The following is a 72,089-nucleotide window of genomic DNA, read 5'->3' on the forward strand; positions in this document are numbered from 1 at the left end:
TATTGACAGGTCATAAGCCCTGTAGATGCCTAGACTTCTGTATTACCTTCTCTTAAATGTTCTTCATCTCTGTTGTAATATGTTAATAAAACTCTTTAGTCATTGATTTTAATGAAGCTATCATCAAAAACGCCTAGGTTAATACATTTTTTTTTATTTTTTATATATTAGCGGTTTTATAATGTGCCTAAATATAAAAAAAATTGGTGACCAACGAGTTGTAAATAACTCATCATTAGAAAACGGAAATCAAGTTGGGGTAGGGTGAGGTTCGAACTTCGGACCTCTGATCCGTGAGTCTGCAACACTAGCCACGGGACCACAACCCAATTCAAACAATATAGTAAAACTTAACAAAAGAGATTTTAATGACAATTTGATTAGAATCATTATTGAAATTGAGCGAGTACTTTCAGATAAGAATCCGGCAAAAGGAAATCAACTGGAGATTAGTCGGTCTCATAGTGTTCTGGTTATTGCGTTTTCCAGACATTGAATAAATACATAATTCTAAAACAATAAATATCGATCCACCGTATTGTATTTTATCATGATTTTTGCCGTTGTGTGAAACGGGCCAATCATGCGATATCACGCAGTGGGCTCGTGGTTTGCACGTGCACAGCGGTCTAGTCTCCGTGAATGTACGGTTGGTGTGATTTAGAGCAGAGCATGTTTCCTAGCATCGGAACACTTCGCAAATCCGAAATTTTAATCCGAACGCTTAGTTTATTTTTTAATTCGGGTACTCCATAATAGTATGAACAGGAAATTTATTAAGTAATTATAACAATTCACATAAACATACGAGTGATTAAAACTCTCGATGACTCAGATCATTTCAAGATCTTGAATCGCAAATCGCAAATCGTAATCGCAAAAAAAATAAAAAAATTGATAGGCACTTGGTGAATAGAATTAGAAGCAACGTATTAGAAGCAAACTTACCTGCCTAAATAGTAGCGTAATTTAAAACCGTCTGTAAATTTTGCAAGAACATATTTCAATCATAATACTTTTTTGCAATATGTTTTTCGCAAAATTACAGAACGGTTCTTCAATTAGTACTATTTAGGCAGGTAAGTTTGCTTCTAATACATATCTGTTATGGCAACGAGTCTGTTTCTGCAGTTTGACTTTGTTGTAGTAAGAAAATCCCACTTCGCATAAATAAGTTATAAAAAACAGAAGTAAACAATGATAAATGTTTTGACACATCTGTGAACTCTTTTGACAAACTCATCCTAATCATTTAATCTTTGTGTTTTTGTTTCAAATCAGAGTCACTGATTAAATCAGTTAGCTTTTCATAATCACTTGCACTTAAGCTTACTTTGTCTATCACGGAAAATGAATTCCAAACCCAGGAATCGTCCTTCCTAGTTCTGGAAAAATATCGCGGAAGAGATTTTTCGTATAGACTCACTCAACTTTTTTTTCGAAACACCTATTCAGGCTCCGTGAAACATGGGTGTTCCGCGAAACATAGATAAGGAAACTTTGATTTAGAGGATAGCTATTGATAATCAGTCACCATAGTAATTATTATTCTTCTTCTCCTTCTTAGTGTAGGACTTGTGGCATGTTTGGGATTAGCCTCTTGCGAGGTCGATTCTCAGCTGTCAATTCTTTTTTTGTGGTCTACCCGGAACTCATCCAACTTGGAGTTGACCGTGCAATACAATATGAGGGAAGTCTGGGTGGCCATTTTTCTCACACGTGCATTTATTGCCTCCCCCTAGCAATACCAATCTCACACAATTCGCTTACTTTTGAGTTCTTTACTCTGCCATGGAGGCTATTGCCAGACATACTCCCGAGAGTCTTCATTTCTGACACTCTTAGCGCGTTTTTTGTAATTGTGTTGTCTTCTCTGCATTAGATTCCATGTGTCATGATAAGTTGCACACAAGTTCTATAGATTTTTTAGTTTGCTGCTGATCTAAATGCCCGGTTTTTTTCCATATAGGAGAAATTATTACATTTAAGAATAACATTTCTAACTTGTCTCAAAGTTATAAGTTTTTCTATTCAACTTAGATTATTACAATTGAGAAAAAAAACTCTAAAATTACGTGATACGAAACCGAAAATAAATGGTAAAACTCTTGCAATTTTAAGAATGTAATTTATAATTTCACACCTTTTCACCGATCTGTTTAATAACAAAAACTTTTTTTCGTTTTTTACTGAGCCACTCTACGGTAGAGGTAGGCCAACATGTCAATTTCTTCTGCAGCCACTCTGAATAAGAATTTGGAGCTACAGTGAAACCACTCTTTGAGTTTTTAAGGCAGATGATACGTCTTCTTTTTGTATTGCGTTTTTTTCGACTTTTCCATTAAATATAATATAAAATTAACAAAAGCTTTATTTTCTTAATTTTATTTCATATTTTTCTTTTTCGAAATAACGTGAACATCTCAAAAACGTTTTGTTTGTTGTAATTTTCTATCCGTGTATCTCTTACCCCTACTATTCCTGGAGCAGCACACTGGAACCTGTCCACACACGCGCATTTGTTGGCGTTCCCTTGTCCCGGGTACCCTGGCCCACTGGGGCCCTCGTAGGAGGGGGGGTAAGGCCTGACTTGGCTCGGGTTGAACTGCTGACTTGGTCTGAAAGGCCTGGAAAAAATGATTTTATTTAGATGAAAGAAACAATACAACTTTAGTAGTAGTTGAAGTAGAGTGGGCGGAACTTTATAGAGCGTTGGAATAGGTAGATTTGCCCCACCCTTCAACAGTTATACTTTATAGTCCGTAAATAAATAAAAAATAAGTCAATAAAAAATTAAAAAATAATAATTTAACTATCTAGCGAATAATAATTCCATTCATCGATCGCTTTAGAGCAGTGTTTTAAAAATCGAGTTTTTGTTTACCGAATAATAAGATAAATGAAATGAACTTACTGTCTACCCTAAAAATATCTACTTAGACGAAAGCGCTCGTTAGTTAAAATAAAAATAAATTAAACCTTAGGAAAGGAACTTTATTATTATTTATCAAAATCCTTAACTACGGAGTATAATCAAGAACTATCTTATTACAAGTGAACATGGAATTGTATAAAGAGTGTAAATAAATAAATAAACATCGACTTTCAACATACTTCGAAAACCGGCATATGATTTGTCATAAGTGCAAAATTTACTTAAATAAATAGAAATATCACTATTTTAAAAATGTATTTCAGTATATTTAATGAACAAATATACAGATATAATAAAATGAGTATATTTTTTTGCACAGAACACACAGGCTTAAGAAAAATCAAACAATGGACATTATCACACTGTAAAGTTATATTATGGTAGATAAAGATTTTTTAAAATTATTATTTGGTCCAATATTGTGTGAAAAAGCGTTATTTTAGAACATAAATTTGAATGGAGACCCAAATTTCAAGAGAAGTTCGGGTTGGCTCTGACATGGTATTAGAGAACTTGAAATACACGGGTTAAAAGCTTTTTTTACTCCCACTTTTTGGTGTTTAGATGTCGCCATGAAGAGGTATGAAAAACAGGAAGAATGTATCTCAAGACAACTTGCATGTTTCAAAAATATATGTGATTTGGCAGCTTCTAAAAGGAAATCCAATTTTCAGCAGAAATCAATAATTGATTTTAAAAAATGTAAATAATTTTAACTAGCAGGTAACCGTTGCCTAACGCCGACTGTTACGTGCCAGAGATATCGGCCCTCCAGGACTCATGTCCATTCATAATTATAAAAAAAACGACATATGTAAAATAAGGATACAACTGAATTATTTTTGCAATGTTAATAATAATTAAATTTAAGGGAATCTATATAATTATGTACTTTAAGTCATTGCAATTTTGTCATTATACATTTAAAGTTGTCAAATAATATTTTCACGGCTTTTCAAAAAAAATAATTTAGAGGTAAATATATTGTCGTGGCTTATTTAAAAATAAATTCATTCAGAGGTAAATATTATTGTGATAAAAATAGTTAAAAAAAATATATCTTCATCATCATCATTCCTCTTTCCGCATATTATGATGCATAGGACACTGCATAGATACACCAATCGCGACGAATCTTGATATTTTTTTGTTACATGAAGGTAAGATAATCAGTCCTACGCATTAGGTGCCAGTTAAGACTCTATGAAATATTTTAGTGAAAAATAACCCTTTTAAATTAATAAAATCTTATGGTTTATTTAAAAAAAATAATCGAGGTGATTATTTAAAGAAATAAAGCCAGATAATTTTAATCCCTTTTGATTATTGTTTAAGAGAAGGTAATATAGAAGTCTAGGCATCTACAGGACTTATGACCTGTCAATGGCTGGTTTAAGTGGCCACTTTACACACTGCAACATTCACCATTCTGCCCATATTTGAACATCTATATTTCTTCAATACTTTCATCTGTGGATGTTTGTGAAGTTTAAGAGCTGAAACCTTTATTTATGCGGGTGAGATTCATTTAATTGAATTATTTCACCTACATACTAGGCAACGCCTGAAAATCTTTTTTATTCAATTTCTATACTTCTTTTTGGACCAGGTGAATTTATCAACAATATTTTGAGTTTTTTTCAATTTTTTGTAGACCAGGACTGGATTCAACTCCCTTGGGAGCTGTTTATATAAACCGTTTGATTATTATTCTTTATTTAACAGACGGAAATGACCCTGATTTAGCGTTGATACCACGATAATAAGGCTCTAATTCTCGTGCGCGATGCCAGTATAAGCGACAGACGAAATAAATCAATTCTAATGTATTCATATTATAGATTAAAGTTTTATATCTACATGTACGTTGTACGTGTACATATTTCGATAAAAACATACGCATTACTATGAGTATTTTTCTTTTTCCTTTTATTTTTTTTCGATTAGTCAGACGACCCTCCTCCGCCATTAGTCGGTCGGGGTTCTACTGTAATTTTGTACGTGTATGTGTATTTTTATAGCATCTTCTTATTATACTAAATGTTTATATGTATCATCCAAGTTATAAAATACATTTTAAACGATATGTTTTTCTGTATGTATGGGGTATTTGCTACTCAGAGTAATAATTCACTAGAGAAGCCCTTTAGATCTTTATACCTTTAGCATAGAACAAAAGCATTCCAAATTTTTTATTCAGTTTTTAGTTTAACAACAAACGCGTTTCGATTTGCGCTTACAATTCTCGACCTAAGTACCCACGGCTAGTTGTGTTGATGTAAACTATAGCTAACTTCGTGGTAAATAATCATGGAATGGTTTTTTTCCGTATTAGCAACTCTATTAGCCAATAGCGTTCTATTTAAAAAAAATAAATTATTTAACTTTTTGTGCATAATGTTCACTGTACATTGGCGGGTTTATGCCAAATGGCAATTTCTTCCAACCAACCAATAAAATAACAGTATTATATTTATTATTCAAGTTAAAACATATTCAATAGAAAATAGATATAAAAAAGCTTAAGATATTTAAAAATAGAAATAAATGTATTTGTGTATAAATTACCTTAAATCAATACCATTACTCAACGGGAAAAAGGATATTGTTATTACTCTAAGATTCGGCAGCTATATCCTTTCATAATATGTTTCGGGAGATGGTTGATGATCTATATATGTACAAATCATCATAATCATTATCTTTTCGCACCTAGTGGTGCATAGGGCACTGACTTGGTACATCAATCGCAGCGTATCTTGATATTTTTTTGTTACATAAAAGTAAGATGATCGGTCATACGATTCAGGTACTAGTCTTGGGACTATGAAACATTCTGATGAAATATTTCATATCAATAGTGTCGGGAATCGAACCCGAGACCTCTTGCATGTTAAGTAAACATGCTTACCATTACACCACGAGGTCAACATGTTCAAATACTCGTATATAATCAGTGGTTATGCATTGAAGATGTTAGGATTGGTTCTGCGTACTGCCAGGGTTTTCGAAAATACCCACATACTGAGAACTCTCTACAACTCCTTGGTGCGAAATAGATTCGAGAGTGGCTCGATGATTTGGGAGCCACATGAACTGAAGTTTTCTCTTATGATAGAGGAAATCCAAAAGAAGTTTCTGAGATATCTCTACATGAGAGAGCGTGGGTATTATCCTTGGCTCTACCCGACCGAGTTTCTCCGGGGTATGCTTAACTGCAACAGTTTAGATACTAGAAGGAATGTGTATTTGACTACACATTTTTATCGATCGTTGAGCGGTATGATCGATAATTCTGAGATTATGATGAGCATTGGTTTGTATGTTAATGATAATTACCTAAGACAGCATCAGCATAGATTGTATAATATTCATTCCTATATACGGGACCAATCTGCCGATGGTTATGGCTGTTGGAAGGGCTACCGTTATGCTAAACAACATCGCTCTGGACGTTGATCTGTTCCATGTATCCGAAGAGGTTTTCCGGAGCAGGATTCTCCTACTAGACAAGAGTCTCTTTATGTATTTTTTTGTTTTTTTAAAATATGTACGTCTTAAATTTTTAGTTTGTAATGTATGTAGTATTTCAAATAAACGAATTCAATTGAAAAATATGTATTGTATATACACCGTCATAAAATGTTCTAAATTATGATGTTAAAATTAATCTTAATGTCCCCTTTCGCGTGACAAGAAATAAGTATTTATTCCATCTGCCAGTATGTAGAACTAACAATGCACAACACTCTTTCCTCTATCGTCCTTACTCTAACAGGAATGCTTTTTTTTCATCTATTGATATATTTAACACGCCCCTTAATTTATTTAAAAATATATTAAGACTGATTCTTTCTGGCTGCGATACGATCTCACTTGATATTAAATGATGCTCACACCTGAACACTTACTCTCACATACATACAAACACATTTATACACTAACTGTTAAGTACTGATTTTACATTTTCTATACTGGCAACTCGTATAAGACTGTAAATATTCCGTTCCTTCCCAAATCCTTCCTATTTCAAAATCTCTTATTACTTCTACCCACCTGTGAGCAAGTAACACGTGAAAAGTTGTCCCTCTGATAAATCTTTATCATTTACTGCGTCAGCATATTCGTACAAATTGAAGTTTAGTGTGTTATAAATAGGCTAAATTGTAAAGTTCATCATCATCCTCAACATCTACATGATACCGGTATACGTGCTGCAGCAATAGTGAAGTGTTTCATATACGAAACAATCGGAAGAACTTTGAAAGTGAGTAACAATTCCATACAGTCCACTAAAACTCTAAATCCCGCTGTTATCTGTTACTCAATGTCTGAGAGGCATTGAACTGACCAAACACTTACTCTCATACAAATACACATAAACACACCCTTTTCGTTGTACCACAATTTAATATGTATGATTTTTATTTCGAAACTTCGCTGGTCTGTCCTTAAACCGTACGTTTTTATGCTATTATATCATTGTCGACTGTTTGTTTCTGTAAAATAAATAAATAAATATCTTTCTACCTGTTTTACGATCTGTAATCACGTAATAGAATTTCTATCTGTGAAATAATACCGACTGATTCTAATATAAATAAATGAATCCGCAAAAAACGCGCCTCTCAGGTAAAGGTCTCGATAAAAAGGATTCGATTAGATCAATCACCCCGAGCGGTTAAAACGTCCCGTAGATCATTCGAGCATTTTCGCTATACAAGTATATTGAAAACCCGTTATACGATAAGATCTAGAATCGGTTTACACTTTATCGTTTCCGGGGTCAGAGGAGAAACCACAATTTATTATATGTAGCTTTCCTTCATTCAGTTGGCGCTGTGGGGAGTTTCTCTATGGTCCTATAATACTGTGATGAAATAGATGGTCGCGACAGACATCCGTTTCCAAGGGCCCAAATAAATGGCTCATTTTATGGTTTGGAAGGTATTAAACACTGACAATTGTGGGCCCATTTTTCCTTTCGTGTTTAACATTACAAACGAGGAATTTACCCAAATCGAGAAAACGGCGTTTTTATTCTCCGCCGATTTAAAAAATGTCGATGAAATGCTTACTGGGTTTCAATACAGACCAGTAATATTTTAAACTTATTCGAAAATGAAGAAAATTATTAAAAGTCATTTTAAACATTTCAATTTCATTACTTTATCCAAATGATCACGGATTTTTATAATCTAAGTAAAAAAGTAATGCAAAATGCAATTGTTTGGTTCAATAAGACAGACCCGACAGACGTTGTTCTGCCCGAACGTTAGCTTGCCTGCTATTAGCTGGTTGAACAAACATTTTTTCGTAATTAATTACACTCGTTATTTATTTTGAACATTTTTAAGCTATTTATATATTCGTAATAAGGGTTTGTTTTTTGTTTTTAAATCTATAAAACAACTTTATGTAAAATATCTGTTACAATACGCGCGTAAACATTATTCTCTATCTTCCGTTACAAATACAACAGTTACTAAATACTCCACCCTGATGCTGCAAAAAAAATAATATAATGAATACAACCTTCGGTCAAAGAGGATTGGTCTACTACTCGGTTAAAGTGTACAATCTACTTCCATTATCCATAATGACAATTAGTTTGTTCTCACAATACAAAATTGCTATTAAGAAATGGATAGTGGAGGTGGGTTGCGCACGGATAGACGAGTGGATCAAGCCAAGTAGGTAAAATGTGTGTACTGTTTATGAAATTTATTCTACTGGTCTATATAAATTGGTTATGTTTTTTATGATTATTTTAGTTTATATTGTTTATTACGTTAATGATACTTAGGTTTATTAGATTAATTACGTTTTTTTATTATTATTATGTTAACTTTGTTCAATAACTAATTTAAGGCACGTTTCACATTTTGTAAAATGTTTCACTAGCCACGGGACACCCCAGTGAGGGAACATTATTCTGATTAAAAAAAATACAAACAATGTAAAAGTATAAATTAATGAATAATAAAATTTTCATCCAGATCCATAAAATATTTTAAATAATAAAATACACATAAGACGATGACATAACAGTACTCGAAAATGCTGATGTTTACATATATACTACCAAAAAACACAATCACATTAAAACTTAATGACGAATACAGGACAGTCGAAAATGGTATACAGAGCACTTAACCACTACAATGCCTTACCTGACGATTTAAAATTATATCTTTGTGTATAAAAGGCAATGTTTGTATGTGTGTCCTCGATAGGCTAAATCTATTGGACGGATTTACGTGCAGTTTTCAGCGAAATGTAGATCATTGCCACGAGCATATTTAGAACTTTTAAAATCATTAATAAATTGAGGAAAAAAAAAGTTTTCGAGCCCGGATACAGAATAAAGAGCAAATAGTGAATATATTCGTAATATTTATGCTATTTTTGACATCATACAAATATAATTTATCATATCCAGGAGTGAAGGAATCTTTCAATAGAGTTCTGTCACTTTGAGTGAATAAAGATTTGAATTTTTGTATATTCTATTGATATTTTCCTCTATTTCTAGGGCTGGCAAAAATTCTTGGACGGTAAAAAACCATCCTTTAGTTTTACTTTGCATTAATTATGTAGTGTATGTAAAGGTAATAGGTCCGTCACTCCTAATCCTGTTTCCAGAAAAAAATGAGGAACATTATCAAATCCAAAATTTCATAATCTAAAATTTCAATTCCAAAGTTTCATATCTAAAATAGAATCACAACCTTAAACGAATATTTTCGATTCGATGGCTACATTAGAGTAAGGATTCCGAAAAAAGAAATCGAGTAAACATAAGTTTGCTTCGTAGTCAAATGGTTAGAGCATTTGTCTTCCATTTCCGACAAGGTTGACATGAAATATGTAGGTAATTAAATTTTATATTTTTACAAAACGTAAGATTGATCATTTTGCCTATATATAAGTTACCACAAGGTGTCAATATTGAGATAATGATTTTTAATAATTTGTATTTTGTTTTTTGCATGGTTTTTTTACACCAAATCAGGGTTTTTATTCTGAATCTTCTCTTCCCTCCTTGAGATTGATAAATTTGAGGATTTTTCTTTTTTTGCATGCGTTTACAATTTGCTTAATATATGGCCACACTGATGATTAAAATTTAAACAAATACAAACACGTGAAATCGAACATGATGATTTTAATTTATAATATAATTGCCACCTTAATCATTACCCAAAATTCTTCATTAGATTAAACTGACCAAACCGTAGTAGTTTTTTCCGTTTTTTTAACTATTTTATAAATCGTTTGACGTTTAATCATCATTGTGGCCATTGTATGAAGCAAAATCAAAAAAAAAAACTTTCTAGGGAGTAAAGAAGATTCAAAATACCATCCCGGGTACTACTAGGCTTGAGGAAAATTAGCTCTATTCATTTTAGTGTTCCCACGGGTAATCGAACCCGGAGCCTTCCATGCATAATTAAAATGTCTCTTAGTCATTGCACCACGTAGACCATAAATAGTATTAAATTTATAGACAAAACTATTTATTAAAACTAATATATCACTAAATAAATTTAAAGTGAATTTCAATAAAAAAAATTAACCCGGGTAAATACAGCATTCTGTTTTCATTCGTATAATTGTATTATTATTTTCCGTTTTTATGTTTTTTACGTGTTTATTTTTTTTATTCTCATGTACGAGTATATTCGAAATTATATAACTTCAAATGACAAAAATAGTGAAAGTCGCTCTTCAAAAATAAGAGATTGTCTCTTTGATGGAAAGTTACAATTTTAATAAATTGCCTAATATACGAGAGTAAATTGTATTAGAAAAAAAACATGTATCATTAATTCATTAAAAAAAAAACAGAGGTTTACCTTTTTTAGAAGGAATTATAAAAGTTTAAATAATCAAAGGATTGACGTCCTGTCGCTATCTACTTTTTAAAATGTTTACTTTACAAGCTAATTAACATATATCATTCTGCCAATGTCACCTTACAAACTGTGTAACATAGGCAGAATGGTATGAGTTAAAGTGTCTAGATTGATTACTGATTACATAAACTAGCCAATGACACACTCCATACCTTCACAAACACAAAATACTGATTGACATTAAGACTTGGTTTATTGCATGTATATATTTGTACCGAGTTAAGACACTCAAAATTATAAAATGGGATTTATATTCGATTCTCGATTAAACATAGTTATGTAGAAAGCAGCCAGCCATAATGAAACTGAGATAATAGCACTTTTGTGAAAAGGGTGAATAATCAAATCTACACAAGAGTAGGAATGTTGTTTGCTTTGACAGATGATAAATAATGCGCACATTCGTATTTATTATAATGCAGAAATTTTATAAATTATGGATTTGACCAGATTAAATGACTTTTAAAGTCTGGCTTACCACACAACTTAAAATTTGAATACTTGAATCGGGTTTTGGCCCTGTGGCTAGTGTCTCGGACTCACAGATCAAAGGTCCGTGGTTCGAATTCCATTCTACCCAAACTTGATTCACATTTTCTTATAGCGAGTTATTTACAACTCGTTGAAAATGGCTCTCGAAATGAAATATTTGGGTAAACCATAAGAACGCAAATATTTTCTTTTTACAAAAAAAAATATTTGCAGAAAAGAGCCAGATCTAACATTGAATGATACCTTATTCAAATTTTGAATGTATGTGGTGAAATTCAGTATTAAAACATATTTTTTATAACTGGTATTTTCAAATAAATGAATTTATATAATTTCGTATTAATCTACTGTAATTTATTTAAGAAAACTAAATTTCTGGAGGCATTAATCTTCTCATCGGCATATATACCGTAAGATATTTCTAGTGCTGTGGGTGTTTTCTGCACATTGAGAAATATCGTTTTTGTGATCAACACTATTTGAAAGTGATTATAAAAGTGTTTCATATGAAAGCGGCCTGGCTGTTTTAAGCGGAACATACAATTAACCTTACTGTACCCGATCACACCAACATCTCATTTTTTCAAATTTATATTCAGTAAAATAATTAGTGTAATATGGAAGTGTAGGCATTTACAGGACTTATGATATTCCCTTCTCAAAAATGTTTTCCCTCTCTGTTGAAATAAACTTAAATATGAATAACTCCCTAGGGATGAAAGCCAGCCAGTCTGCAAGCATTTGGACAAACACAAACATTGTTGAATTAACTACCCAGTAAAAAAAAAGTATAAAAATTGGAAAATTGTTTTCAAGCGTTGCCTAGTAGGTGATTTGGTTCAGCCGGATAAATCTCACCGACATGTTAAAGGTTTCAGCTCTTTTACTTCACAAAAGTCAACAGATGGAAGAGTTGAGGAAATGTGGATGTTCAAACAGGGGCAGAATGGTGAATGTGAATGCCACTCAAACCAGCCAATGACAGGTCATAAGCCCTGTAAATGCCAAGACTTTCATATTCCCTTCTCAAAAATGTTTTCCCTCTTTGTTGAAATAAATTTAAATATGAATAACTCCCTAGGGAAATGAAATCCAGCTAGTATGCAAGCATTTGGACATACTCAAATATTGTTGAAATAATTAGTTGTTAATTTATTTATAAATATAATCATTAACCATAAAGTTTTTGCTTCAAATATAAATTTTATTTTAGACAATGCCTGTGCAAAAGCCCCGTAACGACTGACTGACACCCATTCTTCTTTTTCCAATCTCTTTGAAATATCCATCAATGAATTAAGAGCTTTTCAAAGTGAGTGTTGACACCCCTGTCCGTAATTCTAGTAAAGCTAGTCTGCATCAGAAGAGATACCAATTATTGTGGTATTGGGCGCGAGCCAGATTCCTCTCAGCGTGAATCATTACTGAAGTTATTGAACGGCGCCTTCGTATTAGCCCTATTGAAATATTCCACTTGCCGTACGAGATCAGACGTCAGACGTAAAAACTGGCATTGAGCGAATACTCTATTCACATATGTATGTATGCAGACATTAATACTAAATCTATATCTGTAGCATTCAAAGAATTGTGCAACATTGAAAAATTGTAGTTTTGTATTTCACTGGAAGACCAATAGAAAAATATTAAATTGTAACATACAATTTACGATACAAGAGTTACTAGATACTCCACCCTGATGCTGCAAAAAATAAAAAAAATAAAAACAACCTTCGGTCAAAGAGGATTGGCCTACTACTCGGTTAAAGTTTACAATCTACTTCCATTATCCATAAGATCAATTAGTAAGTTCTCACAATATAAAATTGCTATTAAGAAATGGATAGTGGAGGTGGGTTGCGCATGGATCCATGAGTGGATCAAGCCAAATAGGTAAAATGTGTGTACTGTTTATGAAATTTGTTCTATTGGTCTATATAAATTGGTGAAAGAATTGAAGGAATATAGATGTTTAAATATAGGCAGAATGGTGAATGTTACACCGTGTGAAAAGTGGCCACTTAAACCAGCCATTGACAGGTCATAAGCCCTGTAGATGCCTAGACTTCTATATTACCTTTTCTTAAATGTTCTTCATCTCTGTTGTAATATGTCAAAACTACTATTATTCAAATCATTAATTTGGTTGTTGATTGTTATTTATTTACTATCATATTATAAATATAAAGTTAAACATTTTTACAAAGTTGTTTCGACTACCTAACTAGGGTTATTTACCCCGTTCTAAGCCAGTTAAAAAATATGTATACGTAACAGTGATCAATACATAGAAAAAAAAAGTAGTGGACGAAGTGAACATATAGTGCAAAACATAGTTAAACATGTAGTTAAAAAAACAAAGTAAAAAAATCGTAAAAAATATTCTAAAAAATAAAGTATAAAACGTATTTAAAAACCGAGTAAAACACACAGTAAAAACAAAATGCATAATATAAAACATAGTAAAATATAGTAAAAAAACATATTTAAAATCCCGGCAAACAAAATACATAGTATGAAACATAGTAAAAGACAGTAAAAAAAAAATATGAAAACCCAGTAAAAAACAAAATACATAACAAGAGACATTGTAAAATACATTAAAAAAATGTGTAGCAAAAAATACATTTGTTTTTTTTTTAAAAACTGTGAAATACATAGAAAAAGAAAAAAAAACTTAGTAAAATATGTAATAAATAAAAAAAAGTGTTTATATTCATATAGTTAAAATCATAGTAAAAACAGAGTAAAATCATGAAGACCTTCAAAAATTAATTCAGTAAAAATCTAATTATATGGCGATTATTATTGACAACTTTTTGGATTTACAATTTTTCATAATTATCTAATTTAAGGCTTCTAATATAAATATGTAAGATATTTGTTTCATTATTATTATTATTATTAAAAGTATGGTTATTGTAAATAAGACGATGAGCAAATCCATAAAAGTCATTATTTCCTTATCATTTTATGTGTTCTCTCGATCTTGGAAAGTGATTTTACACAAAGTAAGTACGTAGTTATATTATTTTTAATGGAAAATCACGAAGTCAGTGTTTCAAACATAAATTTGATAATATGCAATACATTTAATTAGAATAAATTAAGGCGAATGTTTCTTCGGAGCAATTAACGGAAAGGCTGTTCAATGGAAATTTAGTAATTTGGCGCGTTCTGCATAGTTTCAATGTAATGTTAGTTGGATTTCACACCCCCGATGCATTTCAATAGACCATCTGCAAATCACCATTTAACTGCTGTGAAGCCATTTGGTCTTGGCATATATTCAATGTTTTAACATTCTAGAATTACACAGGCTAGAACATGCACCTACAATTCCGTTACACTGTAAATGGGGGTGGCTGTATTTAAAAAGAACACCAGTTTTATTAGCGCCCTGGAGCGCGATGCCTTCATTTGGCTTCGGTGTCTAATAGTTAAGAAACTTTTAAAATACTTATTCGCCAAAAATAATATTATACCTAGTCCTGCCATAAATACTGTTACACGAGTTCAAAAGTTCATAAAATGAAAACAATAGCCGGTAAAGACCCGTAACCTTTTTTCAGGTAAAGTACCAACCCTTATGCTATTGCTATAATTAGTCAGTCGTTGAACGTCAAAGAATAAACATGGAGTGGGGTGTTAAAGAAAACCGAATCGCTGAAATTGCGTTGCACAAAGTTGGGACGAAGCCGGGAGACATTTTTAACACCCTAAAACTTTTAGGTATAAGTCGCTAGTGCTGAAGGCCGGCAAAGATCTGGATGTCCTCGAACTGTGCTGACTCCAGGAGCTATTAAGGCTGTCAGAAGCAGAATTCATAGAAATCCGCTCCGTAAACAAAAATCTTGTCCAGGGAGATGAATATATCGACTCAAAGTATGTCTCGCATCATCAAATTAGACCTAAATATGGGAACTTACCGAAAAAGCACTTGTCATTTGCTTACTCCACCTTTAAGGGACACAAGGAAGACCCGAGGAAAAAAACTTATTTCACGATACGCGAATAATTTGCATCGCAAAATTCTGTTTTCTAATGAAAAAATATTTAACATCGAAGAAAACTTCAAAAAGAAAAATAATCAAGTGTATGCTCAGAGTTTTTGAGAAGCCGCTCAAGTCATTCCTAAAGTTCAAAAAGGTCATCATCCAGCAGCAGTGATGATTTGGTGAGGTGTCTCTTGCGAAGGGGTTTCTGAGTTTCATTTTGTCGTGAAGACAAGCGCGAAATCGTACCAATATGACATTCTAGAAAATATTGTTCAGCCTCTCAATGACACAATGTTCAATTCGAGACATTGGATCTTCCAGCAAGATTCTGCTCCAACTCATAAGACAAAATCTACCCAGCAATGGCTGGAAAATCACATACTGGAGATTATCAGAGCTGAAGATTGACCTTCTGGAAGCCCCGATTTAAATCCGCTGGACTACAAATTGTGGTCAGTGTTGGAGACCATGGTTAGTAGCAGACGATATCCAAATTTGGAGAGCTTGAAACGGTCTTTGAAAAAAGCAGTGGCCAATTTTCCGATGGATATCGTGCGTGCTGCCATTGACGATTGGCCGTCACGTTTAAAGGCCTGTGTAAAGGCAAAAGAAGGACAATTTGAATTTTTTTTTCTTCAATTTGTGGAATATGCATGTTGGCCTAGTAATAAAAAAAAAACTTTTGTAAAATCAATTGCTTTTTTATTTTAATAAAAACAGCTTGTAACAGTATTTATGGCAGGACTAGGTATATGTATACTAAATATTTTTCATGTGGAGATAATTATATTAAGTTAAATTTACTAGGAGTGTTGCTGTATAGGTTGCGTGTATTCGAATTAAAGATTCACATACATATTACATTGAGTTTATTATTAATTTAAGAACTTACTTAATTATAATATTTTATTTTATTTTTCTAATATAACACAAAAATATCATACCTGTCTACATATTATAGGAGCGAAAAATTCATAAACATTTCTTGTGTACCCACGAACAGGCCATGCCTTTGTGGGATTTTTTGTTTACTATTCTTACTATTAATATGTATTTCATTGCTATGTTTTAATACCCCGTTTTACCCTTTATGTATATTATCAAAAAAACTAAAAATATAATAACAAATAAATTTAAAACATAAAAACTAACATGTTCAAATATGATAGCAAAAAAAATAGACAATATTTAATGAAGGAGTATTGATTGTGACATTGCGTTTCGCATCTAGTACCAGCGCTGAATCGAGAAAGTCTGGCTTCACCGGTTTCCGTTTTCTAGCGGCTGGTAGTCATTTATTTGGAATACTTATTTTGAGAATGTTTGTACTTTTTAAATTTTTTACTAATTCAAATACGTAATTTTTTTCCGCTTTTGATATCGTACTGAGTGGAGCTAATGTTACTTTTTCGATTTCCTCCAATTCCTTCCAATTGTGATAAAAGGGTGTGTTTGCAGTTTGAAATAAAGCATCTGAAATATTTTACGGATCTGATTAGGTTAAGACCCTTTGGAATGTCATCAAATTATTTTTTTAAATACTTCAAATTATAGCGTTTACGTCTACTTGACATTCCATTTTGAAGGCTCGTAATAAAATAAATTAATATTTGCAACATAAAAAAATACAATATTTTTCGAATAAAGTATAACTTTTACCATTTTCTTTTGTTTTTGGGGCTCACTTTTAAATTGAAAAAAAAAACGGATTAATACCAAATAAATGCGCACTTGATGAAAGAATTGATTTACTACTGCATAATACGAGTAAAACATAATATATCATGTAACTATCAAGAACACATTGTGATTTTTTGTCCAAATCTTTGTTTCTGTTGTAACATATAAATAGGTATTTTACTTTAATAAAATGTTTTTAAAAAAATAATTTCTAACTATAAAAACATTCCAAATATAAAAACGTTCTAAATAACAAAGCGTGGTTTGATTCGAAGTACAGATTTACAATTTCAAGGAATTTGCTATTGATTAAACATCAGACGTAATCTTTTAACATGCGTATCAACGTAAACAAAGTACAAAAATAGATTTAGGCAAATTGAAGAAAATCAATGTTTTCGCTTATTTTACAACGAACAATCGTTTTTGGTTTTCACAAATAACTTTTAACATAGAATTAAGAATAGTCCAGAAGGTGCGTAGAATATTTAAATACATCGGACTGTGTCCAATAATTCCCCCACTATGCCTCACTTTCGCCGCGCGCTTTGCGCAAACTGCTTTTAAAAAATATTTAAATATGATTTGACTATTGTTTGAGAAATAAATATGTATGTATATGATTTGTATGTTATTTTTACTATTTTTTTGAATAATGGGCTTATTAAAACATTCCAATAAAATAAGACAACGTACAGTGCGTTCGAACGTTTAATAAGACATTGTTAATGTGTTAGTGCCTGTCAATGAACAAAGTAAACTAACAAATTTCGTTTGTGTTAGTAGAGACACTAAAATATAAATAATTTTTTGAGTATGTCCAAACTGCAAGCTGGTATGTATTCTCAGGTAAAAATCCTTCCACGGGAAATCGAGTGAAGATTAGTCAGCCACGTGGTGTACTGGTTATTGCGTTTACCCGGCATTTAAGAAAAAATATTGATTCTGATCAGTCACTAGGGTTGCATCGTCTGCTTAACATGTGATTTTAACGACTTTATCTCCCTTAGTCCTAGATTTTCCATTTCCTGCATTCTTAAAAGCACTTTCATTTGTTTGTTTATGAAACTGTTTAAGTTATTTGTTTATATTTTGCTGTGATAATATCACATTATCGTCATCACCAAAGTACTTTCGAAACGACCCAAATTTTAACCGGACACGGAGCTGTGAGAAGTAACCTATATAGGTTTAAATTAAGGAATGATGACTATTATCCATGCGATGATATTTTTTCACAGAGCATCGAACATCTGTTATTTCAGTGCCCATTTTTCAGTTTACAACACCATAATCTTGAAGCAGAATGCAGGAAAGATAAAATATCCTTAACAGATATTCACAATGTTGTCAAAAGTGGCTATCACGCGCCATTATTCTTGGACTTTGCAACGATGGTGATTGGACTCATAAAGGTAATAAACCAAAATCGGTGATCAAACATCCCATTCCCAAGATTATAACGATTTTTTTCAAGTACCTTAGCCTTGAACATGACACATAAGGCTACTAAATACAGGGATTAAAAAATATATATTTATTAAATATAATATATGTTTTGAAAATGCACTTTAAAAAAAAAATACCTCAATCTCTAATTGAGTTGAAGTAACTCCTGGGAATGTAATTCATGTGTATTATTTGATTAATAAAAAAAAAAGAATATTAAAAATATATATACATATATTACTATTGACGAAGCGTAAGCTGGTTCACGAAAGCAAGTATGTTATTTCTGTAAATATTACAGCGCAAATGGATAATAAGGAAATGGAGTGAATGGGCCGATCTTTTTTGATTTTTTTTATTGCTCTGCTTAAGCTAGGGTTTCCTAGGACAGCGGCGCCCGTATTTTAACGGCCGTAGTGAACGGTGATGCGGTGGACAGCCGTCGTAACGGTGACTAGAGAGTGGTTTCCTAGGAAAACGATGTTGATAACATCGTTAAAAAATAAAAACACTCTCTAGTCACTGTTACGACGGCTGTCCACCGTATCACCGTTCACTACGGCCGCTAAGATACGGGCACCGCTCTCCTAGGAAACCCTAGCTTTAAGCGGCAAAACTCCGCACTAATATGATCGTTTTCTTTGTCACAGTAAATTTACTTTTGTTAATTATTAATTATATTTTATATTTTGCTATGCGTTTTTGTACCAAAAATTGATTAGAAATTAAACATGTACTTGTATCAAGTTCAAACTTCAGCCCTCCAGGAAATTGGATACAAAAAAGGTTTTCTTGCGCGCGGTAAAAATAAGAGCATTAAATTGTACGTCAAAGTTTCTTGAAAACGTACGAAAAAAATTAAATATTTTAATGAAAACGCACTACTTTGAACGACGTCACTGGTTTATAAAAACTGACCAATAATATGAGAGATGTGAAGGATATCCGGTTTGTTTACCGTAAACAAACCAATCGGGAGAACTGACATAGAAGAACCTGACGTCACACACGGAGTTATTTCAGAAATACAAAACTTTTATAAATCATAGCGCTGATAATACTATATAAAAGTAAAAATAGAAAAAAGTTGGCTGAGTTTCATAGTCTATTAACAAATAAAAATAATAAAAAAACACCAAACTTCCTCATTCAGGTGACAAATAATTACTATTAGTTTGTTTTTCGAAATCTTCATATTGGTGCGAATAGAACTAGTTTGAATTTAGAGAGAGAGAAGGAGACACGTAAAGGAATTATGTGACATATTATCAAAAACAACCTAACAAACAATAAATATTATTCTGCCTTATGTTATTTTATTATGCCTTGTAAATTTTTGCCACGGTGTGAAATAAGCCATTCACGTAATATCACGCAGCAGGCTCTCGGTTCGCACGTGTACAGCGGTCTGTCTCCGTGAATATTGTTGGCTTTATTTTCTTGAATATTTTTTAAAATGGCGTCCAAGTTAATGTGGAGTTCTTCAGAGGCGTGGTGTAATAATTTCAGTCGGTTTCACTGAATAAGGGCGTCACACAAAGCGTATATTGGAAAAGTTCACACTTTAGTGCTTTTTCTTCAGTAATAGCCATGCCACAGAAACGTTGTTATCGAAATAGTTTAGACAAGTTTTTTATTCTACAACGACACGACCTCAGCTTCAGGTCTCCGCTTTACAACCCTTGTGGAAAACTGCTTGAATATTTATAGGACAGCGGTAGTCAATCGTCGCCATTAGGAATGTCAATCGTGACAAGGCCAAGAAAAAAAAGATAACAATCTAAAAAAAAAAAAAATTGAACTGGAATGTTGCGTAACTATCATAGGACGAAACAAAATAGACCAAAATGGACACCAAGTCATTGAAATAATACGCACCATCCCTCGGTTATAGCAGTTCCAAGAATAAGCGAGCAGCTTTTTGGCCACATGTCCGGATATAATACCTACAGTTTACAATAGCTACCCATTGGATATCTTTCTTTATTTCTTTAGCTATAATGTTTTAACAGTGCTTTATTTATTTACTGTTTACTTTTTTGCATGAACACTTGACAAATTATCTATCAATTAATGATAATTTAAAAAAAAATATTGATATAGATTTAAGTTGCTAAAATTCCACTCGTCAATGCGCTTTGTAGCTGCAGGACGATTGGTAATCTTGCTTTTTTATGTAAATGTAATAAACCATACATTTTGTAAATGGGGTCTAGAATTTCGAAAGTCCATACGCTCAGTAGCTGCATGACTTGTTATAATCTAACTCCTATTTTTAAAAATGAGTTTTTTTATGTTTTTATTTTAATATCATTCAAACACTTTACTTTATTGTTAATTAAAACAAAATGTAAATGGAAGCTACTTATCGTTCATGCATTTTGTAGCTTCAAGATGTGCTGTAACCTAGCTCCTAAATGTTAAAATTGAAATAAATCATAATTGGAAAGAAGGAACTAGAATCCTAATCGTCCATACGCTCTGTAGCTGCAAGACTTCGGGATACCTATTTATTGTACAGCGCCCTCGAGGTGATTTTCACAAAAATGGCGCTAGATAAATTATCTAACCATGTATTTAACAGGTTCATCATGTAATAACTAATATTTTTATTTGTATGAAAGACAGCAAAAAGCTTGATGTAATAAACCAGTAGATTAAATTATATTTATACGCTTTTAAAAAAAATAATATTTCATATTTGTAAAAAAAATATACATAACAGTAATATATATTATCGTTAAGTTCTTAAATAAACGTCACGTGTAAGTATTCAATTATTATCGTTTGTTACACATACAATATTTTTTTCAAATTAACCTCGGTGTAAAATGTTGCATGTCATTCATATTATATTTTACTTTACGTTTTTGCAAGTAAAATATCGACGTGACATTTATTCGGTTTTGCGCTTACGTATTTTCTAAAGTAAAATATCGTATGTGCATTTTTACAAAAACCACAACACATTTTGTTTTTTGTAAGCTCATGTGAAAAAATATGTGAAATGAATATGCAAACATTAAAAAAAATAAAAAATTATACAGAATTAAATTATTTTTTAATAAATCATGATATTATACGTAGTAAACGTCGATACGCTACGTTTGATGTACCAATACCCATATGTAATAATGTACCGATGCCCTATGCACCACTGGGTGCAAAAAAAGGAATGGTGACGATTACTTTTATTGCATGCGTAACTTGATTGTAATTTTAAGTGTCAAGTTGAAAAATAAAGTACTTAGTGTGAAATATGACCAGTATCCTTGAAAGTAGTTTTTGACTGTTTGGGGTCTAAGGTTTGAGTTATGGTCCAAATAAATTATTTAATTTTACATTGCAATATTGCAATGTTAAGCCGGAGCGTTCTTAACAATCTCAACAATTTCACATCGATCGATAAGGTTGTTGATAGGTTTCCTCATTAAGGTTTTTGAAAAAAAAAACAACAGTTATTTTTAAAAAAATCATTGAACAATAAGTCCACATATATTTACTACACACTCTCACACACACACAATACTCACACATCTATACCCATATACACACACCCTCACACAGCCTAAATATATATACTCACCCAACTAACATGTACAATAATAAAACGGATAAAATAAATTAAGGGTACGCATTTTTTTTTATTTATTTTATTTTATTGTGACTATTATAACTATAATTATTGATATACATTAAAAAAAACTTATTACGATCACGAGACTTTATTAACAATCTAGTAAAATTATATTCGATTGCATAAATTGCATCTATCTTAAATAAAATTTTATTAAAATTAATCTTACATAAATTCTAATAAACTGCTTTAATAACATACAATGAAAACTAAACTTTGGTCCATATACAATTTTTAATTTTTCTTTTGTGATTGTTGGTGTTCACATATAATTAGTGAAAGATGTTTGGTGTTGTTATTTTTCATTTTATAAATTGAATTTATATTGTGATATCTTTTACTGTTTGTGAACTGAAAATAAATATGTCAAAGTTTCTAAATTAGATACTGAAGCCCATGACTGATCACCTTATCTTCTTTGTAAAAAAAAATTAGATACGCTGTAATTTGATTACCACTGCAGTGCCCTATCCACTACTGAGCAGGGGGAGAGAAATGATTGGTTGATCGCACGTACACTGGACTTTAACAAGTAGACCTCGGGTATGATAGTTGGCCACCCCAGCTATAGGAGCGCGTGAATAACAAATATATTGTTACGCCTATAAGGTAACGAGGCAAGTCGTAAAATCGAGTTTGAAGTTGTATGCGATATACTTTTGATAGATTTCTGAAAAGTGATATTACCCGCACAAAAAATGTAATAAATGTTTATAATCAAGGTTCGTAGGTTTTCACGGCCTTCAGAATACAGATAGTGTTTTTCTGGGTTATTATGCCGTGTTTGTGGGCTTTGTATTGCCGACGTTTCGGAGCACATGGACACTGCAATGTGCTCCGAAACGTCGGCAATACAAAGCCCACAAACACGGCATAATAACCCAGAAAAACACTATCTGTAAATGTTTATAAATTAGAACCGCTTTGGAACTCAGTATAACAAATGTAAAAAACGATTGCAATTCTGACATAAATATAATAAAGCGTATCGATAACTCTTTAAGAAAAATTCAAGTAGACTAGAAAATGCTGTGTAGAATAAAGTGAAATAATTTATGTTAAAATTTATTGCAACAGAGAAGGAAAATATTTTTGAGAAGGGAATACGTGAGTCTAGGCATTTACAGTGCTAATGACCTGTCATTGGCTGGTTTAAGTGGCCACTTTACACACTGTGTGACATTCAGCTCTTTTACTTCACAAAAGTCAACAGATGGAAGAGTTGAGGAAATGTGTATGTTCAAACATAGGCAGAAAGGTGAATGCTACACAGTGTGTAAAGTGGCCACTTAAACCAGCCAATGACAGGTCATAAACCCTGTAAATGTCTAGACTCCCATATTCCCTTCTCAAAAAAAAATTCCTTCTCTGTTGCAGTAAATTAAAAATATGAACAACTCCCTAGGGAGAAAATCCAGCCAGTCTGCAAGCATTTGGATACACTCGTTGTTGAAATAATTTATGTTTGTGTGGAACAGTGTGATCCAAGAAATAATTTCAATACGTTCCGAATCCTTTTTTATGATAATAATAAAAAAAATAATTTAAGCTCTTGAGTTTTAACCGCACGTTTTTTTTTTTAAAACGAGTTACAAATAATTATTAAAAATATGCTATATAATTTTTAACATAGAAAAAACTTATTACTTGTCTGAAATAAATAAGCACATTTCTTTCCGCGGCTTAGATTTTTAAAGGATCACACCTTACAAAAAATGTAAAAATTGGAATCAATTTCAACTAGATTGGGATTCGAACCTCGGACCTCCGACCCATTAGTCGAAAATACTAGCCACGGGACCGTAGCCTGTTTTGATTACTAAATAATAATTATTTATTTGATCAAGCGTTGCCTAGCAGGTGAATCGGTTCAGATGGATGAATCTCACTCACATGATAAAGGTCTCAGCTCTTTTACTTCACAAAAGTCAACAGATGGAAGAGTTGAGAAAATGTGGATGTTTAAATGAGGCAGAATGGTGAATGTTACACAGTGTGTAAAGTGGCCATGTAAACCAGCCAATGACAGTTCATAAGCACTGTAAATGCTTAGACTCCCATATTCCTTCTCGAAAACATTTTCTCTCTCTGTTGCAATAAATTTGGATTAATTATTTTCTTTAAATTATAACGAATTTTTGTTTGAAAGTTGTGAAATCGGAGTTTTTCTGCATTAAAAAAAAACGTTGCACGGTTATAAGTGTGAACTGTATTATTTTATGTATATTAAATTAAATGAAAGTGAATAAAATTAGTGCATACACTACCTATTCTGATCAATACATTGTTCACGCAGTTCTTGAAAATTAATTCGTTTCTTCCAAAATCACAGATTTGTTATCTTTCCACGTCTCATTTAGATCTGTGGATAAGACAAGGTAACTTCTTTTCCCATCCTTCATAATATAACATTGATTTCAGAAAATCTTCGTCCATTTTTAGCATTTATTTGCACTGATCATAATATCTTTTTCAATTCCATATATCGCTAGCCCAAAGCAACAGTGAGATAAACCCGATATTTCCGATTTCGAGATACACATACAGATATGTTAATATTTTAAATAAATTATAAGTTATAATAATAAAATATTGAAGTTAGATAGTTGACCTAGGTGAAAATAAAGTACTTTAAATAAATCAATTCCATTAGACCCTTCGCACACCTCCAAGTCCGATTACCTGAGAATAGGTTCTTCGGAAATATTTCACTGTTGCTTTAGGCTAGCGATATGTAGATATACAGTACTATACAGTACCTAGCATAAGGCCAATATTGAATGCTTTGCACTTTATTTGTCCCTACTGTACTAGCTGTTCAATTTTTATTTATTTATTTTAAAACTTGAAATAGTGCACACATGCAAATACATATTATGATGTAAGCTTTAATAAAAACATTATAAAAATTACGATATTTGAGTTTGTCCAAATGTTTGTAGACAAAATACTGTATTTCACCCCCTCGGGAGTCATTAAGATAAACAAAAAAAATAAAAAATAAATCAAGAAAAAGTGTACAAATTGGAAAATTGTTTTCAGGCATTGCCTAATATGTAAAATAATTCAGTCAGATGAATCTCTTCACAAAAATAACGGTTTCAGCCCTTTAACTTCACTAAAATCAACAAATGGAAGAATTGAAGAAATATGAATGTTCAAACATAGGCAAAATGGTGAATGTTACACAGTGTGTAAAGTGGCTACTTAAACCAGCCAATGACAGGTCATAAGCCCTGTAAACGCCTAGACTTCCATATTCCCCTATTTAAGGTATTCTCTATTCCTGTTGTAATTTGTTTACATTATATACATGTAATTTATAAAGTGTTAAACACATCCGCTTTAAATTTAAGCAAAATATATTCTTCTTTCCATCAAAAAGAACCCGAGACGTCTTGCATGGTAGGCAAATGCGCTGACCATTACGCCTCGAGGCCGACATAAATATACGAGGCCGAAAATAAAATATTCGTACAAAATGTTAAATAAAGGTTGCGTGTGAACATATTTTAGTTTACGCAGTTTCCGAAAATGGTGCTTATATTTTCCAATATCCGGTGTGAACAAAGTAAGCAGTTCACTGAAATGTTTTCGTGTCACTAAATGAACAGGAAATTACTCGCATGAAAATTAACGACAGTTTTCAACTCCGAAAAACATATATTTTACGGCCTCTTTATTGTGATTACTGAGCTAGGTAAAATGCAATGATTTTGCATAATAAATAATGCGCTAGCTGAACCCAGAAATGCATTGCTGTAGCTAGATTTGAGTACACAGATTACATAAACGTAACCGCAGTCAAATGAAAGTTTAATCTTTTTCTTCTTCTCGGTTCAGATCGATTAATTTGATATCAGCTAAAAGCTAACTCCTGAGCTTTTGAGTTTCAGCTGTTCTTCCCTCTCCTTGGTGGTCTTCCGGGCAGACGGCAAACGGCCGGGATTTCGCGAGCAATGGTATAGGGGATTTTAGAGCGGTCGATTAATGGAATTATTGACGTAATCTCTCCATAATCTATTTACTATGCAATGGGTATCGCAAATCCGTCTAACTTCTTGACTCTAGATTCTGCCTCTTTTGGGTTTCCCTGCGATTGCCTTTTGTACTTTCATCTCTGACGTTCTGAGCAGTTATTTGGTTTTTCTATTTAGTTTTTCTACTTGATTTTTTGTATTTTTTATTTTCTTTCCATCTATCCTCGCCTCGGTTATATACACCATGATTTCTTTGGTCCGAATTTTGTTTCTAATAATCATGTGTTCATTGTACTATACAACATTTCTTAGGCATCCAGATGTTTACTAACTGAGATGGATATGTTCTCATCATCACTATGGCAGCATCATCTGCATGGCGTGTGATGTTAATGACCCTATCTCCCTTAGTAGATTCACTACTTTTTTTTCTTAAAAGCGTTTTTTTACATATATTTGTTCTGCTTGTGTAAGAAAAGGTTTTAGGCATATATATTGTTGTTGTATATTTAGTTTTAAAGGTGCTAAACTTACTTTGTTTCTTTGTTGTTATCAATATGTGTTATTTTCTAAATGCTAATATTATTTATGTCCCAAATTGAGTTGTTGTAACTCCTAGGAATATAATTCAACGTATTATACTTGTAAGATACTTTGTGTTATATGATTTATAAATAATTTATTTTTTTAAATTGTAAAAAAAATCGAAAGTAAGAGTATTTTTGTCGGTAACCTGTAGATTAACGTGTTTCGAAAAAAAAACATACATCCATATTCTTGAACAAAACATTCGACTCCCCGAGAATGAATGTGAAAAAAATCAGCTATTTCCTGAGGGGTGTACCAAGAGTACCTCAGCTAAAATACAATGGCAGTTTCAAATCATTATTCATATAATGGAAAAAAAAACTTCAATAATTTAATTTTTTTGTTTTTAATGTGTATTATTATTATCTTATCTCTTTCTAAAATTAATTTATCAAAAATTTTTGTGTACCGTATTTTATATTATTATCATTTACATACTTACTGTAAACTTATTTTTATTATTTGTTTTCAACATTATTTTGTTAATACCATTTTTTTGTTTAAATTCTTTACAAGTTGTTAACAATTTGCTTTTTAATTCTAACATTTTTCTAATATCCATATTTTTTATTTTTTATTATGCAAAGTTTCACTTTTTATTTCGCAATGCAGCATGCTTTTTTGTTTCTACATGTATACTAAAATAAGTGTTGTTTATTTTTCAAATATTACTTACTATGTTTGTACTTACCTGTTTATTTTTTTGTTAATGCCCCTTGGGCGAATTGTAAAATTAAATTTATAAAATAAAATAAAATGTACAAAAATGTTACAAGATTACGTTAACAAGGAAAATATTAACAATTTACAGTATTAATAATATAATCATTGATCAGTTAACGTGATTCGAGATCTAGGAATAACTCTTAATTCAAGCTTTACATTTTCCACTCATTTTAATAAAATCAAATAAAAAGCCCAAACGATGTAAGGATTTAAAAACAGAATATGCGAACCTTTTAAAATATGTATCATCGATAATTTCATTAAAGAATTTATTCGTTCGTAGTAATTTGGAATTCGGATGTGTTGTCTGGTCACTGCATTACATAACTCAAATGAATTTTATTTTATTTTTATTTAATTGAAATAAACGGCACTTAGTGCCTTTTACATATTAGTTACAAATACAATTAAATATACATACATGTAAGCATAAGTAATACAGAGCATTTAAAACAATATTATTAATTAAGAAAGTCTAAGAAATATAAACTATATAAAAGAATAAAATATTACCAGTTATAGAATTATCGATAAAAAAAGATAATTTGGTATTAGAAATACTTTGAACCAGTTAAAAAAAAAAATGCGGAAACAATTTTGAATAACATTAAAAAAAAAAAAAAAATGTATTATTATTGAAAACTAATATTTAGGTAAATAGTATATGTTTATGTATATAAATATATAATGATTTTAAAAAAAATGATAAAGAGAAATATTTTTTACTCATAAATTAATCCAAGAAAAGAAACGAAAAAAGAAAAAAAAAACTAATAAAGAAGTTCAAAACAATTTTTTAACAATAGTAACAAATAGTTACCTAGAACTATTACCAGTGAAATAAAGAAGAAGAGCCGTTCTATATGTACTAAATTTCATGTGAAATGAGTCACCAATGTCCTGGTACTTATTGCCTAGAGAGTGAAGTCTATTGATGACCAATTTAATTGAATCTGTGCAAAAAAACTTCTTCGTCAGCTAACATTTAAATGTAACCTGGACATAACCTTTCAGTTTTATGAACATCGCCTAGAACATTTTGTTCTAGATAAGTTAGAATTATGGAGACAGATTTTAGACTTTATGTATCTTTATAATATAATTAATTGTACTTTTGATTCTAAATTTTGTTTAGAGAATGTACCCCTGAATGTCTCTATTCGGCGATTGAGATCCTACCCTACATTTTACTTCCAACCTCCAATGATAATATGGTGCACTTTAACGGATTATCACGTAAGCTAAGATAACTTATTTATGGAGAAAGTAATAATGATATTGATATATTTAACGATACATGAAATAATAACGAGAGAACAGTAATGTTACTTAAACAATCAAATAGTCCCTTATGTAAGTTAGGTAAAATAATTTGTTATAAGATATTGTCATAACTTTCATAATAAGCGGAAATGAACCTCTGACGTCACACGCGCAGTTATTTCAGAAATACAAAACTTTAAAAAATCGTAGCGCTGATAATACAATATATAAAAATTGAAAAAAAAAATGTTGTCTTAGTTTAATAGTCTATTAACAAATCAAAAAACCAAAGAACTTTCTTATTGTTGAACAATGTATAAACATAACAAATTGTGATTATTATACCAATGGCGTGTGTATTGTTTGTAAATCATAATAAATAAAATCATCGTACTGCATTGGTACACAAATCACAGCGTACTTCGACCTTTTTTGTAAAATGAAGGTAAGATGATCAGTCTTAGGTTTCAGTAGCCAGTCCAGGGGCTCTGAAATATTCTAGTGTAAAAACAGCATAAATAAATATTTTATCTCAACCATGTGGGGAATCGAACCCGAGACCTCTTGAATGGTAGGCAAATGCGCTGATTATTACACCACGAAGTCGACTATGGATGGGTCATAGAAAATTGATAAAACTGTGTTAATTTCTTTTTGTATTCGGGGCCCGGGTTGCAGTCAAGCGTGGTTCGAACCTCAGACATTTTATCTGCGAGACTGCACAGTATAGCGCAACCGTAGCTCAGTTTTATAATAGAATTCACGTAATTCAGTTCACAAACATCAACAGATGAAAGAATCGAAGGAATATAGATGTTAAAATATGGGCAAAATGGTGAAAGTTACACAGTGTGTAAAGTGGCCACTTAAACCAGCCAATAGCAGGTCATTAGCCCTGTAGATGCCAAGACTTCTATATTACATTATCTAAAATGTTCTTCATCTCTGTTGTAATATGAATTCAGTCGTTGTCTACAAACATTTTGACAAACTCAAAATATTGTTGATAAATCCACCTGGTCCATGAAGAAGTATAGAAGTTGAAAAAAGAAAATTTTCAGGTGTTGCCTAGTATGCAGGTGAAATAATTTAATTAGATGAATTTCACCCGCATAAATAAAAGTTACAGCTCTTTAACTTCACAGACATCAACAGATGAAAGAATTGAAGGAATACAGATGTTCTCAAATATGGGCAGAATGGTAAATGTTACACAGTGTGTAAAATGGCCACTTAAACCAGCCAATGGCAGGTCATAATCCCTGTAGATGCCTAGACTTCTATATTAACTTCTTTAAATGTTCTTCATCTCTGTCGTAATATGTCAATTCAGTGTAATTACAAAAACAGCTGACCATAGTGAAACGTTATTATTTCGGTTATAAACGTCTCCCGAATGACTGGGTAAATTTTCGCGCGAGATCTCCCGACTCGGATGGGCGCCGATAAAACAATGGAGCCGTCGAACAATCGCCTCAATTATGTGAAATGCTGACGTCAGTAAAACACACCCTCTCACCACTCTACCCACACTATTGATGATTAGGGATGAGAACGTATGATCACTAAATCCTCAATTTTATAACATTCGGACATGTAAGCTGTTATTTATATTTAATAAAAATATACCACTTAGAAAAACACCCTGAAAAAAAATATAGTGTCTACCTCGTGGTCTAAATGGTGAGCGCGTTTGTCTACCATGCGAGATGTTTCGAGTTTAATACCCGGCATGGTTGGCATGAAATATTTTCTCAACAGGAAACGCGGGCTTTTTTAATTATTTATTTATAAATCAAATAACACAAAGTATTTTACAAGTATGATACGTTGAATTACATTCCCAGGAGTTACAAAAACTCAATTCGGGGCGTAAATAATAAAAACATTTAAAAAATAACACATATTGAGAACAACAAATAAACAAAGCAATTTTAGCACCTTTATAAATAAATAAAGCACAACAATATTAACGCCAAAAACCTACTACTTACTTTTGTTCGTACAACGTAGTTCCGTATTTTCTCCCTGGTTTATAGTACTTGCTAAATTATTATTTTACACACAATAAATATTTTTTTTTATTTTGCTTTTTGTACATAATGTTAATTGTACAATGGCGGGCTTATTGCCAAATGGCAATTTCTCCCAACCAACCAATATAATAAATGTTTTATTTTTATAACTCAAGTTACAAAACATATTCAATAGAAAATAAACAAAAGTTACAAATACATAAAATCAGAAAAAAAGGTATTTGTGTATAAGTTATCTCAAATCAATACTATCACTCAATTGGAAAAAGGGTAATAGAGGAAACAGGAAAGGAGGAGAGATTAAGGAAGAAAGAGGAGATGTTTCTTTAGACGTGATTTAAACAGAAATACTGTAGTAACATCTTTGGTGGTGGATGGGAGATAATTCCACAGTCGATTCGCATGGACACTATACGAGTTAGAGAAAAAAGAGGAATTGTGGATGGGTATTAGGAGAGTGCTTTGAGAATTATAACGAAGAGGTGAATCGTGAATTGATGAGCGTTGAAATTATTCACAAAGGTATATAGGAGCTATTTACCACTGACATGTCTCTATTGTTTTGATTTTACGATAAATTGCTTCTTATGGTAGCTAGGGCCATCCAAAAATGTGATAAATAATTTTGAAAAACAAAAAAGGTACCGACACAGAAAATTTAATTCTGATATTATGACTTAATAAAAACAAATGAAATTAGTTCAGTTTTGGGGTGCGGAAAACGGGACTGCGAAACAGCGATCAGACGAAATCAGTCCGACGCGTTTTTCAGTTCCCTTTTTTTTCAGCACAGTATCGGGGAGGCGTTTGCGAGAGAGACAGAAAAACAATGTTCAAATACTGATACATATAAAATACCGTGTTATTCTTTGAAAATAAAAGAAATAGTTCAGTTTTGAGGTGGTGAAAACGGGACAGCGAAACGTTAGTTTGGTCGATTTCTGTTAGCCAAAATCAGTCTGTCGCGTTGTGTATTTGTCTTTTTCGCTCTGTATCGGGGAGACATCTGCGAGATGACAGAGAGACAATGTCCAAACACCTATTCTTCAAAATTGTCACTTACGGCAAATCCTCTTAAAATGTTGTCATTTCTACACTATAGATGATCTTACATGGGCAGAATGGTAAATGTTACACATCATGTAAAGCAGCCACTTAAAACAGCCAGGTAAGGTACTAAACTCTGTAAATGCGTAGTCCTCCACATTCCCTATAAAATGGTTACTGTCTGTTATCTAACTCCCTAGGGTGTGAAATCCAGCCCTTATTCACAAAAATTTGGACAAACTCAAAATATTGTTAATAATTGGTTGAAGTTATAAATGATTTTTTAAAAAGGAAATATGATTATTGGTAGTTCGCATCACTAAGTATGATAAACAAATTAATTTAATCTCTTTTAGTTTACATTCCGCTTCAGTAGCTCATATAATCCTGTTACTCGATGATATTTTGTAATAATACTCTTGTTTTGTAATTTACGTTCAATATAAGCGTACCAATTATTGATTCAGAGTACTCGATAACTCAATACCCCGTATTACTTTCATCCTAAAGGAAGGGAGATTAAATTAAACATTTTATTTGTTTAAGTTTATGTAAAGGTGTATATAACTACGTTTTGCTATAATTAAATATTAACTTTGTTCCTTTTTTAATAATTTGTTTAAAATCAGATCACTTTGAATTAATGAAACATTAAAACAGTCCTTAAAATTGTTGATGCATTTATTTTATGTAAATCATCTATTTATGTTTGTTCTTTTTGGTTGGCATTGTAAAAAGAAAAGCATTGTGATATTCATTAAGGCTCATTAAAAGATAAAAAAATATATACAATTTGGCAATTTTAAACAAAAAATATGTTTTGGATGTCGGTTTTAAATTTCTACGGTATGTTTAAATCAAAATATTTATGCTCATTTCAGCCAAAAATCTGCTAATAAAATGAAGTATTTACAACCAAAAATGTATTTTTTAAAACAATTATTAAATGCATAATTTTACTCAGAATTAAATAAAAATTACACGTATTTTTTTTTATTTAAAAGGCCTGTATTTTTTTAAAAAAACACAAAAATAAAATTTCCCGTCACAGTTCTATTGTTCAATTCATCTTCTTCAGACTATTTTCATACTTAGTCTTTTATGAAAATCAATGAAGCAAAGTTAGGTTTAAATTCCAAAAGGTAAAATCTGCCGTCCAAAAGTTTTTTTTTTTTCAAATAAAAAAGAAATATTAGCGTTCTTATAATTTACGCAAATACTTCAATTTTGACAGCCATTTTCAAAAAGTTGTAAATAACTAACTATTAGAAAATGGAAACCGAATTGGGGTAGAGTGGGGTTCGAACCTCGGACCTCTGATCCGTGAGTCCGCAAGAATAGCCACGGGACTACAACCCGATTTAAAATAAAGTAACATAAAACTTACATTATATTTATTATAACAGACATAAATTAAAAAATAATTGTTTTTATCTTATGCATATTAATCTATTTTTTTAAATTGCACAATATCAAAAAAAATACTTTTGAAATGCCTAAATCGTATTATTAACTTACTTATGAAAATACATCCTTAATATTTAACAATATTTTGAGTTCGTCTAATTTTTTGTTTAAATGCACTGGATTCGACTCATTTAGGGAGTTATTAAGATCAACACTTTACAACCCAGACCATTAACATTTTAGGGAAAGGAATATGGAAGGCACTGACAAAGCTTATGAACTGTCATCAGCTGGTGACTGTCATGCATAGACTTATTTTCTTCTCCTTTATGTTCTCTATTGTAAAATAAATATCTTTATACCTCCCTAGGGAACAAAACCCAGCCTTTGTCTACAAAAAATTGTCAACCTCAAAACGTTTTTCAAACCAACTGCTCCAAGAGGAAGTCTGAAAATTGAAAAGATTTTTAAGGCTTTGCCTAGTAGGTGAAATTATTCAGCCAGATGAATCTCAACCGCGCCAATAAAGATTTCAGTTCGTAAATCTTTAACGAAGCACTTATTATCGTGAAACAATTGAAAATAAAGATACATGACCCGAGTACATCGAAAAATTAATAAATTTTTTGTGACATAAAACTATATAAACTTTAACCATTTATTTACCAAAAGTCAGAAAAAACCGAGATAGAAAGATTTGAAAAGTATTTTTGAAGAAAACCAAGTACCCCCGCGGTATGTAATGTCAAAAAAATGAAGAATTTGTGGAAGAAAAATTTATACAACAAAATAATGCAAGCAAAACAGCAGTCAAAATCTTGTCAAAATCAATTCTAATGGAAATATTTTTACAAAAGATAACCGAGAAAAAAAATTAAAGATAAGAAAAATAGATAAAGAAAAGTGCTCATGCACAAATTACCTGTAAGGATAATTAGGAGAAAAGTTGTCAGGGTAGAATCCATCACGATCCCCATCGAAATCAAGGAAACCACCTGCTCCCTGGGGAGGATACCGTGTTCCTCCAGGGTACCTGTTCCCGTCACTAGGATAACCACCTTGGAATCTGTCGACACCGTTCGGGTATCTATTGGGATATCGGTTACTATTGCCATTTCCAGGGTAACGGTTTCCGCTAGGATATCCACCCTCCGGATATTCGTGAACTGGTTTTCTTATTGGGTATTTATCATCAGGGTATCCTCCTTGACTCGGGTATCCGGCTCCGGGATACCTGTCGTTATTACTCGGATACCTGTCATTCGGATATCTATGATTATCCACTGGATATCTTCCTCCGCTTGGATATCTATTTCCTCCTTCTGGATACCTCTGGTTATCCACTGGGTATCTATCATCTTCACCGTGGTAATTGTTTCCTCCGACGGGAGGGTAAATGTTAGCAGCAGGGTTGTAAGGCCTGCTATAGTCTGGAGGTGGAGGTCTGAAATCACCATCAAATGGACCACCATCGTATGTGTCATAGGAATCATCAGAACTAGAAGTGATGGGGAGATGGGTGTGTTAGTTCTACACTACAATGAGTGTCATATACAAAAGGGAACTATAGAAATTAAAGATTAAGAATTAGTTACAACTACAACACACACGCAAAAAAAAAAAAAAAGATACTTTGAAATATATAAAAATAAGTTACCGAGTATTGTAAATGCAGAAACAGTTTTTGAAAATTATGACTTCAATAACTGATAAAGCCCTTTTCAATACTAGGCACCTTAAAAAATAATTTGAAAAACAGAGGTGTACAAATATTCTAAATGTGAATATTTCGAAATGAAACATGCAAACTTAATACACAAGATGATAAAAACTCTTAAGGCCAAACAGCACTAAAACATCACTGTGCGGCGCTTCGCGGCAACAAGAAATATTATTTTTACTGGTTTGGATTTTTAAAAAACCGCATTACAGTTTCGCTACACTGCGCGGCACTGCATACAAAATTTTATCGCGCAGGACTGTGGTTTGACCTTAATATTAAACATGCAGATAATTACTAATATAAACAAAAAGTATAACTAATAAACCATGCTAAAAACAAAATAATGTCATGAAAAATAAAGAAATGTGAAATTATCTAAACACCACATAATATATACACACGGCTTTATACAAAATTTAAATTAACTAATTTATAATTCAGTGACCATTTCAGCTCTCGGAGGGGAAACTGAAGACCAAACTTCTTCTAAAATCATAGAAATTGTAAAAGAATCCTAAAAGTTTTTGATTATGAAAAATCTAAAGATGTTTTTGGTTAATAAATTCGCAAAAAAAAGAAAATTAATTAAAGCAAAAATAATAGGTTCATATCCATTCAAGAGCGCGGATATTGTTTTGAGTAAAATAACTTTATTATCAGAAAGAAAAGAAACTTTCGTTTTCGCCGATGGCTCTTGTAATTTTTAGGCAAAAACTTCGATTGGCTTATATTACATAATCTTTCGAATACCTTGGTGCATCTCCTTGAAGTTGCTGCTGTGTGTATTTGCTGGGTTGGTTGTCTAGCTGGTCTGCAAGTTTGATTTTGATAGAGTTGACAGACGGTAGAGGTATGCTGTTCGAATGGCTGGACGCAGAGTCAGAAGACCTACGATTCTCGCTCCACACCCATTTCTTGTCATCTTCCGAGAAAGCCAAAGGAAGAAGGGAGATCACCACCAAAATGACTGCAAAGAAAAAAAATGGCCATAAAATAATTTGTTTTAAAAATTCACCATTATGACCATGTTCATGTGTATAAACACCCCTCAAGTAGTACAAGAGTTTTTTGTTAAAAAAATATAGGGTATTAGTTTTTATGTTCCGGATAATTTTACTTTGAACATCGTCAACATTAACTCTTTATCACTCCAATATACAGGACAAACCTGCTAACGGTTATGTCTGTTGGAAAGGCTACCTCTATGTTGAACAATGTTACTTTACTACTACTACTACTACCATCACGCTATTTCCCCGTAGAGGTGGGCAGATAGAATGAACCGCCACACACGTCTCTCTTGGCATACATTCCTACCTTCTTCTACATTTATACATCTTGTCATACATGCCCTTCAGTTCTGTCTGCTTTTGACATGACCAGACTTTAGATTTTGGTTTATCTGATCATGCCACGTCTTCCTTGGTCGTCCTCGTCTCACGTTGCCGTTCATTTTCACCATATATACTTGTTTTAGCATTCTTTCGTCGTCCATTCGTTATATGTGACCAAACCATCTCAGAGACTCTTTCTTAATCTTATCAATTATAGTTGACTCAGATTTACACTCTCGCCTGATTTCATTATTCGTAACCCTGTCATACATTGATTTCCCACACATTCGTCGAAGAGATCGCATTTCAACCGCGTTCTCTCGGATTTCATCCTTCCCCTGCCAGTTCCATGTTTCACTTCCATACATGAGTGTTCTAAAGTGGACTAAAACTCCGTTGTGCACTGCCAGTTTAGCTTCGATTGACATATTTTTATTCGAAATTACTGTGCTTAGTGGTCCGTTCATTTTGTTGCCCGCATTCACTCTTCTTTCAATATCTTTTTTTTCTCTTCCACCTCTTGAAAACATGCTTCCCAGATACACAAATTTTTCTACTTGCTCGAGACATTCGTTGTTAACATTTATTATGCAGTCAGTAACTTCACTATCCCTTTCAAATACCATCACTTTTGACTTACTTTCGTTCATCGCCAATTCGCTCTCCAGGCATACATCATACATTCTAGAGACTATTTGCTGCAAATCATCCTTGCTGCTTGCTAACAGAACTGCATCATCAGCATACGACAAGCAGCTTACTGAGAAGTTATCAATTTTTGCTCCAATACCCATATATTCTATCTCTCTCTATCAATGTTACTTTAGATGCTGATATTTTTTTGTTTCCGAGGAAGTTTTTTGATGCAAGATTCTCTTGCTTTTTAAACATTTCCTGAAGATATATCATATAAGCACCCATGTGTTTTTATTATATCCGAGGAAATAAGCAAACTTAGAAATCTCCACCAAAAACGGAAAATTAGTTATTGATGCCAAAATAAACTAAACATAAAAACCTACCGACCTTAAGCTATAGAATAGCGTAATTTAAAATTGTCTCTAAATCTTGCAAAAACCGATTTCAATCATACTATTTGACACCACAAACTAAGCATTCTCCATTGAGTTGGTGACGCATAATTAGAAATCTTACAATTCTTTTTTCAAAGTGTTTTGCAAATATCTCAGTAACTCCTTCAATGAAGATTTATAAGTTTGCTTCTAATATCTCCATATATCTAATTTTAATAAATTTAAAAAAATATATAAATGTTTGAATTAAGATGTAATACTTTGTGACGAATATTTGAGGGCATTAGAAGCAAAGATAGCAACCTACAAAAAAATACTTTTTTTGGTTATGATGTCTTTCGGTAGTTTATAAACTTTTTTTTATAAAAATCATAAGTTGAGTAGCAAATTGTAGTTTAAAATCATACTTCTGATGGTTTGAAAATAGTGTTTGGAAGCAAACATATCAATATCTATCAGCCATTTTCGACCTATGACAGGCTTGAGCTTTAAATTTTCAAAACGGCCGTGCCATACAAATATTAAGAACGTTTTTTGGATTCGCGTTTCTATTAAAGCTAATTTATTAGTATTTTAAGGTTCAGTGAAAATAACATTTTATACATGAAGATTCTTAGGCATTTGTGTAGCAGTTTTTATTTTTTTTCTCGAAAACACCAAAACGGGAGTTTGCTATTTTTGCTTCCAATGCCCTCATTTATACTAGTAAATAAATTAAAATTGAAATGGAAAAATAAACGTTTGAAAAAAAACACATGAAAACGGTTTTTGTGTAAATTGTTTTTTACCAAAGCAATCAATATCAAGCATCATTGATGAAAAAAAAAAAGTTACAAAAAAAAGTTTTTTTGAAAAAATGTTTATATTATGTGCAATTTTTAATCCATTTGAAATTGCCTAGGTGTCTTTCTACCAATTGACGATAAAATAAAAATCTTACAAAATCACTCTTTTTTCAATGATGTTTTTTACACACATGCATATATAAAATATATGAAACAAATATCTCGACAAAGGCGATAAAATTCCCTGGAGAAAGGAATATCGAATTCTGGGCACTTGCAGGGCTTTTAACCATTACATGTGAATAAATCAATCATTTCTGATGTTTTGTTTTGTATTTACTGTAGTCCTAAGCATAAAGAACCTTTTCGAACCTTTCGAAGGAAAGCTTACTCATTCAATGAAAAGCAAATAATAAGAGCCTCAACAGATTAAAATTAATATTTTATAATATGAATTAATAGTCTCGAGCGAGTAAGTACTTAAGTGCACAAGAAAATAATGGTAATTTTATTTCAACGTTTTTTATAAACTTCTTTTTATCCGAGATAATGCGTTTACTTACGAAGTAGTCTTCGTGGACTTGTAAATAATAATGTTTTCATTATTATTCCGCGTAATGCCGCTAACGAAAATGAGGTTATGTTGCGTTTCTTGTGAGCCCTACGTAATTCTGTAATGTCAGATATAATTTATTAGGAGGCCATTAAAGCTTTTTGGGGAAATTAGCGAGGAAAATAATATGAAACAGTCTTCCGTGCGCGCTGCCACTTATTCAGAAGAATAAAGCTCCAATTTAAAAAAAAGTCGTAATCGTATCTTTTCTCTTTCAAATCCGCTATTAAAAAAAACATTTTGGTATTGAAAAAAAATGTATCAAGTATTTTGACTAACCGTTACTCTAACAGGACTGAAGAATTAAGTTGTATGTGAAGTAGAATCAAAACACAGTACGGGTGTTTGTTAAATGCAGTTCTAATCGTTAATAACATTGATAAAGCGGTGTAAATATTGTCAAACGTACTGTCAAACCTTACATTATTTTATTACCTTATTTTATATCACCTTATTTTATTGTTGACATTATTTCGTATTTACTGCATTTTGTGGTTACTTACCGTACTCGTATTGTATGGGACTTATCGCACATTATTCATTCAGTGTGTTTCAGTTAAATTTAAAAAATAAAATGCCTTTTTTCAGAATACGGTTATGAAATTTCACATACTTTTAAAAAATACAATTTATAACATTTCTTGATTTGAATTAAATTTTAACAAAAAGGTTTCAAACTTTTTACCAAGCTCTTTCTTGTACCATTTTTAGTATAATTACAAGTTTTAAACAATTATTTTTTATACTTACGCACCCACACACACGCACCCTCTCCCTCATTCATTCCCACACGCACATGTACCCTCTCCCTCATTCATTCAGGCATACACACATTCACCTACATATGAATACAAACGTCACACACTTACAATTACGTAAACTCTTTTCTTATATATGTGTCATTAGATTTACAGTGGATTTTTTTAATTGGCTCTAGTATTGTTAATATTTTTCTTCTTATTTTGTTTTTGTAATAGCTGTAAAAATCCCAAATAAAATAAAATAAAATTAATTGCATGATTACGAAACATATCTTTTGGTGACTTGTACAAAAGACGCTGAAGTTTTGAAATTTAAAAAATTATTATGTAATTTGACGTTATTAAATGTATGTAAATACTGTAAGGGACATTTATTTATTAGATATTTTATAGACATTTACAATTTATAAACATATAAAGCCGGGCTATTTCTTAGGGCAATTTCTTCCCACCTACCCAAACCGTTCAGTTTGAAAAAAAAAAACTACATGGACCTATTCTAAGTAAATACGAGCTGAACCTGACAATGCTTTGCTATTGCTAGATTTGGGTTCTCGCTAAAAATATTATTTATTTCTTTATTTATTATTGAAATCATACAGTCTTTAACAAGGTATAAATGAACAATTCAAAAAAATTAAGACCAACAACAGATTTCACACTAATTTATTATGAATGCAGGAGGAGAGGGGAAAAATAATTGAATTCTAAAAAAGTAAAAATAAATTTTTTACATAAAAAGTACATAAAAAGGAGAAGACATTGTGTAGCTACTCTACTTTCCTCCCTCTCTCTCCGCTTCAATGAACATGTAAATTTATTTGTAAAAAGTCACAACCAGCAATAAATTATTATATGCAGGTGTAGATGTAAGTAAGTATAAATTAAGAGTTGAAATCAAATATTAAAATTAAAATCAAAAGTTAAAGTTAAAGTTAAAATGAAAAGTTTAAATTAAAATTAAGTTAAAAGTTTAAATTAAAAGTTAAAATTAAGAATTAAAATCAAAAGTAAAAGTTAAAGTTAAAATGAAAAGTTTAAATTAAAATTAAGTTAAAAGTTTAAATTAAAAGTTAAAATTAAGAATTAAAATCAAAAGTAAAAGTTAAAGTTAAAATGAAAAGTTTAAATTAAAATAAAGTTAAAAGTTAAAATTAGGAATTAAAATTAAAAAGTTAAATTTGAAAGATAAAATTAAAATCAAATTAAAAGTTAAAAGTTAAAAGTCAAGCGGGAGATAAATTTAAAATGTCTTTTACAGATCTGATAAAAATATGGTATTTACAATGTGGTCGAACACAATCGAAAGTTTGATATAAATTTTTGTATTTAGTCCAAATTAGATATGTACGTATACATTATTATTTTTGTCTTTCGGTTTAGATAAATTGTGACGACAGAGAATTTTGATAAATAGGTGTTCCAACATTGTTTTCCTTTCACTGTCTTGCAGATGCCTCCCCGATACTGTGCGAAAAAGACAACTGCGTGTCAGACCTTTTGTTAAAATAGACAAAATCGACGTTTCGCTGTACCGTTTTCCGCACCTCAAAACTGAACAGATTTCGTTACTTTTCATTTTCTGTGTCGGTATGTTTTACGTTTTTCAAAAATATTTTTATTTGGATACTGTGCGCCGTGCGCCCGAAGGCAGCAGATAAAACTGTGCTCTTTATGAGTTTTGATGCTTCTAGTTCCCATAGTAAACAATTTTTCAAAAAACGAAATAATATAGGGACACGCCAATGGTCAATATCTATAATGTGTAAAAAAGAGCTCTACGCTGGTTTGGACATTAAGAGCGAATGGAACGAAATAACGACTAAAAATATTTACATTGCGAATGTTCATGAGTGCAGAAATAGAGGACGACCGAGAAAGACATGGCATATCGAAATCCAACAAATACATGGTAAAAGTCGGAACAACGGATACAAAGATAGAGTGATGTGGGGAAACGGCGTAATAGTTTGTTGTTGTTGTTGTCGGCGGCCTCCGTGGTGTAGTGGTCAAGACGCTTGACTCACGCACGGAAGGTTCCGGGTTCGATTCCCGGTGAGAACACAAAAATTAAAAGTGTGATTTTTCTCAAGCCTGGGTGCTCTGTGATGTAATTCACCACTGTAATTAGGCCTCCTGGCCTGTTGTGGTGCAAAAAAAATGTTAAAATGTTAAAAAAAAAAAAAAATGTTATTAAAAAAAAAACATATTTCTAATGCCATAATTCAGAGAGAAAATACGTGAATAAGTTTGTATGAAGAAAAGTCGGGCATTTCATTTTAAGGTTAAACATAATTAAGTATACTTACAAAACTTCTAAAACTAAAAAATCTTGAGTAAAAACCGTTCGGATAAACGTAAAAAGATGTTGTAACTTTTCATTGGTAAGTAGGTACTTCTTTATGATTGAGTTTCAAATCTAAAAATGATAGGTATTCAAATATTCCATTTCAGTAGGTACCTAAGTACTTGTTAATGTTCGAATTCCAAAACATAAAATATATATATTTTTTTCAAATAAAAAATTTCTTTAGCAAATGTCAAACTCTTCTCAGGGATGCACCTAGTCAGGAATGCGATTTTCAAAAATATATCGAATGTTATTTTTTTTACAAAAATGTATAGAATGTCAGTTGATAATCTTTAAGTATGATAAAAAATCCAGTAAAAAGAAATAAAAAAATAGAAATTATAAGGAATTCAATGAAATAATCTGACTGGGATCCATAAAAAAACAAATGTTGGTTGTAAACATTTAAAAACCAGCTTTTTTTATACGCAAAAAATAACCTCCATCCATTTTTTTTGTATCCGCATGCAACCCTGGTGATGGATAAAAAAAACATTTACGCTCTTAACTTTTTTGTAGCCATAAACTTTCTCGTGGCAAAGATGTACATTTATCTGAAAACCGCACGTAAATTGGTCCGGTAGTTATCAAATCCATCGGGAACAACTATTCAAATATATATTTTTTTATATATACCACCCCCATATAGAAGATAACCACCCCCGTTTATTTCTAAAATATAAAATACCTATGAAGTGCATCCAGCGCCCAAACTAGCCGATTACCTCAGCTTATTTCTCCATACAAACAAGTACACTATATTTTACATCTTTAACCCAAGTCAGCTATTTTAGTACTAAAACAACCTTGCAGATTACAAATATTATTTGAAGATTTTCTATTTGGAAACTAGTATTACAAACATCATTTCAGAAGAACTATTTTTCTTTGATAGCACACCGTTGACATATCATGTATCACATAGGACATGTGGCGTTTGCAGTGACCGTTTTTGTCATTATTTATTAATTTTACAGAAACAAACAGTCGACAATGATATAATAACATAAACAAGATACGGGGGTATGTTTATGTGTATGAGAGTAAATGTAGAGGTGTGTTTGTGTGTATTTGTGTGGGATCAAGTATTCAGGTGTGTTTAAGTGTGAGCATCATTAAATAGCAAGTGGGATCGCATCGTAGCCAGAAAGAACGAATCTTGACAGTTACTGCTGTCATGTCATTATGGTTGTTGTTAAGCAACTTTTGTACAAGTATTGGATAGTGTAGAATAAAGCTACTTATATCGCGTGGTTAATAATAATAAATGTTTTAATTGATTTTCATAGAACCACAGAAAATTCCATTATAATTGTAAAAGTACTATACATATATTTTTTGTAGATTACCAATAAAATAAATCACGGCTCGCCACTGCTATATAGCGAAAAACTTACAAGGCTTATCCGACAAGTTATTTTTCCACCCAGAAAGTATTTTGCAGAATATTGTAATATTGGACCAATCTACTTTCTCGTTCAATTTGTATCAAAACAAAAATGATAAAATAATTAAAATGCATTAAAATAACACGAGTAAGAAGAAGATGTATAAAAAAGGCTATAAAAAAGGATAGTGAAGGTAGTCAGAAGTAAAATGGATTGTAATCAAGGTTCGTAGGTTTTCACGGCCTTCAGAATATAGATAGTGTTTTTCTGGGTTATTATGCCGTGTTTGTGGGCTTTGTATTGCCGACGTTTCGGAGCACATTGCAGTGTCCATCTTTCAGCCCATTTTCACATTCAGCCCTGAAGATGGACACTGCAATGTGCTCCGAAACGTCGGCAATACAAAGCCCACAAACACGGCATAATAACCCAGAAAAACACTATCTATAAAATGGATTGTGTTATTTGGCCAAATTGATTTTGAAATACCAGACCCACAATTGTAAAGTTAATGTTTTATTTTCGTATGTTTAATAAAGTATAGATAAACAGAGATAAATATGCTTTGTGTTTTAAACTGTTGTAAACATTTGTAAATATATCTCTATAACATTATGTTTTCTATGTACATAATGTATTCTCACCTGTAAAACAATATTTTGTTGTGTCGGGTTGTAAAAATCGGATTGTGGTCCCGGGGCTAGTGTTTTTAATTCACAGATTAGAGGTCCGAGGTCTAATAGTGAATTATTTACAACGCGTTGAAAATGCCCTCAAAATCGAAATATTTGGGTGAGTAATGAGAAGCAAAAGTTTCATTAAAAAAATTTCTTGGCACGGGTAACACATTATTTTTATTGTTGAATATTGTAAGTTATGTAAAAATTAACAAATTATAGAAAAAATAAAATAAATAATAATATGAACAATATTTTGAGTTTGATCAAATGTTTGCACACAAAAACTGTCTTTCCCCCCTAGGGAGTTTTTAACATTTACATTAGTAGAACAGAAATGGAGAACTGTTTGATGTAAAATTGTCACTTAAATCCACCAATGATATGTCATAAGCCCTCTAAATTCGTAAACTTCCATGTTCACTTCTCTAAAATGTTTTCCATCTCTATTGTAATATGTTAATATTCATAACGGTCGACGGGGTGAAATCCAGTGCGTGTCTGTAAACATTTGGACAAAAGCAAAATATTGTTGTTTAATGCAACTGGTAAAAAAAATCTTTAAACACGCATACATGTATTCCTTCTTCCGCTCAGACTAGGGAATTATTTAAGTAAAGTTACCTTGAAAACTCAATAAAAGTATTTAAAAAAAGGTTAAAAAGAAAATAATAAAAATGTATTTAATGAGAGATAAAAGTACTAAGTTAAAAAATGTTTTACAAAAACAATAAATCAGTTTTCGTAAAGTTAAAGAATTAAAACCTCTATTGTTGCGGGTAGATTCTGACTGAATTATATTTATTTTATTTTCGTTTGTATTTTGTGTTTTCTAATTTCGTTTTTTTACTAGCCAAATATTGACCGAAAATTATAGCAATAACTTTTGATTTTAATGCAAAATTAAATAGACTCTTCCCAAAGTTCAATTTAAAATATCAGGTGATCCATATATTTATTAATTTATTTTTTATTTATTTAACTTTTTGTACATTGGCGGGCTTATTGCCAAATGGCAATTTCTTCCAACCAACCGATTAAATAAAAGTTTTATTTTTATAATTCAAGTTACAGAACATATTCAATAGAAAAACAAAGATTAAAAAGTTAAAAATATATAAAAATAGAAATAAACGTATTTGTTTATAAATTACCTTAAATCAAAACTATTATTCAATGGGGAAAATGAAAAAAGCGAAAAGAGGAAAAAGGAAAGGAAGAGAGATTAAGGAAGAGAAAGGAGATGTTTCTTCAGACGTGATTTAAACAGAGATAATGTAGTTCCACAGTCGAGCCGCATGGACACTATATGAGTTAGAGAAGAAAAAGGAATTGTTTATGGAGATTAAGAGAGTGCCTTGAGAATGAGAACGAAGAGGTAAACCATATATAAGCCATACACATCATATTATTGGAATATGATAATTTACGCTAGAGGAATACCTGGTTATTATTTGTTGCTGTATTCTTTGCTTACAACTGGCCCAAAGTAGATCAGACATAAGTCATAATTTCTGTCTCGTTTTGTAATATATAATTATAAGTTCTCTCAGTATGCAAATGAATAGTGAGAAAGTCACGTTTGTGTAATCCCAATCTTTGCGTAACAAGATAGTGGCGAAGAAAAACGATTTTAATAAGGGAAATGTTATGTACGAATATTACATAATAATATGTATCGCCGTACAAAAAGGTGTGGCTTTGTTATTTTACCCTCGTTTGTTTAATTTAAAGTATTAAGTACGCATTGAGAAAATTTTCTTCAACAGCCACTAACCATTGCGCCGTTTTCCCGTAAGGATAGATAGAAAGGATAGAACGGTATATTTCTCGGTCTTCCTCGTTTTTTGCATCCATCAATATTCGCAACGTAAATATTTTCAGCCGTTCTTTCGCTATCCATTCGCTCTACATGCCACAAACCAACTGTTAACGAAAAGGCGGACTGTAAATGAATAACGAATTTCATTCAGTTTTGTGATTGGGAAATATTTGAGAAAGGATAGGAACATGGAATGGATACCCACCTTTAATATGATCTCAATGTTTTTCAATTTCTGGCACTGGATCACAAAATGCATTATAAAATAAAGCAACGTTTTCCACGACGCGCGATGATTCCAACCACTTTTTATCCAATTTTATGTGAAGTCAAAAATGTTGTTTGGTTTTTGTTCTAAATCCGAATCTTCTTAAAATTGTACCATAATTGTAAAATCCCTTCAGGCGTTTATGTGAATCAATTAAATAAATAATTATTCAACCAAAAAATATGATAACAATATAAACAACGTTTACATATTACCATTAATAGCCACTTCTCTGCCCCATAGACGGCACGTCCCGGAGTGTAAAGTGTATTTTTTAAAACATAAGTGTGTTTTCACATCAACAACAATTTGAGTATAATATAAACGGTGTTTCAAAGCCAGACTGTGAAACTGCGGAGGAACATTCCTTATGGTAAATTTTAAAAAAATCCGAATAATATTTTTTAAATGTTTTTTTTATAGTTTGAAAATGGTAACTATTCATTAATTAGACTAGCGTCCTTTCCACAAATCCACACACCTGCCCTACAAAAAATGAGATAAAAAACGTATTTGACTAACGAAGCGATACGCACGGGACGCTGACAATGGAAGCGGCTGGGTAGGAGAGGGGTGGCGGTTTGTGAAAGGGATGCTAGCCCGTAAAATAAAGGATTAAATTTCGTTTTCAAATTTAAAAAAAAATTGTTTTACGAAAAAAAGTATTAAGATTTTTTTAAAAGTTTTCCATGGGAATGTTTCTCTGAAATTTCTCGGTTTGGCCCTGAAACACCCAAATAAACTCTTCTACCATTTTATTGAAATAATTTTTCATTCATTTTTATACTTAAATGATTAATTAAATTGATTTGTTTTTACCTTACTGCACCTAAGCGTGCATACAGCCCTACATCGATACACCAAAGGCAGAGTATCTTGAAGATTTTTATTACATGAACGCTAGATAAAGAGTCTTACGCATCAGCCGCCAGTCAGGGACTATGAAATATTCTGGTAAAACACATCTTAAAATAAATATTCCATATCGATTATATCTGAAATCGAACCCGAATATAATCTGTTGCATAGTTAACAAATTCGCTGATGATTTGACCACAAGAGGGACAATATTTACGCTAGTATAATATATATATATATATATATATAACAAAAATATCACAAATTACTGATGTTTTGTTGATAGTATAATATTTTTTTAGAAAGTATAAAACATACATGTTAAAAATAATTCAAAATCTGTATATTCGTTTGAAGTTGTATGCAAAGTCAGGCCAATATATCGCTCGAATTAATCCTTAATCTCAGAGAACTTTTTATGTAGCGCTGTATATTGGCTAACTTATAGAATACTTCGAAAATAACTTTTTACCTACAGTTTGCTTTAAAATTCATCACATAAATTATGTAACATGTGTAAACTTTTTGATGAAAATTATAATAATTGCACATTTATAGAAATTTGGGCATGTATTTGGGAATTTTAATTGTTTCTCATATATTAAGGGAATGAAATAGGCAAACTAGGTATAATTTGGGCGAGACCAGCAGATAGTAAGGTATTACAATATGTAAAAAGCATTTTTTTCTTTTATTTCAATTTAATGTTGAATAAACAAATGTTTTAAATAATTGTACCGATTGAAAAACATCCTTAATTTATTAAAAACATTTATTTTTTTAATTGACTTCTCTCCTGACTTCTGTCAACTTATGTGGATTATTATAATGATGAAGTTTAGTGTTTTTTAAAAAAATAAATGAATTGTTAATTAAAACTAGGGCAATTTTATTTATTAATTTTTTTGCATCGTATTTATGATTGATTTATACACCATGATTTTAAAAATTAATGTGGTTTTGGAATTACGCGTGTCACGTTAAAAGTTATTTTCAGTGAGTTCTGCCGAATGGTGCGTTGACTTCTTTTAGACCAGAAATCAATCACAACACTGTATCGTTGGTTGATTTGGAAGACCTGGTGACGTTGCTCAAAGCATTTTTTATTTCATGCATTTTCAAGAAACTTCGCCAGATCTTGTCTTGGGTTAACAATACGACAAAGACATTGGCGGATTAAGGTCATAGTTTGTTCTATGCTGATCTATGAACAGAACTTCATCGTTTCTCAACCTACAAGTCAGAATATTGAATTTTACTTTTCCCAGTAATGATGGCACATCGATTATACCATTTAATATGCCGAACATACTACATATATATAGAGTCAATATTAGTTCTACGTTTTTGTAGACTAGAATTATTTTACATTGACTCTTTCTCAGTATATGAACAGTTAAATTAAATATATCCATGCTACTTTTCGAAGCAAACGATGTTGGACTGATTCAATGTTATTTGAACGATTCACATACGATGGAGACCAGACCACGGAGGCATATTTTAGAAGAGGGCTAACAGTTGAGCAATAAAGAGTTTTGATAGTGCGGACATTAGTAAAATCAGAGAATATTCTGTCAATGAAGCCAAGTAATTTCAGTGATTTAATAATTATATTATCTTTATGCTCAACGTGTGTCAGTTTATGGTCCAAAGAAACTCCTAAATTTCTAATGGAATAAACTACATATGTATTTTAGTTTTCTATAAGGTACTCGAAGGAAATCGGTTGTTTTGTTTTATGAAATGACATAAATTTGCATTTTTAAATATTTTATTCTAATCTATTTACTTTACACCATGAATTGAATGTAAATTTGTGGATTTATTGTATTTAAAAACTTTTGTTGGTACTTTAAACAATTTTTTTTGACAAAGCTTATTTCAGAATATTTTCATATCATATCCTTTGGGTGAGGCTATTAAAATGTTATATTCTCCCGAGAAAAATATGTTATGTACTAGCTTTTTAGCTTATCTTCACGGATGTAGGAATAAAATATGTATGTAAAAGTGTGTAAAATTTAAAGTTTATAGTTTAGACATGATGTTACCGAGTAAAATACGCTAGAAAACTTAATATGGTTTACAGTTTACAACGTAAAAATATTTTACATTAAAGTGTATATGTGAAATGTTAAATAACCAGCCGCTTTGTTGCATATAGTCCCGTAAAAACAAGCTATTAAATTAATTTGGTCTATAATTCCTAGAAACCTGCCCCGAGTACATTTTGTGAACATTTTTACTTTACATTCAGGGGTAAAATTTCATTTATGGCCATTGCCAGAGCCCAAATGGCTCCGCATAACAGCGGGACCTATCCGCTAAAGTCCCTTAACCCTCCATAACTCGGTATTTCAACCTTTTAAAATTACAAAACATCGTCACAAATAAAATATTATCTCACCCGTCTTTTCGTCAGCATACTCACTACATCACAGATAACATAATTGCGTCGTGTTGTCGAGTGGTGCATTGGGAAGCTATCATCTGGCGCAAATCGTGGTGCCACGACACACCACTCATTCTTATAATAATAATAATAATGGATAACTTATATAGCGCCATTTTCGTATTATAATACCTCAAGGGCGCTTTACAAAGTGATTATATAATGACATAAATTTAATTTTTACTTTTTAATTTAAGAAAAATAATGTACTTTTTCATATTACTTTTCCACCACATGCTAAGAATTGGGTTTTAAATTTCTTCCGAAACATCACTTCACTCGCACAGTTTCGGCTGGGAGAGCATTCCATGCCGTAGGGCCTGCGACCGCAAATGCACGTTCGCCGAATTTTGAGCGCTGTTTGCGTAGTGGTATAATAACTTTTAGATATTCTGGAGCAGAGTTGTGCAGTGACTTATACATAAGCCAACAGAGTTTGTATTCCACCCTCTGTGGAAAACGTAGCCAGTGCAATTCCCGAAGTAGTGGAGTGATATCTTAGTGGTGGAAGTCAGTGCTATGCAAGCTCCTGACGTCAATGCGACGTGTGAAGATCTATTGTGACAAGTCCCCGTGAATAGTTCTCGCCCCCCAAGCCCAGGTCTATAAAAAACCTGGATACTGAGTGGAAGGCGAGAGTTTACATTTCGCTAGATCTCCCCCCCAAGCCTAGATCAGTAAAGTATCAGGCTATTGAGTACGGGGCGAGCTCTTTAATATTCTCAGGTTTAACCGGTGGGCCCCGAGGATGACGCTCCCTTTTCTGACGATTTTTAGTTTCTGTAATGTCCTGCCGGCAAAACAAATTTGTGACTACAACTTGATTGTAGATCACTTTGTTTATCCGGAATATAAAAAAAGAGTTTTCCACACTCACACTAGATTTTAGTTAAGGATTACCTGGTTGTTCTCTGAATAACAAATTACTTCTAAATTGCGTTATTCCAAGTTTGTTAAAAGATTTCCCTCAAACCTTCATTATAAAAAAAAACTTCAATTGAAAAAAAGAACTGAAGAAATATCTTCCAAATACTTTATCATCGTCGTTTCTCTTTTTGCATTTGTAAACCAATCGCAGGGTATCTCGATCATAAAATGTAAAGTTAAATCGACGTATTTTGTCATAAATAAATAAATCTAAATCTAAAAAAAAAAACTGACGATTCAGGTACCAGGTCAGGGACTATGAAATATACTGGTGTAAAAACACCCTTTTAAATAAATATTTCCTATCAATCGTGTTGGGAATCAAACCTGAGACCTGTCGCATGGTAGGCAACCGCGCTTACTATTCACTACAAGGCCGACGTTTAATTTATAGCGTCTGTTAAACGGTAATAAATAAATATATATATAATATAAATAAAATAACGTTTAAAAAACTTGTCTTAAAAAAAAAATGTGTCGAAAAGTTTTTGGATTTAGTGGGCGAAAAATTGTTATATGTATGACAACAATATCAAATAAACGCTGTTCTGCAGCACTAAAACTGAAATTTTATGTTACATGCTAAAAGAATAGTCGGTAATAACAAAACCACACTCACGAAGGATGGGACACCAAAAATAAAATAAAATACTTAAACTCATTAAAATAGCATTATATCAATTCATTAGTTAACCCAAAGAAAATTTGTTGATAATGATCCTTAAGATAAAAATAACTTTATTTAATTCACTTACATATAACTTTGAATTATGTATCCTTACTTATGTCCCTAGCCACTTAGCCCTAATGTCGAAATTAGAGCAGAATGCAAGGCTGAGTTAAGCATTATCGACAAAATTAAGAAAGGTCTTTTGCGATGGTTCGGTCATGTGGAGCGAATGAATGATGAAAGAACGGCTAAAATTATTTACGATGCGAATGTGTCTGGTTGTAGAAGTCGAGGAAGGCCGAAAAAGACATGGCATGATCAAGTACAACAAATTCTTGAAAGTGGTCATGTGAAAAGTCGGAATAATCGACGTGCGTGCATGAGAAGATGTATGAATGTGAAGGAAGCAAAGGAAGTGTGCCAGGACAGAGTGGTGTGGCGTTCTATCCTCTCTGCCTACCCCTCCGGAGAAATGGCGTGATGGTTAGTTAGTTAGTTAATTAGTTACTTCTGTTCTGTATAAATACATTTAACTTTTTAATAAAGATACCAGTCTCGAAGATGTCGCGAAAGTGATGAAACCGGTCACCGGATATTCCAAATTTGTAGATTAAAGTATCACTCGTGTTTTTTTTTATATAATAAAATAATAATAAACTTAACTTTTGTAGTATTTTTCACACAGCGAATTTTTCAATCTCCGATTTACAAAATATTTATTTTCTCCGTTTATTGTTTTATGTAAAAATGTCCTTCTTTCTTATGACGATAATATTGTAGATTTTGTTTAATGACGTTTTTTTCAATGCATAATTTAGGCAAATATGTGTAAGAAATAAAATAATTTCGTCACAAAACATAAGTCGCCAAAAGGGTTAAAGCTCAGGAATAAAATTATTAATGGGTTTTTGGACAATTTGTTGCGGGGATATGACTGTTTTCTGTACTGGCATTAATGTAATATGGAGATACACATACAAACAATATACCTGCTTTACTGTCCAACTTAACATTGGTAGAACACACGTGAAAATATATTACAAGGGTTTGGGCACTAAACTATAACGACTTTAGAATACATTGTAACGTATTACAAGACAGAATATAATAAACAATATTAAATTTCAATTTATTATTTGAAGCACTTACATTGTAATGTACCATTGACGATCGGTTTCAGAACACGACCGTTCCCTGTTCAAGGCTACACAAAATATTTACCAATTTATTATAATATCATATATTGGGCATTAACATTAGTTATTTCCGTTTTTTTATTTCCATTTTGAAAGTGAGCACCAAAAAAAAACCGAAAGTTCGAAAAAATAAAAAAAAAATCTACTCTAAAAGATATTGTATTTGTTTTTATGTTACATGTATTATTTTCAAAAATTTTTTTGCGAAAATTCTTACCCTTTAATACTAAATGCATTATTGTACAAGCATTATTACTACCCATTCTAGATTACGCCGATGTTTCCATGACTGATTTAAGATGTGAGCAACTCGATAAACTTGAACGACTTCAGAATACATGCATAAAGTACATTTTTGGTCTGATATATGACCACATTTCTGATTATCGTAGGCAACTGAAATGGCTCAAAATTAGACAGCGGAGAGACTATCACTCCCTCTCACTTCTGTTCAATGTACTTTATAGTCCTTACGCTCTAATATACCTGCGTGAAAAATTTCATCGCTTATCAGTTCATGGTTTACCTCTTCGTTCTAATTCTCAAAGCACTCTCTAAATACCCATCCACAATACCTCTTTCTTCTCTAACTTATATAGTGTCCATGCGGCTCGACTGTGGAATCATCTCCCATCCACCACCAAAGATGTTACTACATTATCTCTGTTTCAATCACGTCTGAAGAAACATCTCCTTTCTCTTCCTTAATCTCGCTTCTTTTCCTCTTTCCTCTTTTTTCCCTTTTCTCATTGAGTAATAATTTTGATTTAAGGTAATTCCTAAACAAATACGTTTATTTCTACTTTTATATATCTTGAGCTTTTTAATCTTTATTTTCTATTGATTATGTTATGTAACTTGAATTATAAAAATAAAACTGTAATTTCATTAGTTGGTTGGAAGAAATTGCCATTTGGCACTAAGCCTGCTAATGTACAAATAACATTTTGTTCAAAAAATTAAATAAGTAAATAAAATAAAATTGTTTTATTCGATTACAAGCCTTCAAAGTGGAATGTCAATTAAACGAGGGTTTTCGACACCTCTAATTAACGTTTAATTGGGGGAACAAAGCTGCCACAGCCGTTCGCGATATTTGCGCAATTTACGGTGAATATGCTATTAATAGAAACGACAGCCCGTTGATGGTTTTTGCCTTTCAATGATCGGTAATTTCGACTTGAAAGTCATGAAGCATTCTGACAAGCGGACTTCGATGAGAACCGCTTATACCATAAGCAGATAAATTCTAACCACATGAATATATCGCCATTTTATGTTGTCATGTCCATATATTCAATTTAATTTTATTTTGTTTTTGAAACAATGATTAAATTGTGTTTAATAAGGCATTTCAAACCGGGATGCGGTCCCGTGGCTAGTGTCGCGGACTCACGGATGATAGGTCCGAAGTTTGGACCCCACTTCATCACAACTTGATTCCCATTTCTAGTAGTGATTTGATTACAACGCATTGAAAATGGCCGCCAAAATTGAAATATTTAAGTAAATCATAAAAACGCAAATATTTATTAACTATCCAAATTTAAGAATATGTTTTAAATTCACTCGGCTCGTGGCAGTGAAAGAAATTGTGAAAGTATAAAAAAAAATGCGTATTTTTTTTTCAAATCGAATGATTTGGGTAGGTAAGAAGAAATTGCCTTAAAAGAAAATGCCTGCTTTTATCTTTATATATATATAATTCTTCTGTACGTGTGATGTCACTTAACTCCTCCTAAACGGCTAAACCAATTTAAGTGCGGTTTTCAACGAAATGTAGATCTTTGCGCTGCACTTGTTCATAGATATTAAAATTCTCAATCGAATCTGTAAAAGAAAAGTTAGAAGCATAAAACATTTTTGACCTACCAAGGTTACGTTCGACGAAAATTCATTTACAAAAAAAGTGGAAGTATATTTTTATTTTGTGTTAAAAAAGTTAGTTTTAGAATATTTACAAACAACACTAGCCTTTTATTGATCCCAATTAGATTATTTTCTTACATTCCTTATAGTTTTTTCCCATTTATTTCTTTTTACTGGATTTCTGGTAATACAACTGACATTAAATACATGTTTGAAAATCGCAATTTTTAAAAATAAATAAAGTGCACCGCTGTTGGTAAGAAAAGCCGAGTTTCATGTTTATATTTAAAAATAAATTATTTTATGTTTTGGAATTCAACCATAAACAAATACCTAGGTACATACTTAAATTCAATATTTAAATATCAGTAATTTTTAGTTTTGAAATCTAATCATAAACAAGTACCTAGGTACGTATATATCAATGAAAAGTATTTTTCTAAGGTAATAAATAGCAGGCAAGCCAACGTTCAGGCAGGACAATATCTCATCGACAACACTAGTATGTATATAAAATGTACGTGTAAATAAGCGTTTAAATGAATCAATTAAATATGCTGCATCTCAATTGTAGTTTTTAGGACTAAAATCTATAAACAAATTCAGGAAAGAGGCTGGATCTTTTATTGTCTCCATTTTTGTGTGAAAAATGTTGGAGACAAATATGATTTCATGTTTGAAAAAAACATATTTTTACCTCGCGTTTTTTAACCGGCTAAATTTATTTTCCAACCATTTTGTGGTCACGTTATGGAAACACTACACGTAATAATTGTGTTCAAATGTGAAGATGCTGTCTAGTCGCAGCCTCTCGTCACTAGGCCGGGGTCCTTCACTGCCGTCCTAATGAGCGACCCATAGTTTGTTTATTCCAGTTCACATTGCATTTCTACCATCTGCAATGCATTTAGTATTTGCGCAGAAAAAAACTGAATTTATTCGTTTAGCAGTCGTTATGACGTCACATAAGTTTATATAAAATATGAGACTTGATAACTCTATCTCATTTTTAAAAATTAAGTAGTATTTTTTTATAACATGCATAAATTATATGATTCTTTTTATAAATAATGGAAAATAGATTATTAAACAGTATATGGTCAAAGCACCAATGAATGATTGTTTAAGGTTAAGTTTGTAGGGAAATCCACATTAAACGTATACATTTCATTATTAAGCGTACAAAATAAAAGAAAACACATGAATTTTTCTTTAGTAAGTACTTTTACTTTTTTATTGAAATACGAGTATTACAATTATAATTAATATTACAGTGAATGACCACTACTACCCCAGTAAAAATAATACTCAGATTTAGTTACGTCGTAACATTATAAAACACCCTAACACATTATAATATGGATTTATTCAAAGAATTGCATAAGAAATAGCATAAAATAAAACTTAAAACACCTTTCCTTCTAAAAACACTATCAATCTCAGAACAATAACGAAAAGACGCACTATTACCTTTTGACAACTCACAATTAAAAACTTATAGATTTGTTTCTTACCAAAAGATGTGTCCGCCTACTGCTTTTGTCATAGTTTCTAATGTTAAAAGTTTTTTGACTGGACCCATGTAGCAATTCTTATTACATTGTGTTTTATTAACCAATGGTCATTTACTGGTGCTTTGACCCTATACGTCTTAAAATTTGTTTTTAAATACCTGCGCTGATATTTAAAAACTTCGAATACTTTTTTGCTGATGATTCGAAAATGTCTATGAAAGCGAAAAATTTAAATGGCGTTAAAACATTACAGTCGTATATCAGCGGATTAAGTTAATGATGTGTATTTTAACTCTTGTGAGACTGTGATGTCACACTATTCGACGTAGGACACAAGACTTAATAAATCTCTCTTATTTTTTTTAATGATGAGCTCGTATTTTTTGTTATCTTTAAATGAACATTTATACACCGGATTTAGAAAGTGAAATTTGTATAACTATGCTTCTTCTTCTTAACGTGTTATGTTGAGTACCCCGACGTTGACGATCACTTGGTAGAAAGCTTCCCTATTCCGAGCAGTGCGAAACAGCTCCTCTACAGCTCTAATCCTGGTCCATGCACGGATGTTTCAAAGCCAGGAAAGCTGTTTTCTTCCGATCCCTCTACATCCCTCGATCTTCTCCTTTATGACAAGCTGAAGTATGGCACATTTATCCCCTCTCAACACATGACCAAAATATGAAATCTTACCGAGCTTAACAGTGGTGAATAGTTCTCTATTAGTATTGGCTCTACGTATTACTTCATTGTAGGTTATCATATCAGTCCAAGATGTTATTTACATTCTACGGTGGGTCCACATTTCAAATGCTTCAAGGCGGTTACAACGTACAGTAAAACAGACCATATATAACATTTGACCATTTGTTGTCTAAGGTTTATATTATCGTCACAAGGAAGATTTTTCATTTTGTTAAATCCTGTTGGGGCTGCTTCTATTCTGCATTTTATCTCAATGTCGGAGTCTAGATTTTCTGTGAGGCTGAACTATGCTGGATGTTAATTAAAAAATATTTATCATTGCTACGCGGAGAATGAATGTCCGCTAATTCCATAACACATCTGTATAATAGAGAGCACGAAAATAGATTTCATTACAAAGAAGACAGAGACGCTATTCTGTGATGGGTGTTGGGTAAAACAGATTCAGTCTTCAGTCGGTTGATTTTTTCATTTCATTTCATTTCATTTTTTTGCATTACAACATGCCAGGAGGCCCAATTAGAGTGGTGAATTACATTACAGAACAACCAGGCTTTAGAAAAATCAAATTATAATTTTTGTGTTCTCACCGGGAATCGAACCCCGAACCTTCCGTGCGTGAGTCAAGCTTCTTGACTACAACACCACGGAGGCTGCTGATGACAGTGATGGGGGACGCACGCGCGTAATATGAGCGGTGTATTTATGATTTTTAATTTATTTTGCTACAACAGGGCCAAATCATATGTTTATTCGCATAACTAATGGAAAAAGAATTATTAAACAGTATGTCTCCTTGTTTATTATTTCAAATGTATGAACTTTAGAATATTCCGTCTTTTACTAGTGGTAACACGATGTTACATCACCGCGCGCAAAGATATTATTTACCACAGTCTTTCAAGAGTTCAATCGATTATATCTGAATTTTAAAAAATGCTATAACATGTCTTAATCGCATTCGCTGTCCAAAAGTATCTATTTATTTTTTTTTTTATTTTGATTTATTTTCTTTTATTCAGGAAACATACAGTACAGTTACAAAGTTTAATATTTTACACAATTAGACTTAATTCTAATGGACCAGTGAAGTTTCCATATTAAAAAGCAATTATATGTAAGGTTAATTATGAAAGTATAAAAAAGAGAAGGAAAAAGAAAACATAAATGAAAGTTGTTTAAAAATTAAAATTTAAGTGAAAAAAATATTTTTTATGGTTTGTAGTTTGTAGTGAGTATTTACAAATGGAAATAATATTAAAAATGAAGAAAATTCGTAAGAGTAATTAAAAATTAAGAATGGAAATAAAGAATGAAAAACATGCTCAGATGTAAAAATAAAATAAAATAGTAACAACATTTTTAAAAAAAAAAGGAAAAACATAAACACATATTTATTTTAAGGGATTCAAAAAAACGCTGAGAAGAATCTTTAAGTGAAATATAAGACAATAAATTTAAATTTAGGTCATGTACCTATATAAATAATAATAATAATTATAGATAACTTATAAAGCGCCATTGTCTTAATATAATACTTCAAGGGCGCTTTACAAAGTGATCATATAAAGATATAAATATAATTTGAACTTTTAATTGAAGAAAAATAATGTACTTTGTCACCTCATGCTAAGAATTTATTCAAATGATTTAGAGAACAAGTGGGTTTTAAGTTTCTTCCGAAACATCACTTCACTCAAACAGTTTCAGACCTCTGCTGGGAGAGCATTCCATGCCGTAGGGCCTGCGACCGCAACTGCGCGTTTGCCAAATTTAGTGCGCTGTTTGCGTAGAGGTATAATAACTTTTCCTTTCGATGTTGATGTAGCTGATCTAAGCGTAAAACGTCTGTCAGCTAGTTCATCTGGAATGCAGAGTTGTGTGTATAGATGAATAATTTATATAGCGCCATTTTTGTGAAAATCACCTCAAGGGCGCTGTACAATCAATAAATATCCCAGTACGTCTTGCAGCTACAGAGCGCATGGACGGTTGGGATTCTAGTTCCTCGTTGTCAATTAAGATCAATCAAAAATTATAACTGATAGGAGCTAGATTACAGAACGTCTTGCAGCTACAGAACGTATAGACAGTTAGAAATTTAGCCCCCATTTACACATTTTAAAAATTGACAAATAAATTTAGTGTATTAATGATACTAAAAAAAAATTAATAATATGAATAATAAAAAAGGGTAAGATTACAACACGTCTTGCAGCTACTAAGCGCATAGGCGATTGGAATTCTAGACCCCATTTACAAAATTTAGGTATTTTAAAGTTGATATATGAAAGCTAGATAACCAATCATCGTGCATCTACAATGCGCATGGACGAGTGGAATTCTAACAAAGTTAGAATGATATCAATAAATTTACAAAAAATAGAGCATAGTAGTAAGTTTGTCAAGTGTTCATGCCAAGAAGTAAGCAATAAAAAACTAAATAAATAAAGCACTGTATCAACTCCATGGTTAACAAAGGGAGATAGATGTCCGAAGAGAATCTTTTGTAGACAGTAGGTAGATACCGTCACCATGCGGCCCACTGGCTGCGGGAGAATTTCTGGAAACGCACTTGTGTAGACTGGGGGGTTATGCCTATTGTTCCAACGACTTGGTGTCCATTTTGGTCCGTATTATTTCATTTTATGAGACGCAACATTCCTGTTCAATTCACTTTTTACATGAATATTACACAAATGCGTGTATGAGCGGTTTGATTTATCATTTTATATGTTATTAGAAGGCAGATATTTGAAATATTATGTATTTATCAATAAATGTCAGTTCACTTTGAGTAGCACTGTTGTAATTTATTAATTATGGGTGTAGTGTTCCAAATAGCAAAATTCAGGTACTTTTGCGTCAAAAGCTGATGCATTCTTAAACGGTTTTAATGGTTCACATAATTTTTTTTGATTTAAAAGTTACAGGCGCACTATTTTTTGAAAGTTTTCATTGTTCACTAGTTGTCACATATTTTGTTAAGAATAAAGTATAAAACAATACTATTAAATAAATAGTCTTCTTTTTTCCACTGTTTGTCTTAAACATTTGTTTGTTTACACACTAACGACTTATAAACATTAACTTATTGTTTTCTAACATATAACAATTTATTTTCAAATTTATTATAAGATTATAAGCTACGGTTGGAGAAGAACTATATTTCACGCCCAGCCCGTACGGTGGCTGAGCGCGATATTTTGGAGCAGAGTTGTGCAGCAACTTGTACATAAGCCAACAGAGTTTGTATTCCACCCTATGTGGTAAACGTAGCCAGTGTAATTCCTGAAGTAGTGGAGAAATATGACTGAACTGTGATTCCAAAAAAAGTCTCGCTGCGGTATTCAATACAGACTGTATGCGAGTCATTTTATTCCTTGGTAGACGGTTGATTCAATCAAAGATCGTGGCGTCTTATTTGATATAAAACTTTCGTTTTCACAGCACTGTGAAATGATTTCAAACAAAACAATGCGAATTCCTGGGGTTGTCATTAGAAATACGAAGCACTTTAAACGAATTTACTCAATTAAATTATTGTACTGCTAACGGATGAGGTCTCAGTTAGAATATGCATCTAAAATCTGGTCACCTATTTATGATGTAAATATACCAAACTTAGAGAAATTCAGAGAAAGTTTCTACCATACATTAACTCTAAGATTAGTCTGTCCTTTTCTGAGATATCATTTGATTTATTATGAGAAAATTTGCATAAATCCTCGATTTCAGCTAGACGCATAGTAGCTTATGTTGTCACAATACATACTATTGTGAATAATGTTATAGATTGTTCATGCTTGGTAAATGAAATAAACTTTAGGATTCCACCAGATTTAGATGCTCTTTCCGAAATTCAAAAGAGTTATCTACAATTATCTAAAAAGTAAAATCGATTTATCGTACGAAAATGTGTATATTTTAATGATTTGATATTTAAAACACGTTCATACAAGTATTCACATTTTTGTCATAGACTATTGAAGATTGACGCGTAATTATAATTTATTTTTCAATAACATAGACATATTTAATTGCAGTAAATTCACTTTTAAAACCAAAATTAAAAAACTATTATTTGAAAAAAATTATGTTTCGTTATAAAAAAAAAAAATATTTATATTTTTACATTATAATTTTAAATTGTTTCTATTCACTCATATCAAATACACACTTACCCTGTCCTTAAACCTACCCTCACACCCATATACAATCACACACATATTCACATACCTACCAAAACCACACTCCACTTTTTTACACACGCATCCTCACACTCAAAAAAAAACTCGCACACATGCACTTCTGTAAATTATATTTAACTGAACTGGATTTTTATAATTGTATTTATGTGGAAAACTGATTTGGCTTTATTTTATGTTTTTTTTATAATGTTGTGTATATTTCTTTGTATTGCTGTTGTTTTTCTTAATAAAAAAAAAAAAAAAAACTGCCATCTTTCTTTTGCAATAGGGGTCCAGATTTTTTACATCACAAAAGCCGAAATACGAAAAAATATGGACTTTCAAACATTGGCAGATAAGTAAATATTTCACGGTGCTAAATGCGGCTACGTTAATGCATTAACCAAATTCCCTTCTCAAAATAAAAATTACGATTTTTGTTTTCTTCTATCGAAATTTTGAGTATAATATTTGAGCATTATTTCCTTTTCCTGGAATTCATTATTCAGTGTAGAGCTTATCTCGTACTACGAGAATCACTAAATTTAGATTTTAAGCTCTCATCTGAGCTTTGCGTTAACAGATGCGAAGCTCACAATTCTCCTAGCTTGTTCACCTCACCGCGCCACTTGCATACTGCACGGGTATTGCATATCCTGTGCACTGAATATCCCCAGGGTGCATTAGGAGGCTCCATTGCTAACACAATTGCTCTTCAATTAGGCGTCGCGAAGCCGACGCCGACGCCGGCGCCCTTTCACTCGGTTCAGTGCGGTACAAGTGTAAATTCTACACGAGTTACGCACTGAACTAAAAGAGAACCGAGAGGGCTTTGATTAACCAATGAGGGTCTTGCAGTTTACAGAATTATAAGCCTTTTAAAAGATTTTACGAAAATGTTTCAATTTTGTATAATTTTATTTATTTATTTCACAAAAAACTTTTTATTTTTTCTTTAATACTTGAACACCTTACTAGGCATAACCCGTGTCAAGGCATTCAGTTACATTATTTTTATATTATGTTCTAGAACATAATAAATAAATATAATATATATATTATATATTTTGTTCAAAACTCGTTTATCTATCGTAGCTGTTCCAAATTTAATTGACTTTGTCCCCATTTAGATATTTTTAATACAAAATTTTGTGACTTTAAAAAAAAACTTTTTTAAAACACTGTAAAATGAAACATTTGTCAGTGTGTAATAAGTTTATGCTCCTTTAGTTATGTTTATTTTAGTACAATATCATTTTTTTTAATTGGTCAACTTTATTGTAAAATCCCTCTCCTCCTCTCCTCCACTCCTCCATTTATTTCCTCATCCCTTAACCTTCTTACTAGCTCTGTTTTTTTCTCATGTTTTATATAATATATTATTTTTCAATTTACTGTGTAACGTGTTCTCTCATTATATTTGTGAAAAACTTTAACTGAATGTATGCACTATTTTTTACATTTTGTATTCTTATATAAAAACTGTTGTTTTTCCTTAATAAATAAAAATACAAATAAAACAATAATAAATAACACTGCATGGATATAAAAGTAAATTATAAATCGCAGACATACAACAAATATTCTGAGTTTAAATAGATTATTGTTTTGATGCATATATTATGATAATAAATAAATAGCAACAAATACATAACAAATAAACGTAACAGTTACGTACAGAACATTCCGATTTTTTTTTGTAAATATGCATGGTGTTCTATAGGTCAGTATTCATATTTAAAGGCAAAAGAGAATGCCTTGTTGCGTACAAGCAGCTACTTAAAATTTTACAGTACATATTATTGGTGTATATAATGATATGTATGCATAGAATTAAGAATAGTCCAGAAAGAGCGTCGAATCATACTTAAATACATCGGACTGTGTCCAATAATTTCCCCACTATGCCTCACTTTCGCCGCGCGCATTCGTGATGCCGTCGCGTAATGTTGCACGATAGGAAAAAATATAATTATAACACAAATGTAAAGTAATATAAAAGCAATCTGTTAATTTCTCTTAAATTTTATTGCGCACGAGGAAATATTGATTGACACAACAGAGTAGATAAATAAAGGGTCATTTTATAAGAGTAATTGAATTAATAAACTTTAAACTTAAAATATAAAACAAATTTTATTTTACATAAAACAGATATTTTTATATAATGTAAAATAATATTTGATGTTTTATAGATAATATCGGTCAAATGTCCACGAAAGAGTTGTTAAATCCGAGATCCAATTTTCAATAGTTCTCTCATTAGATGAGCAAAGTAGGGTAAAAAAATTTACTACCCTGGCAACACTAACAAAATGTTCATTTTGTTTCTTCGACAATCTGACAGATGGAAAAGTAATTCAATTTTTGAGAAATGCATTTGTTACATACACTTTTGTTTGCTAATTACACATGAAATGTGATTGCATTCTGTTTCTTTAAGATTCTAGCAGTATTTCTACACTTTAAAAGGACACAACTCGGCATAGTTGAATTCAAATCAGGAGTTGCGTACTGAGCGACGTCTACAAAGAAACTAATGGGTCAAAACGTAAACCTTCTCATTTATGAGTAGTTTAGTCGCCTTCTGTTTGATGTGCGTATGCGGTTTCTGGACTAATCTTAATTCTATGTATGTATGATTCATATTAAAAATGGGATGTAAAACTTTGGATATATCTGTTTTTTTATATGATTGGCCTCATTTGTGACTCGTTTGTTATCTTAATATTAACGTGAACATTTCAAATTAGGCTATTTTCAGTTTAATGAGTATATTAATTTTAATTATCTCTCTTGATACTAGTAAAATGAAAACCCCTTTATATCCGTTTTGTATATTCGCAATTTTGGTTGTTATGTTTTAATGGCGCTTGTTCATTAAAGCAGGTTATATCGAATTATATTACCAAGTTCATTAAAATTAGTTTACATTATTACTCTACTGAAGCGTACTGGCCAAAAATATAAAATGCTAATATTTATGATGTAATAACTTATATTTATATATAAGTTATTAATTTTAAAATACTTGGTACACCTTCACTTATTTATTTGACCAATTAGCGCTTCCACCCTCTAATGGGCATCTTCAGACTGGTGAATATTATACAGTGTAAGGATCATTTATATAAAATAGCTTATCACTCAATTGTACAATATTTGTTACAATATTGTATTGTAGGGTAGGGTGGTTCATACGCCAATATATTAAACCCTCTTCAAATAGTACAAAGATGAATTATTTAAGTTATTCTAAAGAAACCTTCAACATTTTATACGAAAAGTCTGAATAAAATATTTAAGGTTCACACAGTAGACACTCTATAAAATAATTTCTATTATACAAATATATAAAAATGAAAAAATAAAAGAATGTGAGATGAATAAGTCACTCAGATCCCAACATAATATAAAAATTCTAAACTCCACACAAGTCACGGTCAAAATAGCTTTGTCTTCAAAGGTGTAAAAAAATATAATAATCTTCCCAATGAACTAAAATTATTAAAATTATTTTATCAATCAATAAATTTAAAGTTAATCTTAAGAAATTTTTGAACACGTGTAAAAACTGCATTAAATTTTTATTAGTATAAATGTATTATTGTTTAATGTTTTTTCCTCATATGTCATATTTTTATTTTTTTTTCTCATGTACTCGTATTTAAAATTATATAAACTCTTATGATAAACAGTAAACAACTACAACAGTGTAAGTCACTCTCCAAGCGCAAGAATTAGTATTTTTTTTAGAAAGTTATAGTGATAAAATTGGTAGACGTGTTAAGGTAGCTAAACATAGAATTTTTAAAAAACATGTACCTTTTATAAAATTTATTAATAAAAAAATAAAAAAATATTATCTTAAGTGTAGGTACATTTGAAAATAAGTTGAAAAATATACAATACGCAATATTTCAATGGAACAGAGTGAGACAAATTATTGAAACATGTGTTAACGGTGTACTTTAAGAGAAGATTCTATTCTATGAAAAACATTTATTATTTTATTACAATGTACAGGGTGCAACTAAGGGGGATAATAAGGGTGAGTTTTTGATTTCTATCTGCTGATAGATCTTCCGCTATAGTTTTATGTTCTTTTTGTTCAGTTTCTTGCATTTATGTTTCTTCATGTAACTGTTGTTATTAGCTTAGGCCGTATATATAAAATAAATAAATATATTTCCAATTGGCAATAATAGTATGACGATTCAAATAGATTTTCCGGCGTTTTCTAGTAAGTGAAATTATTCAGAAAAATCTCACCAGCTCACAATGGTTCAACCTACAAGAGTTTAAACTCTTTTGTATTCACTCAAGAGTAGAAAAAGAAAGAAGAATTTAATAAGCTGCTGTGTTAAACACGTTAAAACATAATTAAGTGACTTGATTATTTTATTTTATGAAAATACATAAGAAATATAATCAAGTCACAAAACTTTGTTTTAACATGTTTAACACAACAGCTATTTAAATTCTTCTTTTTTTTTCTATTCTTGATCGAAACCAAAAGAGTTGAAATTCTTGTAAGTTGAACCACTGTGGGTAGGTGAGAGGTTAAAAAATACAAACAGTCATCACAATATAGTTATCGATATTAAAATACAACAGTATCGTAGTCTAATGGTTTGACTACCATGCAGGAGGTCTTGGATTTGATCCCAACATGGTCAACCTAAAATCCAAGTTGTGGTCGAGTGGTTGAGTTATTTACAACTAGTTGAAAATTGCCCCCAAAATTGGATATGTGGGTAAATAAGAACGCAAATATTTATGTTTTCAAATTATTTTAGAAACGTGTTTTTAGAATATTTTTCAATCCCTGGTCTGACACCTGACGCGTACGACTGACCATCTTACCTCCATGAAACAAAACAAATCGAGATAAATGTTTGTGTTCCGACGTGATGTTTTTATGTTATCGGGTCCGTTCTAGAAAATACCAGAAAACATTTAATATGTTTTATTTTTTATAATTAATTTGTTGTGTAAAAACTAGTGTAAAATAAGATTTAAATACGTGTGCATTTTTAGAAAATTCCATTGTTAAAACTATTTAAGCATTCAGTCGGTCTTATAATTGATATGTACACTGTATTAGCAAAATGTTTTTTCGGAGATGTCACTTATAAAAAACCTAGTAGTTTTTAAAAATCCGTTTTAGTAAAGAAAAATAGGTAATTTAAATAACCTCATAGAAATTTGGTACGCTTCTCGATAACCGTGTAATACAGTTATGTTAAATTCGTTTTCTGTAGGGAGAAAAAGTGTCTTAATAAATTTCTGTGAACGCATTTCTTTAATAATTTAATAAAACTCCCCACATGTATGAAGTTCACCAATAACTATTGACAGTAAATTAATTGAATATTTGTTTACATAGACGAATGAATAAACAGATAAGATTGATTAATTTTAAAAGAGATTTGTACGGAATAAAGTATGTATGTGGAGAGGAGAGGCGAGGATGGTGACTCAGGTAAGGGTCCGGCATTGCGCGGTAGATTACCACAATAAATAATTAATAGTAAATAGTATTTTTATCGAACTCTCATTAAAGAGTCTCCTTAGCCAACACCACTATAAAGATATTATTCAGAAATAGAAAACAGGTTTTTTGAAATAGTTAACAACACTCTTTGACAAGTTAGTTTCATCATCATGTCCCTATCCAAACCAGGTAGTGCATTAAACAAAAAGGCACTGCATTTGTACACCAAATGCAGAGTACGATCATTTGTTAAATGAAAGTAAAGCGAAACAAAAGTCGGTTTAGAGAGCAATAACTTTTGAGCTAAATTATTTTTGGCCGAGAAATATTTTATGTAATCTTTTACCTGCACTTATATTTTATTAAATTATCATTTCCTTTCGGTGTCTAATAGTGTTATAAAAAAATAAGTGGTTTCTTTGTTGTCACGAGTTCAAGTCTTCTGACATTTAAAAAGAGGATCTCTTACAGAAATCAAAAATCAATCGCCATTAGAGATGAAAATAATCTTACGAATATACTAATCGAATAATTAGTATTAACGAATTACAACAGGGATGGAAAATACCGTGAATAAAGGGGTATGTACGTCTAGGCATTTACAGTTCTAATGACCTGTCATTGGCTGGTTTAAGTGGCCACTTCAGTCAGACGAATAATAAGTAATTTAATAAATTTGATAATTGAACGAACTAATTGAATCAATTATTTGATTCCGGTATTCTATAGATGATACCGATGGGCGTTTCAAAACAGGTTAAAAAAAAGTTTGTCATTAATTTATTTGTTCTTCGATCGAGTGGGGGTCTTTTAAGACAAACATTTTACTGGTCAAAATAGTAAAAATATGACTTTTAAAAGTTATATATAAATAATCTTCAACTTTTCCCTCTGTCCAATTAGAAAATGATTTATATATCTAGTAAGATATTTAAATCATTGTTAAAAATGTTTTTTTTTACTTTAAATCGATAAAGAAAAATACATAGTAGTATTTCTTATTCACGAAACGTAAGTTTGAGACCTAGAACAATTCGCAAAATCTTAATTCCAAAGTTTAAAACGACTACAGCACATCATTATACTTGCAGAAGAATATTTTTCTTTAATGAAATGAACAAAGAAAAAAAAAAGTGTAGTCAGAAATATAACATGTTTAAGAAAGATGTTAAAAATTATATCAATATAACTCTATTTTTTTTTTTGGAAAATCAAAATGAAAAAAACACGTTAATGTAAGACGTCACTCCCCTCTATCTACACTATAATTATTTTTTCTTTTACGTAATGGGAAACGTTAATATGAACATATTTATTAAATCTGAATAATAAACGGCTTTTCGTAATAATGTAATGTGTTTATTTTTTTGTAAATAAATATCTTGTATGCGAGACCTCTCGATATTCAAACATCCACTGATTTCTAAATGTGTCGTTTTTACTTGAACGATAAATTTCTTTATCGACACAAACAGGGGCGGATTTGTGAAATTACCGTACGCAAAATATTTTTACTGGATGAAATATTTACCCTTCTTACTGCCTGTGCCATATTTGTAATTTAATAAGTTTGTTTGTCCGTAAGATAAAAGAGATTTAGAGATAAAACTTTTAACGATAAACCAGAAATTCTTTTTCTAGAAATATTTTATTTGATTTACACAATCATAAAGAGAAAGTTACGTACATTTATTACATGTTTCCTTAAGTATTTTTTTTCCAAAGGCTAGAATTATAGTGAAACAAATCATCTTCTTACATGGCTCCATAGCCCGAATCGAACCTTGGCCTCCTTCAACTTTTGCTTCCAGCTCCACTTGTCCTCATCCGCTGTCTTCCAATTTGCAATTTGTCTTTACGTCGACCTTTTACCTCAAACCGAGTCCTCCAATCCTTATTCTACCCCTTGGATGTCCAGTCATGAGTCCAGCTCTTTTAGGTACCCGCGCATTTGGAATTCTTTGTACGTGTTTCGTCCGCGTCCGGACGGATAAATAATACAGTTATCTGCGTGAAACATAATCAGAATCCTGGACGAGTGTCTTCTACTCGATGGCTACTATCAGATATAAATATTGAAAAGAAAATCGAGTTTAATAAAATACATCTTATTGAGTAGTGATAAGTGTTTTTGCCTAACATTTTCAAGGTCCATGGTTCGGTTTCTGGGAGGGTCAACGTGAAATATTCATTTATATTTATTTGTTAGTGTATAGGCGCACACGTATTAATGTAATGTGTAATTTAATAGGTGCAAAGGTTTTCACGGTCACTGTTATCAATATGTTTCTTTTTTGGGTGATACCGTGTGTGTTGGATTTGTTCCAACGCTTTGGCTACTATTGCAGGAGCCATCTTCAGGGTAAACTGAGTCTTTTGTTGAAAAAGTGTGTGTTTAACTACTAGTAATTTAAACCCTGCAATGGTACTCCTGCAATGGTAGCCGAAACATTGGAACAAATCCAACACACACGGTATCACCCAAAAAAGAAATATATTTATAATGTGTAGGTACATTACATATGCTCGAGTGGCGCGAGGTTGCCGGCACTATTCTTTCGGGTTTCGCCTTCGTAGTCACTCACACGTCCTTATTACTTTAATTGTATTAAACTCTCTAGTATACGTGTTGTACGGAGTATCGAAGTTTTCATTATTAATCTAATAAGTATTTATCGAACCTGTACAATTTGTGCCTGGAGTATTTAGGGATCCAGGTTAAAGATTTCACAGTTTTGCACTACAATATTTTACTGTCCCCGTATTACCACCTTCAGTGGCGGCTTATCTACGACACAAGTAATGTGGGACTTAAACGTTAAATTTACTTCTAATTTATTTATTTGTTTAGAATTATTTACTTTTTGATGTAATAACTCATGTTTACATATAAGTTATTAATTTAAAAAATACTTGGTACACTTCCACTTATTTATTTTGACTAATTAGCGCTTTCACCATCTAATGGGCATCTTCAGACTGGTGAATATTAGACAGTGTAATGATAATTTATATAAAACTAAATATTATCTCAAGTGTAGGTACATTTAAAAATAAGTTGAAAAATATACAATACGCAATATTTCAATGGAACAAAGTAAGACAAATTATTGAAACATGTGTTGGCGGTGTACTTTAAGATAATATTCTATTATATGAAAAATATTTATTGTTTAATTACAATGTACAGGGTCTAACTAAGGGGGCTAATAAGGGTGAGTTGTTAAATTCTTTCTGCTGATTTATTAAAATTCTATCGCTATTATTTTTTTTCCTATTTATTTTTAAAATTTCCAATCTATCTTAATTTTAACCTTTATGTTCTACATGTAAAATTTTTATGTTTTTTGCTTTGTCAAAAGTATGTTTAAATTCATTTAAATGTGATGCATAGTTCGATAAGTCGTTATTTAATCTATGTGAAGTTGAATGTTCTTTCACTCTTTATTTAATAGCTCTCCCGCTTTGTCCTATATATGAACCACGACAAGTACATGTTAGTTAGTATATTCCGCTATTTTCAAATTTGTCGATCTGATCTTTACTATTAATTAATGTTTGGCCCAAAGATTTTTTTATTACAAAATGAAACCAAAATACTTTTTTTGTAAAACTTGTTTTATTTTATTGCTAGTATTTCCGATATTATTTAATTTTACCCACTTTTTATTCTTATTTTTGTTGATAGATGTAAGTCCTGCACATGATTAAGAATTTAAATGAAATTATTTATTTCTGTTGTTCTCTTATTAAATTCTGCGTGAAAAAAGCCTAATTATGTGAACTAGCAATACTAATCAGTTGGCAAAATTGTATTATCACTATTGCTTAAAACATATGGATCTTCGTGTGAATCAATAAAAAAGTTGATGTTTGACCTTGACGGGAATAGAAACCGTATTTCCATGTATGGTAGATAAATGTGCTTACCACTACACGACGAAGCATACAAAAATCAGTATTTAAATAAAAAAAATAATTACTGTTTTGTTCGCTAAATTTCAAAATGTTCTTCTTGTGAAATAAATCACTTGACGCTAAACTACACATAAATGTATTAGATTGATCTTGAGCTCTCGGTGTGGGTAATTTATCTAACAAAACTCTCTCCAGAAAACTTAATCAGCATTCTCGTACACCTATCTAAGAAAGAAAACAGCGTTATCCGCTCTATGAAGAGCCTCGAGGGCTTTAGAGAGGTCTCGGGGATTAAGCATACCACGCAGGGGTTCAAAACTATTTGGTTGAAAATAATTAAAAATATAAACCTATTTTGATTTCAGTAAAATATGTTAATATATAAACCAATTTCACATTATAATGCTACAGTGGAATTAATAATTTACTGTTCGGTTTCTTGAAACGAAACATAATAATAATGGTATAAATGTTTTTTCCAATAATTGTTATCTTGACGCTATGAACTTGTTGATCGTCTGGAGCATTTGCAGAATCAAAACATTCGCTTTATTTTCAATCTAAAAAATAGGAGTATGTCACTCTTTGGCACAGAACTCAATCGACTTCGTTTTAATCGGTGCATATAGGTACTTTCAATCTCTCTCACTAACTTCTTTATAACATTCGTCACAACCCTACGCATCAAAAAATATTTCTGATAATTTTATTTACCTTTCTGATCATGACTTATCACTTCGCTAATCTTAATTGAGGACACATTTAATTTCTGGACACGCCGCAACTTTTCAAGCAATTCTTTTTCTGTCCTGGGTCCCAGAATTTAGAATGATCTATCTTCGTATAAAAACACATTTTATTCCTACATCTTTCTTTAATCGTCTTTCTATCTCTTCCCACACTCCCAAATTCCTTATTATGTAGTGTGCATTACAAAAACATTTTTAAAAATAAGTTAACATATTTGATCACTAAAAAAGAGCTGTAATTTTACAAATAAATATGGACGCATATTGGTGGTAACAATACCTGAACAATGCATACCTACATAATTTGTAACCACATATATTTTTTTATTTTCCATTCTGTTTTATGGTTGGCTGGAAAATGTTGCTTTTTAGCAATAAGCCCCTAAAATGCAAATATGTTATTCATAAGTTATTTTGAAATTAACGATAAGAGTAGGTTGTATTAATTTATTGTCAATATAAATGAGTTAAATTTGTTGAGTTGATTTAGAAAACATTGATTTTATGATGTAAAAAAATATATAATCGGGTTGTGGTCCCGCGCCAAGTGTTGTGGACTCACGGATCAGAGGTCCGAGGTTTGAACCCCACTCTACCTCAACTTGATTCTCATTTTCTAATAGTGAGTTGTTTACAACTCGTTGAAAATGGCCGCAAAATTGAAATATTTGGGTACATAATAACAATGCAAAAAAAAAAAATCATCGCACATAAAGTTTACGATAAGCGATTGATTAAAAAAAATAAGGACTGATTTGAACTGAAAAAAACCTATGCCCAAGGCTTAAAAGTAATCATTGAATCAACTAACGGTTTCAGGGGGGGCGATTAAAAATGCTTTTTTCATCGGTATGCATCGAGACGGAATACTCACGTTTCTACTTTGATATAATAAAACTGACTCTGCCGAAATGTCGATACGTGTTTTCATGAGGACAAAATCGACGAAAAAAATAAAATGATAACATTTATTTTTAATAGTGCCAACATTTTTCCGAAGTGCTGTCATTGCACCTTACGGCGCATGCGCATAATGTCACTTCAAACGTCAAACGATCTGACGCATGCATCGTTCTTCTTCTCTTCCTTCCCGATTTTCCCATCCCACTTCCCTTTTATCCTGGCGAATTGTACGTTTTGTATTTTAAATTGGTCTTGTTATTTGTTGTTTTTATGTATGTATTGTTTATTAATATGACTGTGTTGGTTTCGAAAAAAAAAACTACCTAGAATATTCAAATTTCAACAGCTGCTGCTGACACTGCTATGTTTACTGTCAAACTTTACTCAGGGTTTAACGTCAAATTAAAATTGACGTATTTCTCTGTCTTGTGTTTATTTTTATTATTTTATTTTTGTTCATTTTATATATTTATTTATACATTTTATCATATATACAATTTTATGTTTACTTTGCCCAGCTAACAAGGGAATTACATTTTAATACATTATAATAGTTTATAAATTGATATAAAGCACAGACTAATAAAATATAAAATTACTCGTATACACATTTTGATACATATACATACACACACATACACACATACACACATACACACATACATACACATACATATTATATACACACATATATAAATATATATACGCACAAATATAATTTATATA

General features: G+C 31.5%; 1 protein-coding gene across 1 annotated transcript; it reads right to left on the bottom strand.

Annotated features, from left to right (window-relative positions):
* Window positions 1–2,470: 2,470 nt before the first annotated feature.
* On the bottom strand, window positions 2,471–35,847 carry LOC148271505 (uncharacterized; the record flags this gene model as incomplete). The annotated part of the gene is made up of 3 exons (XM_088241313.1): window positions 2,471–2,627; window positions 34,080–34,601; window positions 35,631–35,847. Coding segments are annotated over 3 exons (896 nt in total), but the record flags the coding sequence as incomplete, so codon positions are not given.
* Window positions 35,848–72,089: the final 36,242 nt, after the last annotated feature.

The sequence above is a fragment of the Micrasema longulum genome, unplaced genomic scaffold (assembly GCF_059751315.1).
Source record: "Micrasema longulum isolate JH-2025_06_02 unplaced genomic scaffold, ASM5975131v1 h1tg002832l, whole genome shotgun sequence".
Taxonomy (NCBI): domain Eukaryota; kingdom Metazoa; phylum Arthropoda; class Insecta; order Trichoptera; family Brachycentridae; genus Micrasema; species Micrasema longulum.